General features: G+C 36.3%; 3 protein-coding genes across 3 annotated transcripts in view; 2 read left to right on the top strand and 1 right to left on the bottom strand.

Moving 5' to 3' along the window:
• Positions 1-11,964, bottom strand: part of LOC110451018 (receptor-type tyrosine-protein phosphatase kappa-like) — a 31,755-nt gene extending 19,791 nt beyond the window's left edge. The window contains exons 1-10 of the mRNA XM_021498847.1: positions 11,884-11,964; positions 10,161-10,334; positions 9,659-9,835; positions 6,999-7,107; positions 6,439-6,527; positions 4,774-4,967; positions 3,434-3,521; positions 2,896-2,969; positions 1,984-2,020; positions 1,258-1,355 (exon numbers count right to left, since the gene is read on the bottom strand). Of these exons, the coding sequence (XP_021354522.1) occupies positions 1,258-1,355; positions 1,984-2,020; positions 2,896-2,969; positions 3,434-3,521; positions 4,774-4,967; positions 6,439-6,527; positions 6,999-7,107; positions 9,659-9,835; positions 10,161-10,334; positions 11,884-11,953 (1,110 nt within the window). The 5' untranslated portion in view covers positions 11,954-11,964. The remainder of the gene's footprint in view (positions 1-1,257; positions 1,356-1,983; positions 2,021-2,895; positions 2,970-3,433; positions 3,522-4,773; positions 4,968-6,438; positions 6,528-6,998; positions 7,108-9,658; positions 9,836-10,160; positions 10,335-11,883) is intronic.
• Positions 11,965-34,798: 22,834 nt separating this feature from the next.
• Positions 34,799-59,496, top strand: LOC110451016. Its single transcript, XM_021498845.1, has 16 exons — positions 34,799-34,876; positions 40,060-40,139; positions 40,602-40,713; positions 40,912-41,105; positions 43,176-43,315; positions 43,778-43,949; positions 44,100-44,191; positions 47,358-47,574; positions 48,216-48,352; positions 52,929-53,097; positions 53,383-53,544; positions 54,784-54,924; positions 57,426-57,516; positions 57,960-58,014; positions 58,304-58,332; positions 58,782-59,496. Exons 2-15 carry the CDS (start codon positions 40,079-40,081, stop codon positions 58,325-58,327), a joined length of 1,767 nt encoding a protein of 588 aa, XP_021354520.1. The 5' UTR covers positions 34,799-34,876; positions 40,060-40,078; the 3' UTR covers positions 58,328-58,332; positions 58,782-59,496.
• An 11,077-nt stretch (positions 59,497-70,573) lies between these two features.
• The window catches only part of LOC110451017 (ankyrin repeat domain-containing protein 13C-like), a 20,689-nt gene continuing 19,173 nt past the window's right edge, over positions 70,574-72,089 (top strand). Inside the window, exon 1 of the mRNA XM_021498846.1 lies at positions 70,574-70,685. Within this exon, the coding sequence (XP_021354521.1) occupies positions 70,574-70,685 (112 nt within the window). The remainder of the gene's footprint in view (positions 70,686-72,089) is intronic.

Raw genomic sequence — 72,089 nt, 5'->3', positions numbered from 1 at the left:
ATCATGCTAATCAAGCTACCTCGCCGCCCTCTATCGGTTGTTTATGACATTGTCATGATAATCAAGCTACTTCTCCGCCCTCTATCGGTTGTTTACAAAGTTATCATGCTAACTAAGATTATCATGATCATTTTAATCTAAAAACTCTATTAAAGGGATACTTAACATGCAGCGGTGATATTAACATATCCAAGTATATCTGACTACATTGGTCTAACTAATAGGCTTGATATGTAATCTCACTCACAGCAAAACTTTACATTGAAAGTGATGCTATTATTCATAGTGTCATAATCACTCTGCTAATAAGTATTGATACTGGTGTATATCTATCTTCACAACATCTCTGGTATTCGGCTGGACTGGATGGAATTGATGAGTGTACTATTTTATAACCTGTTCTAACAATTTCATAGTTACATGAATATTCTATAGTGCTTGTTAAATAAATTTTAAGAGAATCAACTCCAATAATATATAATAATGACTACATTTTCCTATATGAATCCATATCATATTCTGAAATTTTACAAAATGTTTATTTCTTGGTTACTTATCCTATATATCCAGTGGGAGGATGGCCAATGTGTTTATACACAGGGTCTTTTGGGCCTGTATCCCTTGGATTTTATGCAGGATGGGTTGTCAATAAATATACATGATATACATTAATTGTTTATATCTAAAATATAAACAGAAAACGATTAAACAAAAGTTGCAAAATGTTCATTTCACAAGCTAAATTGGAGTTATCTTCCCTGCACTGTTTAATTGGATTGTTATGACAGAATATATGTAATGTTTGTAAAACAAGTTTGGAAAGGACTTAAATAGGCCTAGCCTGATGTCCAATCAAATTGACATATATATAGTCAATAAAATCTGATGAAATGAAATGAAAACTAAGCTACGTCTCCGCCCTCTATCGGCTGTGTATGACTTTACCATGCTAACGTACAAGTAGCTATTCTTTCGCCTTCTCTGTTACATGTGATATTGGACTACTTCCTACTTGTCTTCAGTTTTTTGTTTACGTGTGACATTATCATCATGTTATTTCAACCCTCCACTTTAGTTATATTTCCTCTTTCTGTCGTTCGTTTATGTCTTGCGTTATCATCACAAAATTACCAATATATCGATAGTTTATTGTGAAATCAAGGCTATTTTCCCGCCTCTTTTGTTTATTACGCTGAAATCATTTTTGATACGTTACCGGCGTCTATAGGCCGTTTACGTGTATCATTATCATAATACCTTTCCACCCTCTATCAGTTTCGTCAGCATCACAATTTTGGTACTGCCGAGCTGCCATATCATCTCCCAAAAGTCATTAGTTGTAGCTTTATTGGGTCCTAAAATGATAGACAAACAACTTAGAAAGACAAGGTAACATAATAACAGGTAAAGGTAAATACGACATACAGGTAAATACGATATAAAGGTAAATACGACATACAGGTAAATACGACATACAGATAAATACGATATAAAGGTAAATACGACATAAAGTTAAATACGGTATACATGTAAATACTATATAAAGGTTAATACGGCATACAGGTAAATATTGCATACAGGTAAATACGTCATACAGGTAAATAACATAGGTGTTCGTCTAAGGAAACAAAAACATATCACAATACATTAATTGATAAAATCTTGTCAATCAAAAGCATTTAATTATTTGCTAAATACAATAAAACGGGGCATAATAAAGAAAATAGCATAGAATAAAAAGATTAAAAACTCTAAGAAACCACATTAGTCTTTCACGATGTCTTTAAATAGATGTCTACAGTCTTGTATAACAAAAATTAACTTAAAAGGTTTTAATTCTTTTTGATATAATATTTAAATCAATTAATTGTAAGTATTGCTTAGCGCTCATAAAACACACATCCGAGGTTTGAATTTCTATTATACGGATATAACTTCACATGCCAATGATAACAAAGTGATGCAGGGTAACTGTATATCTACCTTGAGCAGCCACATACTGCTTGATTTTCTCGTAACCCTATCAGGGTAGACAGATGAAAAAATAGATTTAATTATCGTTAATATAACTGGTGAAACTAGTCCGAATATCAACCATTATCATAATTATTTGGGATTCTGATGTTGTTTTTTTTTTTGCTACACAAGAATATAAAGTTGCCAGCATCATGACTGCACTTAGAACTATCTTTTTTTCCATGTGCGATACGAAGTTCCATGTTTTTGATAAGCTTATCGGTTAATTGTCACTACCCCTGTAATACTTACAGGACGTGTCATTACTGAGATTGAAGCATTATCTACACTGCGAAGGACACCAACACTTCCGGGACACCTGTGTTTATTCCCCTTATGCTATAACGACTGTACCTATGTAGATGTTTCCTTTATTCATCCTCTACCATTATTTTAACGATTCTGAGTTCAAACTACAGTTTGTTACTCTTTGGTTTTGTTTATTATTCTTATTTTAAAATAATATCTTTACATGTATCACCATGTTCATAGTTCAAAATAATCTGTAGATAGTACTGAATTACAAATTAATATAATCAAATTAAGTAGTTACCTTTAAATTACTGTGTGCAAATATTAAGCAGAAAGAAAACAAAGTTGTACATATAAATCTGAAAATACTTTTATATACATTATTTATAAATCTTCTGCACAAATACCCTTGTATACAGTATGAAAATAGTATACTATAAATATTATCACTGATTCGCAAGTTTGCAGAATATTGTATTATGTATGCAAGTATACAGTACTGTAGAGCAATATGTAACTGCCTAACTTATAATAATCAAACTATTTCATCTTATTGAATATTATTAAGCAAAGATAGGGAATTATTATAATCTAATCAGGTAGTTACTGTTACCGGACATCACTTACATTAATGTAGCTCGCGTTGATATAATCAGAGGTATCACCAGCCTCTCTCTGCAGACAAACACGTGTCTTATCGTCTAAAAATAAAAATAAAAAATAAAACATTCTATATAATATGCTAAATGAAACGAAATACTATGCCAGAAAACAAAACAAACGGAAAGACATGTTGAAAAAGAAGTAATCATCCCATACACCACATCTGGCTACTGTCATGATTGAAAGTCCTTTTTTATTATAAACTCTTTGGAATGAATAACTATAACATATTCAAATAAACGATTGCCAGCTACAGCCTGCATTAAAAACATTAAAGAACCTTTGATTGTGTTGTTTCCAAAGAGTACAGGCACATTTGTCATTTCAGGGAATTGAATCAGTGTCCAATTTAAAACAGGTATATGCAAATAGGTAGTTTCGAAAAAATTGTAATATAGAAAAAAATAATGTATAAGGTTCTTTCGATTTAACCTCATACGCCAATCCAAAAAAACATAATACACTAGAAGGAAGTATATAATTTGCATCTTGCTGTGCTTACACGGAAACACTTGTTTAAATCTGTTTTTAGACTTGTTCTCCGGGAAGTTGGCAACCGTGACTGGTTCCTGTAAACCTTCTTTGAACTTCTGTGGGTAACAACATAGGGAGCATATCAGTATGTACAGTTTGTAAATCAACGTCAACAAAGTCATATAGCAAAGCAGATGTATACTGAACAAAACACATCGTCAACAAAGTCATATAGCAAAGCAGATGTATGCTGAACACATCGTCAACACAGTACCACGGTAATACAGCATTATAGGTGTATTGCCAAAAAACGGTAATCGTCAACAGTGTATGATGTTTACCCAAACAAACAATCACCATTTAAACGTTATATACCAAGGTAGATAAATTACACAATAAATTCTGTTAACAACGTGATATAACTATACAAACGGTTATTGTAACATTGAAGAAATTCAAATAAATATTACGGTTCTATCGCGGTAATCTGTCTTACTTCGTGTGTACTTGTGAAGTAGTAATGAAAACCCTACCAACGTATAATTGTGAAAAGAACAGAAAACCCCCAAACGAAAATAAATAAATAAGAAATAAATACAGAGGGCTGTTGTAGACCACTTCATGCATCAACAAAACACGGTAAACGTACAGATGTAAACATGAGGAAATATTGATGGATTTGTTCATCAATATTATCCTATTATTGCTACATATAAATTATTTTGTTTGCTGCGCTGTCACTATTTAAAGAATTTTGATTAGCACTCAAACAAATACCATTATAAAGGGTTTGTCTACCATCAATCAATACCTTCATAGGATGTATATACCGTATAATTGATATAATGAAGCATTTTCATTACCGACAACAGAACATAGCTTCTTATCCACTAGAAGCACGTGTTTTTCCTGTCTGATTGCGATCCCGATTTAGGAACCCTATCTGTGTTACATGTAAAGATATTGTCTCTTGTTTTACTTTGTAATTTTTTCAAATGAGGTGTTTTTTGAACTAGGATGAATACAGTAGGCAGAAAGAAATAATAAGGTATGTAATTTGCGATTTCAATCAATGCCAAAGTATCTCCATCAACATTACCAGATATATAAATAAAGTGTAGGTTGTTGTTTTCGCGGAAACATTTGTAAAAATAAAATCGCGTAAAAAAGCAGAACCTTTAAAGTATTACGTTTTGACCTCGCTGAAAATGTTAACAATGCTAAGATATATGTATGACTTTTTCAATAACGCCAGTAAATGTTGTTTGAAAAATGGAAACGCTTAAATTTGCAGTAAAAAAATAATTTTCCAAATGATAATGCATGAGGATTAAAACTGACAAAAAAAACTAAAACAAAAGTATTTACGGCGAATGTCGAGGCGACGTAACCTTCAACTCTCAGGTCCTTGTTCAGGAACTCTCCGAGGGCGTCTACAGGTATAGTTCCGTCAGGGGCAATAGACAGGGGACAGAACTCGTAGTAAGTATTTGCCCTAGCCTTGGCCTGCAGGCCGATCTCAATGTCTTCATCGAAACTATCACTGAAGGAATCGTAGTCGTCTGAGAATATAGAAAGCATCCCCTAATAGTATCATGGACGTGACTTAACGTTATACGGGAACATGTTAATATGACATTACATACGACATGCATGTATTTATAATGAAACACATTGGCAATCATATTTATAATCAAACACAATTAGTGTTAGTCAGCTTTCAATAAGAAACAAGTTTGCTTTTCAACAGTAATGCGAAATGCTCTAATTGGGTAAATTATTGATACTATACAACAAAGAATGTTCAGTTCAAAAACATTGACAGGAAGTCTAACACAATATTACAATATCGGGCGGGCGTATGATACCGAAATTGTTATAAAAATCTAGTAAATCTATCCAACTTGAAGCATTACAATTATAAGACGGGAACCAAGAATTGATATTATATATATATAGGAATACTGGTTGTGCTACTCTTAGTGATTAACAGGCATTTGCATCAAAATATCACATTTCAAAAATAGTTTGGTAAGAAATGTTCCTTTCATGTATATTAAACAATTAAGGTATGTTTAAACCATAATTGGAAAATCATATTTTTGTCAAAATATTTTATGTTCAAATTGGACCTAATTATAAAGACCTTCCATGCCCACTTGATACGGACGCTCGATTTCTGCGAACAAATAGCTTGAGATAGCATGGTAGAAGTAAATCAAATATTAACTTGTTCCTACTAAGATAGTATGCCATAAATCTTAACTTGGATTTATCTGATTGATAACCCTTAATGTGTGTGGAAAACTCGTTCGAGATTATGATGACGGTTTCATTTACTGCCCGGCCTTTAGTATGTCTCACACAACTAAATCAGCTAACCAGCAAGTGTTTCATCCCTACCTACTCCGGTTAAATACAGTGCCTCTGTTATGTAAATGTGTAATTGTTGACATATTTTACATTGACTGAAATCTACATATATTTAACTTAAGAAAAATGTATTCTTTTGGTAGGTTTTAATATGTAATGGCGGATTGATATGGGATCAAAAGTCCGGTGGTGTTCCCGTCCCACTTCACCAGTTGTCAAAAGCAGACGCCTGTAGCGCTCTTACATGCCACTAAACTTCAAATATCAAAGTAATTAGCTCAAAAGCTTAGTAATATTGTAAATGATTTAGTTGTGCGAGTCTTTTTAACAAAAGACAACTTCTCTTCAAGACCCTTTGTAAACATGAATATATCTATGCCGGATTCGATTCAGGTTTTATAATATAATTTTCTATATGTGCGGGTGTAGTCGTGACTTTTTGTCGACGGTCTGGACTGGTCAGTCCCAATGTTAACACTGTGGTGGTGACCTGATCATGTGTCACTAGTTGACCAATAGGTGAGGCAATCCTTATTTGTACTATAATTGCGACGCTTGTAAACAGTTTCCCGACAATCCCATTATTTCAGCAATATTTATTTCATTTTTGTGCCGAACAAACCGTATACAGGAATTGAATGTCATATCAACGCATTCTACCTGAAATGTCGGAATGCGTATCAGCGTTGTTCCTCTTATAGGAGGTTTCCATCCCGGTAGGGTAATGCTCTTTTTTCTTCCTCTTCTTCCTGAAATAGTTTGGGAATATGCTTACGTAATCGTGTTAACACATACCTTTTTCTGTTAAATAAACAACTGTTATCACACAATAACATACACAATAATTCGTCAGCGTCAGAAGTTGGAACTAGATGTAGATAAACAAGACAACAACAGGAGTTGGTGATATATACTGTGAACCGTGGAATTTTCGTCCAGTACAACTTTCGCAATTCGCCTGTAAATTCCAACAGTGTTTAAACTACCTTTCACATTACTATGTCTACAATGTTGTTGACTAATGTTCACTAGAATGTTAAATTCAGAGGGCGAAAAAGACGAGAATTGAATGCGTCGAACATTTTACGGTATACTATATATATATATATAAACATTATGGCCGTCCTCACTCCTAAACCTTCCTAACTCGAAAAAAACACCCGTTGCTGAAATTACACCGAAAAGAAATCTCGTCCGAGATTTTTGCATTAGTAAAATACCTTTTGATTGCAATCAGCAGGACGATACAGATTGCGAAGAAAAGTACGATAAAGCCGGAGACGAGACCTGCGACTTGAGTAGAGGGCATCATATCCGCACTCTGTAATTCTATAATGTACAAGTTCAAATTTACTATAAGCATCGAAACTAAGAGTATAAGCGGAAAGAGAATAAAAGGAACACAGACGACATCAAATACAAATATATAAACCCACACAAAAATAGAAATGTGGGATGATTAAACCAATATCGCACAGTGAGCTCCTCTCAATCTCAAAACGACGGAGCCAAAACGGACTCGTTTTGTTCCCTGTCGCTTAGGTAGTGCCGAGTCTCCATCTGAAATAAGTGCAAACAATATGATGGTTACATAGCACGGTTCATTCTTCAATATCTGTCACACAAAGTTCATGCCCTCATGTCGTAGCCAAAACCAGCCCAATAGTTAAGAATATGATTACCAACGTTTCATTATGTCAGCGTGTTTGATTACTGCGCCTGCTGTGACCCCCTAACCTCCTAATTTTCTTTACAGGCAGTCTCTGTCACTCTTTCCCTTCTGTATGTTATTCTCCACCAGACCTGTCGGATCACCTCGCCTTATGTTGTTCCTATGATTTCCCTGTGGTCTATAGATCTTTGCTTTCCACATACCTGAGTGATCAGTTTTATCGATCTGTCCACATACTTGAGTGATCAGTTTTCTTTTTGTCCTTATTCAGCTTCTGAATTACGTAAAATCCTATTCATTTCATATTGTTATCAAAATCGTCATTTTTGCTACATTATGAAGGTTTTCAGGTGTATTTTTTAGTTAAATGTGCTCAATACTACTGTAGATCGAAGTGCTGATTGGAGCTAGGGTGACTCTAGGTTTTCCCGCTTCTCCTGTCGTTCATGGAAAGGATATCGGTGAATCAGATGAAGAAAACAGTATAAAAGTTTCATTTTATTTTATTCGTCTGTTCTTTATTTGTTTATTCCGTATTTCGTATAACATGTAGTTTTATACTTTTTTAGTCTCCACATATCCTACATCAAGCAGTTTCGTGCTATATATATTTCGTATTTCGTATCTTAAGTAGTTTTGTACTTTGTTTACTTTTTTACGTATATCGTGCTATTTTGTCTACTTTCGTGTATTTTTTTGTTATATCATGTGCTGATATACGTTTTACTATTGGGAAATGCTTAAATTTGTATTTCTGGTATTCAACGATCACGGGATACAAGTGGTCTGCCGGTATTGTTCCTACTTCCCTGGTTGAATGTTCCGTCTGTTTGGCATGCGAAAGAGGTGCGTCCAACTATCACGTGACCAGTAAACAAGTGAACTGCACCTTTCTCCCATTCAGATAGGTTACCTCAACTAATGTGTTTTGTATTGTCATTGAATTGGCAGGGAAAAGACAGGCAATTCAAAATAGGTTTTTCCTACTGGTCGGAAACTTCAAAACATTCAGAACTCAAGTTATCTCCCCTACACCACACCAACACGTTTATATTTATGTGTATGTATGTTAAGATAAGGTAATTGTATTTAGTGTTATGTATTCGTTAGAAAATAATATGGTCGTTTATGCCGAATTGGTACAGAAACATAACACCAATAAATCTATACTGCGAAAAAATTGAGTCAGTGATAACTTTTCCGCAGCAATTACTAGAACTGTTACAAGTTGTTTTTCGCCGCTATTGTTAAATAGTTCACCTCCGATAACTGTATAGGACTGCCTGCCGTATCCGTATTTCATCTTACCGACGCTAGACTTTACTTTAAAAGTATGATAAGAAGTCAGGTCAGCTGGTCTCCCCTCCCCTGTTAAACGACATGATGATGTTAGTTACACTGACTGTTCAAATTGGAAACGGCCGTTTTAAGCAGAGACATTAATGTGTGCTTCTTTCAAACTCACATTAGGGACCGACTGACATTGCATCCACTCCTAACCTTAAAAAAGAAATGTATTGTCAGTCAATGTGTACAGATGATGGTGATGATGGGGATGATGATATGAGGATGATGGGGATGATGATATGAGGATGATGATATGAGGATGATGATGATGATGATATGAGGATGATGGGGATGATGATATGAGGATGATGATGATGATGAGGTGATGATGTCAAAGTATGATGATGATGATGATGATGATGATGATGATAATTGGGAGATGTGTGCCTCTGTTTACAGGTGAACGTATGTGTATTGGCTGTTTGATGTAGATCCAACAACAACAACAACAACAACAAAAAATGTTTCTAATTGAAAACAACACGTTTACCATTATGAATGTTTCCAGATTCAATATTCAAACTACAGGCTTAGACTCAACTTTGAAATGACAAATTCAGTGATAGGTTGGTTTGAATCCTGACCAGATTGGTTTAACGTTTTCATATCATCGCATTAGAATTAGTCGCTATTAACCCTTTTACCACTGTAGACCAAAATGGACTCATCCAGCTTAATGCATGGTAGAGTCTCTAAAGTTGCATAAGGGTTGAAAGAGTTAAAGTTATGCGGTTGTATGATGTTTGTTCTATACATTAGCTGTCTAACCTCACGGAAGTTTTCTAACCTGGAGTTAACTTTCAGATACCATGAAGGATGAAGAGATGTCTTATATATAAAATCAAATAATCTTTGACTTACGCCGACAGGTAGGAAGTTCTCCGTTCCAGGTTCCATTGGCTTGACACACCATTGTTGTGTGACCGTCTACCTGGAACCCTAGATCACAGGAAAGGTGGACCTCGTCTGTATACCGGTACTGTCTGACCTCTAGTAACAAGTGTTCCTCCTCCGTTTCTGGGGCGGGGCATGTCACCGCTGGTGGAGAGTAGGGAAGGGTTTGAATTACAATTTAGACCAACCCCAACCCATCCAACTCCCATCACTATGCACACATGCAACGCAACAATGTGAAACAATTGTTCACCGTAGAATAATTATATTATTTTGTATATTTTTGCAGTTCTAGTGTTGGTTTCATTTTCGCAAGGAGACGTGATAAGAGGATTTCATAAAAAAATATGAATATTATTGCAAAGTTGTTGTGCTGACCAATTAAACATGCACAGAGGAATGATGACGTCGGTAACCTTATTTGTTGTCATAAGAATGTGTCATTCAATATAAACATCAAAATACGAACCTTGACAAATAGGTAGGTCGGTATTCCAGAGTCCGTCCACCCCACACCTCAGGGTCGAGGGTCCGTCCAGAGTGTAGCCATATAGACATGTGACTGAGATCACGTCCCCGGGCCCGTAAGGCTTGTCTGCGTATATAAGGTGACTGTTTGTCCCTGGGTAGGGGCATGTGATGGCTGGGAAGTGAAGGAGAGAGATATTACTGCTGTGTTACGATGTTTTATGAAAGCTGGAGATTACATGTTAAGAGAAGGGGCGGGAATAAATTATTACCTTGTGGGTGGATTAGAGTGGGTTACTAAATAAAAGTAACTAAATAATGATAGGTAATGATACAATGTTTACAAAGCTGTTGTGAGAACTATATTTCAGAGGAAGGGGGACAACTCTTGCTTATATTTTGATCAAATGTTTAGCCCATACTAGAACTCCTACAGAATCTGAGCGTTAAGGAGGCTCCACCCTTTTGCAATTAATCAGCAGAATTCGTTGAAACTTTTTCATAATGGCAATGCAACTATGTAGAGACGATTTTATGAAAATTAAAGCTTTCCGATGAATTGGGGAATTTTCGGGCATGCCTTCAGTGTTCTTAACTCCAACTTCCCTGGTATTGTTTCTCCCCAAAGCCGACCCAGTACAATGATCATGTCTGCAGGTCAAGGAAGATAGAAAATCGTTGCCCCTGAATACCAGCAAAAATGACAAACTTAGGTATACTATCAAACAGTGAAGAAGTGGGTCAAATGTCAGAAGTAGAACGAATCAAGACTACTAGAATGCGAAAAATGACACGCAAAGAATTATATTAAAAAATCGTGAAAATAGACCGTCGGTGGGTATTGTAACAGTTTCAAATCTGAAGTGCAAAAAACCCATTCAGACCCAGGATAGGTTCAAAGAACACATAGCCGCTTTAACGGACAGAATAGCCACTTAAGTGAAAGCCGAACCAAAAGAGTTTTACAAGAGGAAAATGAAAAGTCTGTGACAACAAATACAGATAAGGTATCAGTGCTCGACTTGATTAACGAACGGAGAACATTGGAGAACAATGCTGGTGTTTTTATCATGGCGATACATTTGAATCCTATGAAGCCGAGTCACGAAAAAATGGGAGATACGTTGACTGTCTTTGTACTGAAGAGAACACTAGTGGTAAAGAATCACTTATTGGGAAGTTTAATAACCTTTCAGAAAAGGAAGATTTATACGAAAAGAAGTGTACGAAACGATGTAAAGCATAAAGGTTAAATACTCAAACGAAGGTTAGTGAAAGAGGCAGAGGCATAAAATGAAAGAAAGTCTTGATTATTCATAGAATACCGGTTCGTCGTCTGCGGATCACCGTGGAATGCAAAAATAAATATAATCTACTGTTTAAACCTGTTTTTGCTACACTATAGACTAGAAGCAACGCAGAAGAATAGAGGGTAAAAACTATACGCTGTCGCGAAAACATACACGAAAGGTTTTGGCAGGAAAGGAACTTTTAAAGAATACATCAAACGGGTATGACTGTCTGTCATTACGGTGATTGATCTTTTGAACCCTTTAGGCTTGATGACGTCAACATACAATATAGAAACCTGCGATGTCAGTTAATTATAATTTCATAGCGCGACAATTAATAGGTTATATTACACGATGTTACGAAATATGGCGTGAGCATAATAACTTAAATACTGGTAATTATGTGATCATATAAATTATCTGAATACTCACGATTACAACTTGGGAGAGGCATACTCCACGAGCCGTCGGCAGTACAAATAAGTATTCCCTGACCTACCATATCGAAACCCGTCGGACACGAAAAGTGGATCTCGTCTGGGTGTTGATAGGCCTTGTACTCGTACCTTAGCTGTGGGTGTTGACCAGAGATTCCACACTGTACCGCTAAAAAGGAAATCATTACGTCAGTGATAATTGGTGGTTCGAGAGTAAAAGTGTTACATATGTAGCTAAGCAAGTGAGCCAGGACAGTATTCCTATTACATGTACGCCACAAGGTATTCGAATCAGGTGGAGGATTATCAGTTCCCTAAGTTGCCACGTACCTTAGAGCTGATATTATGCTGGTACAGTTTACTCGAAATCAAAATCGAATCATCTGATGCAAACAAAATGAATTTAGTTACAAAATTATTTTAATGCACATTTCTACGAAAGACTATTGAGCTCATTTTCGTAGGAGAAAAAAAGTTTTTTGTTTCGCGTAATAACGCGAAACTAACGCTTAATAACGCGAAACTAACTCGTAATAATGCGAAACTTTTGCGAAATAACGCGAAACAAACATATAATAATGCGAAACAAACACGTTATAACTCGAAACAAACACGAAATAACGCGAAAATAACGCATAATAACGCGTTACAAAAAGCGGTTTTACGTTTGCATAGTATCAGTTGAACCATGGATGAAGAAGATGTTTGGGTATTCCTCGAGGATGTTTCATCCGAAGAAGTCAAGAACCAAATGACGAGCGAGATTTTTACGCAAGGAATTTTAGTTCCCTTTTTGATAAACAAAAGTAACCTCCCGTGATTTAAGTAAAGGTTGAATTAGAATCGGTCCGAAACGAATTTAATTCCATTTCGGCCACCAAGACGCTTGAATTGCAGATTTAGCGATATATTGCATACGGTTAGATATACTGGCATATGTATGTGTGCATAGCTAGGGAAGCAAAGGGGGATAACTCTCATACCTGTACATGTTGGAAATAGGTTACTCCATCCTCTGTTACTGCCACACGTAAGACTTGAACTTCCTGCTAGCGTGAATCCATTTACGCATGACAAAACCAGCGTGTCATTGAAATAATATGTACGGGATTGGTACCGCAGATTCTTGTCAATCTCTGATTCGATAGGACATTCAACAGCTGGAATGAAACAGATCGTATGTTGATATTCCGGTACCGGTAAGCATGCTGAAATACGTTGCGTAAATTATCTGCTGCGTTGAAATTCGTGTATTGACCATAATGCTAAAACACGTATAGTTGTATTAGAAGCATGCCCCTGTCGAAAAACTGTTAACCATTGATTGTAAGATGATACTTTAGTTTAAAGTGGAATATGATGACGTTTTCTGAGTTCCTTGTGGTTTCAATGAAAGAACAAGGTTACAAGTGTATTATTATATATACTGTACAAATGAGTTTGAAAGAACACGGCCTTTGAAACGCTACGCAGGTTGAAAGTAAATGATAATGATATGTTAGTGTTTTTAACAGGCTATTTATGTTAAGGTTTCAATATGACGATGAAGATAATGATAGGCTATGCATTTCGTATGTTAATTAAAAAATGTTGTTCGCTGTACAAATTCTTTGACAAAAAGGCAATTTCAAAGAATACCATACATATGTGCTAAACGATACCGACCTTGACAATAAGGGAAGGTTCCGGACCAGGAACCATCTGCCAGGCACCGAAGACTGGGCAGGCCCTGTAGTTCGTATCCAGTGTCACACGAGAAGAAGGCGTATTCATCGTAGTAGTGATCCTTATTCACCACAGTGAGATGGCTATCGTAACGAGGCGGCAGATCACACACTAAACACAAGTGATAACAAGATCAAATGGATTAGGTAAAGTAACATGCTCAACGTATATGGCAGAAAACAATTACGTCAACCTTAAATTCATTGATATCATTAATACTACCACCACACACCATAATAATGGCTACGCACTATAACACTTACAAGGCCGCCACAATTACAACTACAATGGGACAACACAAACCAACACCTAACACAGTCGTATAAGGTTTCCCTTAATAAGGATTATTAAACAGGGACACTTAAGTTGAGCTGAAATACCGATAAATTGCTCTAATGCAAGGTATGGGGTCACCTCCCCGACCACGTGTTTTTTTCTCCGGGTACTCTGGTTTCCTCCCACATCAAGATCCCCCGCTCGCTAATATCCGGGCCAACAAGAATTATTTATATAAGTTGTAAAACTTTGCTCCATAATTGTTGTAAAATAAATTAGGTTTATATTTACTCTAATGCAACCTAAACATTCAATAACATTACCGAACTTGGGCCTTAAGGTAGAGGACGCACTCTTTGTAGCATGACTATACAAATATTACATTTTGTCCTCGTACTTATAACGAAGCCTTCCATTCTTTATAGAAGCCAAGTCATTCAGATATTACAAGGTGACCATCTTGGTTTTCTAAAGGTGATCATGATGCAGATTCCAAGCCTCTCAGGTTGTTCGTCTTGGTGCCTATCCACATTATTTTTGGTTTGCATATATAACTTTCAGAACATCAAAAGATCGTTATTAGGTAAAGAGCTATTGTAAAATTAGAGCAAAACTGACATGCATGATTTGTCCAGGTAAGCGTATCACGTATGGGGACGTAGTAAGCGTGCACCGCCACAATATCATGATTAGTTTAGTTAACTTTACAGTCACCTTCGTCGTTCAGGCCTACTACATGTAGCTCGTTTTGGTCATGTTATATTTAGTACACCTTTTTATGATTTATGTAAATTATTATTTGAATTTGATATATTCTAGCAAAACCCTGTTTTAGTATGATTAGTTATAATTCTTAAATATATTATACAAACATTGTTTAAACCATTTGTAAAGATGTGTATACCCTAAAACGGCTAACGTCTTCCACAGAAACTTACTGCACCGCACCACGTCACAATGTTCCCACTGTACACTGGGGTCTGTAGTGTAACACCAGGGGCCGCCACTGTTGTAATTTGGGTTGCGACAGTAGTTGGCTTGGTCCCTTAGCTCGTTGAACGCGTGCATGTGTGGTGTCTGGGACGCCCAACTCTGGCACACACGCGCCGATAACGTCACATTTACCCGTCCTCTGTATGTTCTCCCATTCGGCTTTAACTTGCATTCTTTTGCTGAAAGTATCAAATTACTATCTTATTGACTTTGATTTTTGATTTCAAGGATTTGAAATTTCAAAGAGACAATAAACGAACCAAGAAAATCGGGACGACGGCCAGGTATTCAAGAGACGTGAGCAACAGTTATATCGACGATAACAGTCATGTAAACAAGATCAATTCCAAATAATGTCAAGCCGCCTCGAATAAGAGAAACGATGAAGAAAAAAGTACATTAAAAAACAACCTAAAAATCATATTTTTAGTGCAGGTGGAATTATAATTTTTCCAAATGTAATCATAATGGCGACCATACAACTTGTTCACTTTCTTAATTAATCTGCATAACTGGAAACCCTGTGTTATATATTTGTCTGCCAGAAGACAGCAGCCACTAATCATAATATTTTGAGGCATCCCTTGAATATCGAATCAACTGCAATATGCTGAAGAGAGACGGATAACAAGTTAATCTGAAAACCAAACATGTCCTAATCATCGTACATCGTACATATCAGTATCATTGTACATATCAGTATCATCGTACATATCAGTGTACATATCAGTATCATCGTACATATCAGTATCATCGTACATATCAGCATCATCGTACATATCAGTATCAGTGTACATATCAGTATCACTGTACATATCAGTATCACTGTACATATCAGTATCATCGTACATATCAGTAGTAGTCAGTCCCTGTCTTAGGTCATGTTACAGGTAAAGGTCCAGGCAGGCGCCAGATGTAGAGGCTTCTTCGGTGTCTTTGATTTCCGATTCACGAGGGTGAATCCGATCGATGTGGTCTATTAATTTTGAAAATATTGCAACATTTTCTTTTCAATAACATGAAAGAAATAGTATTGGACGAACGACTGAAGGAACAATGTAAGAGGAGTACGCTCATGTCTTAGTGTTCGTCAATACAGCATTTTCTGTGAGAAGCATGCAACGTCACCCTGGATACTAATGTTTACTGTGAGAAGCATGCAACGTCACCCTGGATACTAATGTTTACTGTGAGAAGCATTCAACGTCACCCTGGATACTAATGACTTAGATAGTATGCGCCATTCTATATCAAGTTGTAAGGAACAGCCATTTACGGTTTATATTTTTAATTGTTGTTATTGCTTATAACTTTATAACTTTATTGACTCATTCATTTTGTTATCAATTCTCTTATTGACATAAGAGTCTATTGAATTGAAATAAATACATATGTGAGGAATAGAAAGTGTAGTTTCTAAATTGCAACAGATACTTGTTATTGACAGCTCTTTAAATGATTATCATAACGCTGGGCCGCCAATACTAAACTTACACGCACATTATTGCTGAACCGTACCTATACATTCCGGTAACTCCTTGTCCCACAACGAGTCGGCTCCGCACTTAAAGATCGACGCCCCCTTTATGTCATATCCCATGGGACAGGAGAATGACGTCGTGTCCCCGTAGTAGAATGTCGTATCCGGCGGGTATAGTAGTAGCTCCCTATATACCGGGCACTCTACCGCTACAAAGAAGATATTACGCATTATTCGTCTATTTCAAGGGGACAAAAATCAATAAAAAAAGAACGGCGTGGTTTTACTGTGACAGTGTGAAATTGTGGTTCTTATCTTTATAAAAGGACGGCGTGGTTTTACAGTTACAGAGTGACATTTTGGTGATTATCTTTACATGGTGACAATGTGGTTCTTATCTTACAGACGGTGACAGTATGATTCTGATCCTCTCAATTGACGGTGTCATTCCTACCTATAAGAGTACTTTCACATGTCGGAGTATCTTTATCCCACACACCGTTCCTACAGCTTGCGAAGTAATACGTGGACGACAATCTGTAGCCTGCGTCACACGTAAATACCACGATATTGTGATATGTTCGGGTATCCAGCATAAGGTGTGGGTCAGAAGACACGGGGTCCGCACATTCTGTAAATACACCAAAGAGAAAAAAAGAAATTAGACGTCAACATTTAATAATGCTGAATATGATTTGCTATTAGTAATAATTCACTAAGAATTGCATTGATATGATAATATTGAATGGCAGACCATAATATTTACACGAAAGTTTTTTTTTAATTGCAGAAAATGATACTATATTGTTGCATAAACAATAAGTTTTCAAAAACTCAATGTCGTTCTGGGTCAATCAAATGTGTCCTCATATCATATGAAAATACTGCATGATGACCAGCCACTGAAATTGTCAACCGAACTGTAACGATGGATACCAGAATGTAGACATTTGAATTGAGATTGTCACTTAAAAAAACCATGGTATAGATGTCTAAATTCTACACTTCGACGTAAACCGTATTGGAACGATGAGTTACAGAATCTAGTACACAAGCGTAATGAGAGTGAAAGTATATAACGGTCATGTAAGTTTAAAGCGAACACTAAGGAATCAAAACATAAACAACCGTAAACTGTTTAACAAAATACTCAGACGTGATAAACGACGACATCAAAAAACAAACAAGACGAACTGCTTGCCATGTGTAATAATTCCCCTAACGATTTCAGGAATAAGATAGGCCAGCTAGGTATGCAAAAAGACCGACTGAATACCATACCAAATACAATGAGAGATGCAAATGATAATATTACGAAAAACTCTAGTGAATCTCTAAAGGTATGGTACGACTAGTACTCCTTCCAGAACTTTCAGCGCTCTGACATGACAGACGTTACTGATGGAAAATAAAAGACATTGATACGTTGTTTGGACCCAAACTTGATATTAATAGCAGTCTATTAAATTGACCGATATCACGTCAAGATGTTGAAGATTCAGTTTATCGTGCCAAGTTAAACAAAGCGGCTGGTATTGACAATATACAGAGCAATGTTCTCAGAAACCCAGTTTGTATTGACCTCTTACATACTATTATTGTTAATTGTTTTGATAATGGTAAAGTTCCGTATAATCATATTCCTAAAAGCAGGGAAGGATCCACTGAATCCAATTAGTTATAGAGGAATTGCACTTATATCAATCCCATGTAAAATGTATGCCGACGTTTTAAATCATCGGTTATCAAAATGGTTAGAAACAAATAAATTACTTATAGATTAACAAAACGGTTTTAGAAATAGACCACCAGTATAAATTGTACTCTGTTTTGAATAACAGAAAAATCGAGAAAATATCCACTATTGTATGTTTTGTTGACATGAAGAAAGCGTTTGAATGTGTGAGCAGAGATCTTTTATGGGCTACGCTAGAACATTTTGGTATAAATGGATGTTTTTTCAATGCTATCAAATCATTATATTTTAACTATGAATGTAGAATTAGGGTAAATCGTGTTTTAACGCCACGCATGGAAATGAAGCAAGGTATAAAACAACAACAATTTGTTCTATGTAAATAAATGATTAAGCAAAAGATAGTAATGATTTGAACTGTGGCATAGGTATAGAATCGTGAATTATCTCCGTACTTCTGTATACTTATGACATTGCGACCATTGCCCCTGATGACAACTCTATGCAACGGATGCTTGATGTTTTAAATAAATTGTGTAAAAAGTGGAAGATCGAAGTTAATCAAGATAAAACTAACATAGTTCATTTTAGAAATAATTCCACCCTTATAACTGATTATGATTTTTCATGTGGTGACATAACTGTCGCCTTATGTAGCAAATATATGTACTAATACTGTGCATGGTTTGAGGAACATGATTTGCATTTTGATGTCAGAGAACTCTGTAAATCTGCTAGTAGAGCACTTACAACGTTGTATGTACAATATTCACATGCCGGTGAAACGTCATATGAAGTTTTTAACAAGTTATATAAAACTTTAATTGAGCCGGTACTTTTTATGGATGTGGATTATGGGGGTATAAATAAATACAGAGAGGTTTCTGTCATACTATATAAGACAAGTAGATATTTTCTAGGAGCCTCCCGTCGAGCATGGGATGACACTCTTGCAATGTAAGTCAAGTTTTAGAAACGATACGGTTATTTTTGAGAATTGAGTTATGTGTTGATAACAGACTCATGGAGAAAGTGCATCTATGGTCCTTAAGTTTGAAAAAATCTCGGGATTCTAGAATTTTGAATATGATTGATGACAAAAATTTGAATGAAATTGTAAACTTAACGTTTTCTATTATACACAAGATTAGACCAGTGAAAGAAAACCTAATTATTTCATATGCTGATGAATGGTACGAGTTTATAATCTTTATATGATAAAAACAAACCAAATCAAGCATGTGCTTCCGGCTGTTGCAAAGACGTTAAACCCGAAATGAACAAAATAATTGATCAGACATTTCAAACAATGGTTGTTTTGTCTAGTTTACAACAGTTAAGGATGAAACCTTTGCATCAAAACCATTAAGGGTGTCTCCCTGGTCTTTTCCTTTGCAGTCAGCTTGAGGTTATCTTTGTTTTGGGCAGCAAAATAGTAATAGATCATATTTGTTCTAACGCTTACTTTTATCAAGTTATTATGTTAATGTATTAAATTCCTGACACTAAAAAGCATATATTTAGACCCAAAAATCATACAAAACGGACATTTAGAAGCAAATATATGCATTTTTTATATCTACCCGACGCCGGGTGGCGGCCATTTTGAATTGTCGCGTCTGACCGAGTCAGCCCACATTTGCACGAGGTTCACCCCAGGTCATTTTAATCAGCACCCTCAATTTGACTTAAATCAGTTTTCAAACCTTGGTCCGGGAACAATGGTCACGTGACCCCATTGTGGGAACTCTACACTAAAATTATGTCATCATGCATGTATACCTTTTTTGTTATCATTAAGGTATTACAAATATGATTTTATCATAAAAAATCTATTTTTTTATTACGTACACTTGTAATCCTTTGCTAAATGTATCATTATTAACACATATTAATGATACACAAAATACATGGTTGTCTTATTCTACTACAACTATTACAATACTTATGTCAAAAGGATGAAATCAATGGCTGAAGCGTTTCGAGACACTAATAATTCTGGAGCAGATAGCGCCTAAGAACCGGTCACTGAAGTAATTTTGGAGAAAAAGGTCAATTTTCAGAACAGGTCACTGTGACACAGAAATCTTTCCGCAGAAGCTAAATACTTCAGAAAAGGTCACTATGAAATGATGACATTATTTATCAGACGAAATATCAAAATAAATAGAAAGGAAAAGATCAAGGTAAAAACTCACCTTTTTGAGCTCTCCCGGAAATACAGTAAGTGGTTAAAATGAAGAGTATCAGGAGCCGATTCATCATAACGGAGATAGCTTGTTTAAGTCCAGACAAAACCGTGACTAGCTATATAGACTAGTGTTATACACATATACCGGAAGTACAGTTCGTCAGCATGTACTTCCGGTTTCAGAGTAATATCAATACGCCGTAGTTGTGTTTACCTATATATAGTCACCAATCGGAAATCGGTCTGCGCTGCCACTGTATGTATCTACCACAATAAGCTGTGGGTTACATGTAGGAGATAATTACTCATGTATAAGTGTCTCGACATTTACAGCTATTATCCTTGTTGTTGGATAACGTGTACATCTCTACTGTTAATTGTAATGTATTCGAGCATGTGGACTCCTTCATAAAATCCAGCGGAAGATTTTGAACATACACTATATGTATAGATTTATTACAATTTTCATGTAATTGACTTCTTTCAATTGTTGAATTTAAAATTAATTGTCTATATCATCACTTGTTTATATATGAAATATTTTCTTGATAGCAGATGGCTTCATAAGTTGCTATAACTTGTGCCAAAATCTTTGTACCTATTTTGTACAATAAAACATGGTTAAAGTAAAAAGAAAGCTGTAGTACATTGTACATATAAGAAAATGAATCGATTAAAAGAGGGTTTTCGAACGACAATCTCGAAATTTGGAGATAGTTGAAATTTAGAGATGAGTAGAAATGCCATGAATATCATCACGTTGAGCTGGTATTTATTGGCAATATAGACAAACGTGTTAGTATCTCAACGTTTCAAGTTCGTAAGTCGAAAGTTCGAATTTTACTCGGCCTTGTTGGTCTTAAAGCTCAAAATTAATAATAAAACACAATACATAAAAAAAGTTATTTAAAACATTTTATCGTATTGTTTCATATTTGTATTCTTATGTCTGTATGTAAATAAAAACATACTTAGAGCCTTGTTATCATTTAGGAGAAATGAATATTTCCTTACAATAAAGATCATGATAAACTGGTCACTGAGGTGTTGAGTGGTCAGTGAGGTGTTGAGTGGAAGTGTAAGGTATTGAATTGGTCAGAGAGGTGGTGAGTGGAAGAGGAAGGTATTGAATTGGTCAGTGAGGTGCTGCGTGGAAGAGTAAGGTATTTAATTGGTCAGTGAGGTGTGGAGTGGAAGAGTAAGGTTTTGAATTGGTCAGTGAGGCGTTGAGTGGAAGAGTAAGGTTTTGAATTGGTCAGTGAGGCGTTGAGTGGAAGAGTAAAGTATTGAATTGGTCAGTGAGGCGTTGAGTGGAAGAGTAAGGGATTGGATTGGTCAGTAAGGTGTTGAGGGGAAGAGTAAGGGATTGAATTGGTCAGTGAGGTGTTGAGTGGAAGAGTAAGGTATTGATATGGTCAGTGAGGTGTTGAGTGGAAGAGTAAGGTATTGAATTGGTCAGTAAGGTGTTGAGTGGAAGAGTAAGGTATTGGATTGGTCAGTAAGGTGTTGAGTGGTCAGTAAGGTGTTGAGTGGTCAGTGAGGTGTTGGAGTGGTAGGTATATTGACGGATTGGTCAGAAAGACTGTTGTCTAGTCAGTAAGAGGACGGATTGGTCAATAAGTTGTTGAGATGGTCAGTATATTGACGGATTTGTCAGAAAGGCTGTTGTCTAGTCAGTAAGAGGACGGATTGGTCAATAAGTTGTTGGGGTGGTCAGTATAATGACGGATTGATCAGATGGGCTGTTGTCTAGTCAGTAAGGGGACGGATTGGCCAATATATCCAATCAGAGTGGTAAACGCATCAAGAGCACTCGTGAGAAATGTGCGCGTTCAATCCTTCCACTGTGACTACCGAGAACAAACAGAGAAACGCCAGACAACCCAGCAACGGGTATACTCAATCATTTAGATTCCCTGGCTGTCTGTAAGTCATTATCAATGACAAAATATTGATTTTATGTTGTTTTTTAAGACATTGTTTTCATTTACCCGGTTGAGAAATCGTGCTAAAACTGCTGCGTTCGCAACACGATTTCTCACCCCTGCACAATTTCTCAATCGAGAGAAATCATGTTAGGAGTAAGCATTTTAATGCTGCCCTTTTTTCTGATTGGACTAGATGGCTGCTATAGGCTGGCTTCTAGTCGACATTAGCTCATTCACCCCTGAAGACACATTTGAACTCCTTCAATTCAAAGGTTGGAATAGTTCATCATGAAATTTCAGGGGTGAATGAGTTAAGATATTGACCGATTTTGTTCAGATTTGGTATGCAAATATATATCATGGCATTGCGATCATTTTCTGATGCATCATTTGCGACTACATGGTTTGTTTTTGTGCCTATATAACTATCCCTATTGCAGCTAGATATTGTTATACTATAAAATAAAAAATAAAATGTATGTACCATTCCAGAGCAATGATTTCACATCTGTTTAAGTAATTTCAGGTTGCGTAAAACGTTCGTGTCCTTTGTTCCTGAAGTTACCTTCGCTATTGGAATGTAGTAACTATTGTTGACTGTGTCTTGTGTTAGATATGACTTACATATCATTTTTCATATACGGTATATCTCGCGAAATTGTGGTTTGAAAACGTCTGTATGTTTCGGGTATGTATATTAAGTGGGATTCAAACAAAATCAATTCTTTTGATTCGAAAATAAATAAATGATACAAATAGATACACACAGGTACTGGCATTAAAAGTGAAAGCGAATATCTTAGTTCTCTCAGTTAAGTTAAAACGGATTGCGTATGAATGTGTTTAATAAAGTGCGTGCGTGTTTTTTACACGCGTATGCGTTCTGGAGGTGTAGGAGAGAACAAGTGGGACGGACGTGTTATTTATGCAGAAATACCACGTAATCGGGCAAACATTATATTTTTCTTCATCCTCTAAAATATGTGAAGATTTTTTAAGAATTCTGCTGCGTTTTTCAGAGGGAAATGAATCAGATTGATAGACAAATCAATCAATAGATATAAGGCATGTTGTACATCGAACACCTCGTCATTTGATATCATGTTAACTCATCTATTACATGTACACTCTGGCAAGTTTTAAGTAGCTCGCTCTATTCCTAGAGTGAGAGATGTCGTCAGAAAAACGACGGTTAAATGAACAAAAACGAAAGTCTTGTTTTTGTGGATAAGTTGTTTTCTAACAGTACCGTAATGTAAAAGGTGACATCATTTAAATTCGGTTTGTCCGCTAAATTATAACTTATATTCCCCAATCCACGTAGATGAGTAGATTTCCCTGCCTTATTCGGAATGCGTAGTAATCTACATTGTACATACAGGACATTCTCGGAGATTAGCTTTTATCCGTTGTTGGGTTACACATGTATTGATGGAAACACATTTGATTATATTTCAATGAAGTAAATCGGCTGTTGGTTCTGAGGACAATTATTTTGCGCATGTGCCATAACAAATCACTCTTCATTCTTAACCTTTTTGATTTGATTAATTTCATTTCTCTGGCAAATTGAAAATATGCCTATTTCGGTGAAAAAGGGAACTAAAGATTCTTAATAGAAAACATGAAAGTGTCTCCTACAGTGTAACTATAAGACTCCGCTTTGGCGAAATACTGTGTGTAACAGTTCTGCATTGATTTGAAGTTTACCCGGATACCTCGTGTGACGTTAATTATATACGTACAAGATACAAGATACAAGAAACTTTATCTAAAGTCGCATACAAGTAAACAAGGAACATTAGCTCTTGTTATTATTGCGACAAACATATGTAAAATAACAATAACATATTATATTACAAGTAAAGGGAGATAATCACATATATTAATAAAACGCAGTATTAATTATCACAGAAAAAGAAAGTATACATATCCCAGGTTTCTAAGTGATTGGGAGTCCCCTACCTACAAAGGCCCCCGGAATATGATACTTTTGATACAATAAATATATAAAAATAGTGTTGATAGGAAAAGCATTAACTGTTTCACAGATAAGTAGTATTCAGGATAAGTTAATAAAAGACATAGTAAATAGTGAATGAATACTTGTATATCACACAATAGTTACACAGGGCTTAGGATTAAACACTATGAAGTGGAATAGAATAAAAATTCACAGAATATACACTAATTAAGTGTTAAGACTAAAGGATAATAGTTAACATTACATTTGAAACAATAAAAGAATTACAAATTAAAAGTCTGCATTGTTTGGTTAAAAAAAGCCTCCCAATTCGTTTTAAAATGGACAATGCGTTGAGCCTTCAGAGATATGAGCTTCTAAGTTTAAAAATGAGTCAAAGTTTACACCTAAAAGTTTGACAACACTGTCAGGAACAATACCTGTTTCGCCAACACTAAAAGACTGTATAGCATCTACCGAATGCTTACCTATACAAATGGCCTGGACTTTATCATGGTTTGCTTTCATCCAGTCTATTAAATTGTGACAGTCATGTCCAATACTTTGTTTTAAAACATCCGGGTCTTTATTTGAGTCACTGACAGTGTTGTCGTCTGCATACTTATATACTTTACAGGATGTCACATATAAAAACATGTCATTTACAAATACATTAAAAAGCAAGGGTCCTAAAATAGAACCCTGGGGTACCCCCTTCAGCACTTCCAGCTAGTCACTGCATTTGGAGTCTAGTCTCACCTGCTGTTTCCTGCTGCTCAGGTAGCTGGACAACAGGTTAACTGAGACTTTGCTCAGGCCAAAGGCCTCCAGCTTCCTGACCAATAAGTAATGAGGAAGACAGTCAAAAGCCTTAAAGAGAGGTCCATCAGTAATGGCTCCGACATACTCATGGTTGTCTAGGGCTCTGCGCCAATTCTCAACAAGTCGCAACAGGGTGGATTGACACCCAAATCCGGGTCGGAAGGCTGCAAGGAAAGGATGAAAACATTAGTGAAAAGGCAGTCAGTTTCATCACACATGGTTCTTTCAAAAACAATTTTCGATATACAAGCTAAATGCTGACTGGCCGATAGTTTTGTTTATCTTAAATATATTTTTTCTTAAAAACAAGAACTATTTGTGCCTCCTTCAGTCTTCAATGGAACTCTGATTTATCAAAACATTGGTTAATCATATCGCTCAGAGGCACACTGGTATGATATGCCATCGATACCGGTGGCCTACTTCGCCTTCTCCTTAGAGATATCCTTTTCAACCACAAACGGAGAAACATGATTAAACCAAAATTTGACTCATCATTATTTTGTGCCCTAATCTCTCTTAAAATAGTTTCATCAGAAGAACCTTCTGTGCCCATATCAGAACAAATATTTACATAAAAACTATAAAAAAACATTTATGACTTCTGTTTGATCACTGATAATTGACTCGCCTTTCTTTAAATATAATATGGCATTGTGCAGAGCCCTTATTTGATAAAACAAAGGTTTAATGGTGGGCCAGAAATCTTTTGATTTGGGACCAACTGCACAGCGTTCGAAAAAATAGTTGCGCATAGATTGTTTACGTAATTTAGTGACACAATTTATATGGTTACGCTATACTTCCCAATTAGAGACTGATTTGCAACCAATATATTTGTTAAAAAGCATACGTTTCTTATACACAGCTTTACGCAAGTTCGAATTAATAAAGGGACACTTTTTCTGTGTTACAACTTTTTCTATTATAGGAGCATGTTCATAAATAATGTCAGTGATAAGTTTTTCAGGGGCCCAATAAATATCATCAACATCATCAAAAGCATAAGTTGCATGGAAAGGGATTTTACTTATATCATCACTGAAAGATTTTTCATCAAAATTTTCAAAACACCTAAATTTCCCCCTTTTCTTTTACAACTGGTTTACATTTCCCTTTAAAAATGTGCAACAGGAGTTCAACAAAACGAGGAACAGTGGAAATTTATCACGCTTTTTTTGTCCCTCACTGAATGTGTGTGTAATCAGTTTTGTATTTTAAAAGTGTCTAATAAACAAATACATGTACGAAGTGAATTCACGCATGCTCTTCTGCTTAAAAAACCGACTACCAAACGCTCGCACGCTTTGTTTTCTCTTTAATTGTATATTTCTTATTCATTTAAGAATGAAACCATCAATAAACAGAACAAAGAGGAATACGCAGTCAATATCGTGTTATGTCCCACTCGGTAACCAAGCTTCGAGAAGCTCCTGTTATGTCCCACTCGGTAAACAAGCTTCGAGAAGCTCCTGTTATGAGGTTGCAAACTAAATGACTCAAAGTGTTACAATATTTTTGTTCAAGTTTGTAGCATTTTTTTAATTTTCTTGGATATGTAAAAAACAATTCTTCCGACAGATTGCGAACCGGTGACTTTACGCTGCCCATAAACAAACTTAACATCTGGAAAAAAAACGGGCATACAAATATGACTGACAAAACTTTGTTCTTTATATAATCATTATTACAATTAATAACAAATATATACGTTCTATTAAAACTTTCAAAACAAGTTCATTGACAAATGACATAACACGATAAGTAGACTATATTGTAATCATTTTGTGAAAAATTAGCTGCATGATATTTAGATGATTAAAAATTGAAAGGTAGCTGATAGGGGAGGAGGGAGGGATCAATTTAAGTTTTCACATTTTTTTCTCAAACCAATATGGCGTCTTGATACAGCAGCGAGAGTGAGGGGTTTATCAGCTTCCACCCCACGGGGCTCTCGTTGCTACCTCTAACCAATGGGCATTAACCTTGACCCATTTTAACCAATGGCAGCTGGCATTGACATATCTTTAACTTACATAAATATTGAGAACTGATGTCACAAAATACGGAATCAAAATCTATAAAAAATCATACGGAATAATTTCATCAACCAAAAAATTGTATATGTAAATATATACTTTAATTTTTGTACCTCCGAAATCCTTCCAAGAACTCAATGCAGCATCAGCTACCTAGCACCATGCTAGCCTTAATTCATAACATGCAATGAAGCTCTGTTCACTTAAAAAATAGATAACACACAGACAACGGTATTGGCGTAATTGGCTAACCTTTATCAGGATGCCGGAATTTAATTTTTTATCTTTGATCAAAATTTCAATTCATTTATTGTTTCATAAAATATTATTTTAGTGAAGGTGCGGCAAAAGATACCGCCATAAGACATCACCGATGACGCCGCCACCCAAACTGCATGTTATCTCATAGTAATAACGAACAACAAGATATATATACGAATAAGTCAACTCAACAAAATTGTTGAAGTTAATCTGTACGTACTACAATCTCACATTTAATTAAATGGCAAAAGTGTAATTATGTTATTTAACAGACATTCGACTCATACATAAAACTTTACCAAAACCAATACAGACGAGCGTCCCGCTACTGTGTGTTATTGGTATTTGGTTTACATATCGGAACTACCCGTTGCAACCTTATTAACTAATCAGATGATTATATGCTACAAAACATGGATATACAAGATAATCGGAAAATAACAAACACTTTGAGCTGATAATAATCTGTTCCTACCAAAATGCCTTACAATAGGCTTTGTTTTACACAAGTTAGTGTCTGCAATAGCTACAGAAGTTATAAACCTGTCATTAAGTGACGACTGGTGTAAATGGTAAGTACAAAACTTTGAACTTTATAAAACAGTTATACAACCAGAGTGTAACAAAACCAACAAAGACGAGCGTCCCGCTACAATGTCTTATTGGCGTTGTTTTGTCATCAATATCAAATTGCAGTTGTTCTTATAAATCTCTTGAAGGCGTCCGTCTTCCAACGACCTAGTTGTCGAATTTGCGCGTCAGATAAGCCTTTGTCTGCAGCGCACGAAGCCCCATCTATTCGGAAACTATAACCTTTGTAGCGAGATGTATCAAGATCACAAAACCGAAGACATCTACTCGTGATGGCATCGAAACGCTTTCGTGGGAAGGGTATAAAACCGTGTGGCAGAACAAAGAGTGGGCCGGACCCTGAACCACGTATTTGAACAAACTTGATTACCGACTGAACCGGGCAGAATAATGATTCCGAAATAGCCACCACTGGAATAACATGAGGTTTGCAAGCAATATTGTGTTTAAATTCTCTGAAAGTGAGATGCATCATGACAGCAATCTGATCATTGTGCTCAAACGCTACATCTGAAAGCTGGAGGAGATGGTTAACGTGAGCATTGTTAGATAGTAATTCCCCTATCCGTGCTAAGCTGTAAAAGGCCACAGTAAAAACCGCCTGTACCAAGACTTGTACATCTGGATCTGACACAATAGAAGGAAGTGCTTTACATAGTCTTATCAAGATGTGTTCGGTTATAGGTAAACGTGTGTCATATGAAGGAGGGTTTGAAAAACAGTTCCTGGGCAATCTGGCATGGCACTCGAGTGGGATGGCATAGGGCAGATGGCAGCAGCATTTTGAACAGCTGTACCTGCGAACGAGACAGGGCATCAGCTAAGTTATTTGTCACCCCTGCTATATGAGATGCTCGGAACAAGATATTGTGTTTCAAACAGAACAGTACCATAACCCGAACCATACTCATAATGACTGGATCTTTCGAAGATTGTTTATTGATGATGTACACCAATACTAAATTGTCGGTAAACATGCAGACAGCCCTATTAGCAAAGGTTTCTCCCCATGTATAGATAGCAGCTACAATTGGATATAGCTCTAGTGCTGTGATGTGGTATTCAAATGCAGCTTGACACCATGTTCCATAAAACCACTCATTTCCTAATACTGCCCCGAACCCAATAGTTGACGAGGAATCTGTATATAAGTGTAATGTGTGGGAAGTCAACCATCTATCTTCTAAGAACGAGTTTTTTCCATTAAATTGGGCTAAAAAGGTTTCCCATGTGGTCAGATCCGCCCGGCTTGCTGCCGAAAGACGAATTTTGTGACTGGGCTTTTTAACACCAATCGTCAGGTCAATGAGTCTTCGCAGGAATGCTTTACCTGCTAAGATGACCGATGTAGCAAATTGCAAAGTACCAATGAGAGACTGAATTTATAGAGTTTATCCAGTGGGAGGCGAGCCTCCATTAAAATAGCATCCAGAGTGATACCAAGGAATGGCATGACTTGGTCAGGGCCAAATGTTTTTTCCACCGACAAAGGTACCCCTAAGTGCCGACATAACGCCTGAAAACCTGACAAGACTCTACGGCACTGCTCTGGTGTATTTTCTATGAAGAGAAAATCCTCCAGTACATGAATGATAGCGCTAGCACCCAACTGTTGGTATGCAATCCACTCGAGTGCTGTGCTGAACTCTTCAAAGATCCTGCAACTTTCTGCTAAGCCCATCGGTAAACATTTATCAAAGTAAAATTTGTTATTCCATCTGAAGCCTAAAAGATGATGGTTTGATGGATGAATGGGAATGATTCTAAAAGCAGATTCAATGTCGGTCTTGGCCATATAAGCATTACTGGTTCCTTTAATGAACAAAATGGAGTCATTTATAGTAGCATAATGCACAGAGGAATATTCCTCTGGAATACCATCATTAATAGAGTCCCCACGAGGATAGCTCAAATGATGGATTNCGAAAATCATCCAGTACATGAATGATAGCGCTAGTGCCCAACTGTTGGTATGCAATACACTCGAGTGCTGTGCTGAACTCTTCAAAGATCCTGCAACTTTCTGGTAAGCCCATCGGTAAACATTTATCAAAGTAAAATTTGTTATTCCATCTGAAGCCTAAAAGATGATGGTTTAATGGATGAATGGGAATGATTCTAAAAGCAGATTCAATGTCGGTCTTGGCCATATAAGCATTACTGGTTCCTTTAATGAACAAAATGGCGTCATTTATAGTAGCATAATGCACGGAGGAATATTCCTCTGGAATACCATCATTAATAGAGTCCCCATGAGGATAGCTCAAATGATGGATTAATCGATACTTTCCCTTTTCTTTCTTTGGTACGACACCTAATGGACTTAAATGCATATTGGGAAAGGGAGATGTTTCAAAAGGACTAGCAATGCGATTAGCCTGAAGTTCAGTTGTTAACTTTTGGTCTATTATATAGGGCATCTCATATGCAGACTTCAGATTGTCAGATCTTCCAAACGAGTCAGAAAGTGATTCTTAAACCAGATGTAAAACCGTCACCCAAATAGGCAGCCCTCTCCGCGTCATAACCCTGGAGCAGACTGGCCAAATTAGAAGACTTAACGGGGGAAACGGGTAGAGCTATAGGGACCTCTGTTTTGGCCCCGAAACCAACGCGACCCATTGTTGTGGTATCGACCTCCCCTATGTTGACCCGAAAAGAATTGTTAGAATGAGGTGGTCCAGAATTGTCGGACTGTTCAAATACAGAGTTCAGGAAATGAAAATCTTTCGCAGAATGTTTTGCACCACATGTTCCACATTTGTGAGCAAACTTACAACCCCCACAGTACAAACCCCTTAATAATTTGAAACACAATCCCCGATGAGCAGTTGGTTTTTGTGGTGAGGGTGTGGTATGAGACTTTCGAGTCACTGCCTCATGCCATAACTCCATTTGCATGGTGTCCCAAGACAAAGAGGAGTTATGTACTCGGAGTTCCCGGAAGCGCTTATCATACCACTCCCAGTCTGCTTGTTTCAGGGCCAAATTACGAATGAGAGCAGAATATTTTAACAACTCTGTAAATGCAGTTGGATATTTCTCTGCATACAACACCATGAAAACAGTGAAATTTGTAGTCCATTCGTCAATGGTCATAGACTTTTTAGTAGTAGTGTTTTGTTTCTGTACCCAACGCAGTGCTGGAGCATCCCCCTCTTCCAGTTGTACCACTATTTCAAAAGCAGGAGGTATCTTATCAGTTAATGTGTTCATATCGACAAAATTGTTTGCCCATATTTTTTCTTTTGTTTTTTCAGACACCATTTGATTAAGAGGTATGGTGCTGGAATGAAATGGCTCATTGGATGAGGGGGATGCTCCTGCAAATTGTAAAGCAATGGACGCTGCAGACTGTGTATGGCACCCACCAATGGCAGAGGTCAGTGTGGGCCCCAGGTCATGTGTCTGTGAAGGCTCTTGACTGAGCATGGTGGTCTGCTCCATGGTCACTGATGATGATACTGGTGTAGCCATTGGGTTCGTCACCTGCGACGTATTTGGTACCACATATGGTGGTAAGGGAGCTTGTGGTTCCTGCATCTGTGAAGATGTTGAAGGGCCTGGTGTAGAAATGTTGTGTTGTTGACCTTGAAGGGACTGGGTTTCCCGATGAAATTGAAGACGAGCTTCTTCAATACCTGCATTGAAAGCCTCTCTAATCATGCCTTGCAACTGAGCGGAATATTGATTAAAATATGCCGGATCTTCAACCCGTGATGGTGCATCTGTGGTAGTGGGGGTGGCCGGTAAAATCCGAGTTGGTGGAGCATAAGGGTTTGCCACAGCTGCCCGTCGCCTTGGAGTGACCTCCTTTGAGCTCCTCTTTTTTGGAGCCATAACCTACAATCAAAAACAATACAGAGCGCAGAAAACGCTAACAGCAACACTTAGAATAAAAAGTGTGTCAAATATGCAAGTGTAAAATAAATATGCCCTTTGAAATGGTAATTAAATTCATACAGAAACCACCTGTAATGATATATCTGCCTTTAATATGAACTGGTAAACAGCCATAAATACATGAACACCAAGGGGTAAACTGCATTTATGTATATTCAGTTAACCCCATGGGAGTCGCCCAAAGGAGTGCCCAGACAAGGGTCACACCGGTATTTTTTTATCACTAGTGTACGGCCGATTTTACACCTTCATATCAAAATGAAGTATGGCGTATATGTAAACTGCAAGCAGTAAACATGATCAACCGACACCTGGGACCCAATACTAAGTCAAACATTATTATGACAATGTATTAAATTTAAATGAACACAAAAGGAAAGCGGCAATGATTTATTAAAATAACATCACTACAGTCATGCATGGGTGGGCCGCTTGGTTGGATATATAAGGGAAGTAACTCGTCCATATCTCCAAAGTAAAAATGTAAACAATTGGACAATCGCACCAGAGAGTGGTATCGAAAGTATCTTTTAAGTGTATGAATAACACAACCTCTCATTGAGTGATAGTAAGGTTTTATGTTGTCAAAATGGACCCCATCATTACCGTAAACGGCCGTTGGATCCCACAGATCCCGATAATGAGACCAAAAAGTCACCTCCGCCATGTTTACATCTCAGCTAACATCTCGTTTGCCCTCAACACACGGCTATTGTAAATGTCGATAGTGACGTCGCCCTTATGTTTCCTAGTTTTCCCGCGGGTAAGGAGATGATAAACGCTGACATGTTGGATTTGTGATTTTAACAACAACTCGACCAAACCAACGATATTGGAAACCACAGTCGAAACTCTCGCGGAAGGATGACTGATGTCATTGCCCCCTATCTGTAAGATACATCTCTGTAGACATAAGTGCCGAAAACGGTCAACAGACGTCAAAAATGAAGCTCGAAAGGAGGATACAGATGCCCCAGGTACCCCTAGAAAATAAACTGCATCCGTCGACAGGCCCACATTGTGTCGCGAGGGGGAAGTGTTTACAAATGTCTCTAGACGAGCGATTAAACTATGTCCGGCTATGAGCACCCGATATTCCGTTGAACCATGATGATCCATCCTGCCTTTAGCACTATTGCAGTACCCACAAAAACTAGATATAGATTCTCGCTTTAAAGCGGTTAACCTTTTAGGCCTAAATGCAGGAGGGATGGGATGGGACAGTGAAAAAATAAAAATAAATGTCTCAATTCTTGTGTCAATTCTACATGTAATGTGACGTTGTCGAATGTTGCCTAAATTCATAAAGAATCCCTCATAAGTTCAAAGAAACAAACTTACCGTTCATAGAACGGGGCCTTTTTCGACACTAACGCAGTGTTGTGGTCGATCAAATAACGTTTCGTGAACTGGAACGTGCAGAATAATCAATTTAAGTTTTCACAATTTTTTCTCAAACCAATATGGCGTCTTGATACAGCAGCGAGAGTGAGGGGTTTATCAGCTTCCACCCCACGGGGCTTTCGTTGCTACCTCTGACCAATGGGCATTAACCTTGACCCATTTTAACCAATGGCAGCTGGCATTGACATATCTTTAACTTACATATATAAATATATACTTTAATATATTATCACAGAATGAGATCTTATTGATAAGTTATTTATGCCATAAAACTAGTAATCAGTCAGGTGTTAAAACTGGATTGGATTAGACTAATTTAGGCCTTTACCTGGGATGACCCATAAAGCCACATTGTGGCTTAATTCCAATGGGGTCCCTTAGATCTAAATAAATCAATTCAATTCATAAAATAGTTACATAATTATATATTATATATTGATAATTTGATAAGACTCTAAAACACTTCTTTTATAAAAAAAAAAACACCACCCAGATATAAAATGTTACATGTGCCATCGGCTATAATCAATAAAATAATGCTGGTAATTGAATGATATAAAATATGAAGAGATTAACAATATATTGGAATTTTAACAACCAAAGATATATAGTACTGTATTAACTTAAAATGTTACCTGCCAAAGGGCTGGTGGTTGGGCCAATCCCTACCGACCAAACTCTCAGACATTAACGTACAGTAATATAATTGTACTGGTATAGAACTTATACTATGTAATACAAATCTGACACAACATAAAAAATGGAATGTAAGTAGGATTTAATTCAATGATTTTGAATAATTCAATTGACAAATTTTAACAAGTTTTATTTAAACTAATTGCTACTTGCAGAAGAGTATACTTTAATAACAGTGTTTATGATTATATTTGAAATAAGAAGTAATAGAGTATATGACAGAAGTCTGACTATTACCCTTTCACAAAATCACATTTTTGTTCCGGTCTAAAATTTGATGTCAAATGTTGTGTGACCAGAAATTTGAATCTGTGTAAGTTCTTGGTTGCCTTAATATTATCTGGTAATGCATTCCAGTCCTTTATTGCGTTGTAAGAGAAAGATGTCGACTCTACCCACTTATAATTCCCTATGCAGTTCTATCCGAGTCAACAAGAGTGATTTTAAAAAGTGTTTCATTGTTGAAAATACATTTTATTATGTTTATTGAAAAGTTATAAAACACCGAGGATGAAATACATCAGACAATACCCCGATGAAGATAGAGAGCTTGGGTGAGAAATCGTGCCATAACAACAATCAAATATAGATAGGAGCAGAAAGTGATCAATTGATTTATTGTGTGTCGCTTAATTATTCAAATATTTATAAACCGTTATTTTGAAACAACGGCTCAAAAACATTAATCTCATGTAAACACTTATTTTCAGATTTCGACATTTCTTTTTATTTGAAAATTTCCAATTGCACTAGTACTATTACCGCTTTATTGGTGGACCTTTTGTGTACAATTTTCCGCATGACAACCCGTATATGACAACCACTACACACATGCCAGTAAGGACAGGGTAAGAAAGGACTTTCAATAGGTATAGAACCATTCCAAGGCGGTTTTTTAATTCAGCGTTTAAGTCACTCACACTAAGGTGGCAGCTTCGAGGTGACGCAGGGACTACAGGTAAGATTTTTAACAAACTGTCGTTATCATAAACAAGATGTGAGGCGATTCGTGCACCACAGGTAGGGACAAACGACTTTCATTTAATATAAAGTATACTTTATTAGAAATGTTATATCAATTATCAGTGTTGATAATGTGATGACTGTACTAACACATGTGGTAGTGTGTGTCCTTCACGTACAACCGTTTTATTTGTAGTATAACTAATAGTTTTAGGCTTACGGGAGGAAAATATACCAGAACCTTTTATATAATTACAACAATATGGTCACGGTCACATCGTCTACACATAAGTCCTGCTCACATTGTCCCTATGTATAGTCCCGTTCACATTGTCCCTATGTATAGTCCCGGTCACATTGTCCCTATGTATTGACCCGGTCACATTGTACCTATGTATAGTCATGGTCACATTGTCCATAGTCCCGGTCACATTGTCCCTATGTATTGACCCGGTCACATTGTACCTATGTATAGTCCCGATCACATTGTCCCTATGTATAGTCACGGTCAAATTGTCCCTATGTATAGGCCCGGTCACATTGTCCCTATGTAGAGCCCCGGTCACATTGTCCCTATGTATATCCACTGTCACATTGTCCCTATGTATACTCCCGGTCACATTGTCCCTATGTATTGTACCGGTCACATTGTCCCTATGTATTGTACCGGTCACATTGTCCCTATGTATGGTCCCGGTCACATTGTCCATATGTATAGTCCCGGTCACATTGGCCCTATGTATTGTCCCGGTCACATTGTCCTTATGGATAGTCCCGGTCACATTGTCCCTATTTATAGTCCCGGTCCCATTGTCCCTATGTATAGTCCCGTTCAAATTGTCCCTATGTATATTCCCGGTCACATTGTCCCTATGTATCGTCCCGGTCACATTGTCCCTATGAATAGTCCCGGGCACATTGTCCCTATGTATTGTCCCGATCACATTGTCCCTATGTATAGTCGCGGTCACATTGTCCCTATGTATAGCCCATGTCATATTGTCCCTATGTAAAGTCCCGGTCACATTGTCCCTCTGTATAGTCCCGGTCACATTGTTCTTATGCATAGTCCCGGTCACATTGTCCCTCTGTATAGTCCCGGTCACATTGTTCTTATGCATAGTCCCGGTCACATTGTCCCTTTGTATAGTCCCGGTCACATTGTCCCTATATAGTCCCGGTCAAATTGTCCCTATGTATAGGCCCGGTCACATTGTCCCTATGTATTGTCACGGTCACATTGTACCTATGCATAGTCCCTGTCACATGGTCCCTATGTATACTCCCGGTCACATTGTCCCTATGTAGAGCCCCGGTCACATTGTCCCTATGTATCGTCCCGGTCACATTGTCCCTATGTAGAGCCCCGGTCACATTGTCCCTATGTATCGTCCCGGTCACATTGTCCCTATGAATAGTCATGGTCACATTGTCCCTATGTAATGTCCCGATCACATTGTCCCTATGTATAGTCCCGATCACATTGTCCCTATGTATAGTCGCGGTCACATTGTCCCTATGTATATCCACTGTCACATTGTCCCTATGTATACTCCCGGTCACATTGTCCCTATGTATCGTCCCGGTCACATTGTCCCTATGCAGAGCCCCGGTCACATTGTCCCTATGTATCGTCCCGGTCACATTGTCCCTATGCATTGTCCCGATCACATTGTCCCTATGTATAGTCATGGTCAGATTGTCCCTATGTATAGTCCCGGCCACATTGTCCATATGTATAGTCATGGTCACATTGTCCCTATGAATAGTCCCGGTCACATTGTCCCTCTGTATAGTCCCGGTCACATTGTTCCTATGTATAGTCCCGGTCAAATTGTCCCTACGTATAGTCCCGGTCACATTGTCCCTATGTATAGTCCCGGTCACATTGTCCCTATGTATATCCCCTGTCACATTGTCCCTATGTATAGTCCATGTCATATTGTCCCTATGTAAAGTCCCGGTCACATTGTCCCTATGTATAGTCCCGGTCACATTGTCCATATGTATAGTCATGGTCACATTGTCCCTATGTATAGTCATGGTCACATTGTCCCTATGTATTGTCCCGATCACATTGTCCCTATGTATAGTCCCGGTCACATTGTCCCTATGTATAGTCCCGGTCACATTGTCCCTATGTATAGTCCCGGTCACATTGTCCCTATGTATAGTCCCGGTCACATTGTCCTTATGTATAATCCCGGTCACATTGTCCCTAAGTTTAGTCCCGGTCACATTGTCCTTATGTATAGTCCCGGTCACATTCTCCATATATAGTCCCGGTCACACTGTCCTTATGTATAGTCCCGGTCAAATTGTCCCTATGTATAGTCCCGGTCACATTGTCCTTATGTATTGTCCCGGTCACATTGTCCTTATGTATAGTGGACAATAAAAGACAGATTGTTGGTTACATCCACGAAATGTAACCACATTCTTGAAATTCCTTTACAATGAAAAAAATCATTGTTGGTATTTTTAACTTAGCAATTACTCTCGCTCGTAGCCTGTTGTTGCCCAGATTTTACATTACCGTGTTTAAGTTGGAAATCAATTCTGCAGTAAACAAATTTGGTCAAGCATCACTTATTCTTCATTGATATATGCCATATTAATCCCGATACATTTTATTGTTTAAATCATATATTTTTTCAGTGAAAAGTAAAGTGAATATAGAAATACATTAATATTTTGTGTTTACTACACTGATAACATAATGATAAGGGTGTTTTAAACATTCCGGACATTTTGTTTTGCGTTACCGCAATATATCCTGTGTTGACTGACATTGGTAACGATATAATGAGACTAACAATTACGTCATTAGCATACACATTTTCAACTTAGGATTGCCATAAAGAATTATGAAAAAATAGCATCTAGCTATGTATAATTAAATTTACTATTTAACAGTTTGTCGTTGGGTATTCCATTATTCTTCGCGTATGTATAATGATGTTTTGGTCAAATGAGTCCAATAACTGACCAAATGTGTCATAAAAGAATTTATTAAGTGTCATGACTAATATTAAGTATGTAGTTTAACAATAACAATGTCCTTGCTCCCCTGCATGATTAGCCTTTCTTCCGCTTTTCCATTGTCGTAGTTGTCAAGCGTAATAATTTTGCAATTATATGCAGGGTCTACTAAAACTTTGGCCGACAAAGTAAAATTATGTTTTCAAATTCTTAAAACGCATTAGACATGTATTAGATTGACAGGACGCCAATTCGTCGTTAAAGGGAAGAAGCGTCAAATTGGTTTCAATAAGAAATGAATATGTTCCTCGTGAGATTTGTTTTCAGGGTGGTAGGATAATGTATCCTAGCGTGTTAAATTAGCCTTAAGTTACTACTTTATAAGAAACGTTTAAAAGATGTATTTCCTATACGTGCATTGTACTAAACGCCGCCTCTTGTATAGGAGACCAACTAACAGCATGTACATGTATGTATAATTAAATGTAACGGGGCGTCTTATTCCTCCCTCCTTACACTCTCTAACCTGGGTTTATAACCATACACACGTAGTACTAGAAGATAAGGCAGTGCCAGGAACTAGTACTGATTGTCTCTGCACTATATAGACGTAAAATGTAAAAGAATATCTCCAAAATTATGTTACATTTGTATATGAAGATTTCTGCAGATTTGTATGTAAATATAGACAATGATCCAGCACAGGCGGCCTGATTCTCTGATCTATCTGGATTTGTAACCTTTGAGAAAAGATCGATATCTGAGATATACATCAAGGAAAATTGTCAATACTATATACTATGGTGTTTTCAAGAAAACAAATACAATATTTACCCCTGATATCATTTTAAAACACTCAAGTGACAAATAGTTCATCACATAAACACTTATATAAAACTTGTAAAGATGATGGATAATGGAAACATTTTCCTTTATATTAATATTCTCTATTATATCAAAATTAAGGCTGATCGTAAATCGATATTAAAAATGCAGGAGTCGTACACAGAAGCTTACACGAGTCAAATCCAACAACCAATGGGATGTAAACCTATATCATCCTCTATATAACCGGGAAATACTCCAAGTTAAAACACAAACTTCATCCTCTATATAACCGGAAAATACTCCAAGTTTAAACACACACTTCATCCTCTATATAACCGGAAAATACTCCAAGTTAAAACACAAACTTCATCCTCTATATAGCAGGGGAATGATTCAAGTTAAAACACAAACTTCATTCTATATATAGCAGGGGAAGGATTCAAGTTAAAACACAAACTTCATTCTATATATAGCAGGGGAAGGATTCAAGTTAAAACACAAACTTCATCCTATATATAGCAGGGGAAGGATTCAAGTTAAAACACAAACTTCATTCTATATATAGCAGGGGAAGGATTCAAGTTAAAACACAAACTTCATCCTCTATATAGCAGGGGAAGGATTCAAGTTAAAACACAAACTTCATTCTATATATAGCAGGGGAAGGATTCAAGTTAAAACACAAACTTCATCCTCTATATAGCAGGGGAAGGATTCAAGTTAAAACACAAACTTCATCCTCTATATAGCAGGGGAAGGATTCAGGTTAAAACACAAACTTCATTCTATATATAGCAGGGGAATGATTCAAGTTAAAGCACAAACTTCATCGCGGTTCTACAATTGCAAAGACAGCCTGTACCTCAAGCTTGTTAATGCCCCCTGGTTTGGAGAATCCGATGTTTCTGTTATTGTCTATGAGTCCTCTGTTCTATTGTCTTTCCACCATTGCATTACTCGGTACCTGGTTTTATGTTGACTTTGAGACCTGATGTTGGCCCAGCTTACTCGGTACCTGGTTTTATGTTGACTTTGAGACCTGATGTTGACTTTGAGACCTGATGTTGACTTTGAGACCTGATGTTGACTTTGAGACCTGATGTTGACTTTGAGACCTGATGTTGACTTTGAGACCTGATGTTGACTTTGAGACCTGATGTTGACTTTGAGACCTGATGTTGACTTTGAGACCTGATGTTGACTTTGAGACCTGATGTTGACTTTGAGACCTGATGTTGACTTTGAGACCTGATGTTGACTTTGAGACCTGATGTTGACTTTGAGACCTGATGTTGACTTTGAGACCTGATGTTGACTTTGAGACCTGATGTTGACTTTGAGACCTGATGTTGACTTTGAGACCTGATGTTGACTTTGAGACCTGATGTTGGCCCAGCGTGTTAACAATAAGGTATACTTCTTTCTTTCAGAGTAAGCATCTGCAAAAAGATGATGCTGGACACTATTTCCTTCGTTATATTTTTAACTGCATGCTACCTTTCTTATGCAGGTAAGTGAAACTGTTCCTGACTGTAACAATTCTACTTTATAGTGCACAATTATTACAGAATATTAGTGTACCGTAGAGTAAAGGAGCCATGGCAGAACCATATATAGTCGTATGAAATATAAAATAATATCGTCCTCTGTTTATGCATACTTAAAGTTTTCATGTAAAATAACATACCCTATCTATGCTATCACGGATCAACACATAATGTTATGTTGACATGTTTCAACACAACGTGTGCTGTCTATGATATCACTGATCTATATGGTAGGTACATTAAGTGCGCGATTGGTTGCAGTCGGATTTGATAGCAAACAAACATTACTCAGCAATGTTTTATTTACTGAAACACTTGGAAATAATTAGTGTATATAATTCAGTTATTTGTGTTTCCATACCAACAGCCAATTCTCAAAATTCCATGTTCCGTTTGATGATTTTGATGTTTCGTTGTTTTTTCAGAGCAGGTCTTTAGAAACTTTTCGTGTGTCACAAACAACTGGAACATCAATTTAACTTGCGATTGGACGGAACCTACGGGCTATGGCAGTGGTCTTACAACGTCTATCACCTGGTAAGTCAATGGTCAGGAAGCGCCTTCATGGAGGTTGTCTCAATGTCACCGGATAAGTAGTAAGATATTGACTCTGAAATAAGCCTACTTTGAAATACGTACATGTATCCCTATATAATGTCCCTACAATGACATGTGTGTACAGATGCTAAAAAAAATATCGCTAAAACCATGAATGATTCATTTCCCGTTCTACAGGACATTTGGAAACCAAAAACCATCAAATTGTCCAAGCAGCACCAGATCATCATGTACTTGGGGTTTGGGCGGAAACGGTCAGAGCTATGACATTGATCCGGACAGACACATTTCAATATGCCTTCAGCTTATAACTCACAACGGTGTTAACGTGTCGAGAGAGGAGTGTCATGGTATTGATATTGCTAATGAAGGTATCTATCACATATATATATATATATAAAAATGTGTATTTCTGTTACAATATGCATAAATAGATACATTTCTTTTTCATACTCTCTCATTTCATCATCATCATCATCATCATCATCATCATCATCATCATCATCATCATAATCATCCCACTGATATATCCATCATGACACAAAATCATCATCCAATTGACATAAACTTTTTCATTATTATTATTATCATCATCACGACTAAAATCATCCTCATTCTCACAATGATATCGATCGTTATAACACTTGTCATCATCATAAAACTACTATCATCATCATGACTGAAATCTGAATCGTTCTCACAATAATATCATCATCATCACACTGTTGTCGTCATCATCTGGTATCATTATCATCATCATATGACATTTAAATAATCCTCATCATTACCCAGACATTTTCATCAACAAGACACTAAAATTATCATCATCATCATCATCGTCATAATCACACTGATTTCATCATTATCACACTCATGCCATCATCAACCTCTAACTGATATTATCTTTATTGTATAATAATAAAATCATCATAACTAACACACTGATATGTTCATCATGATACAAAGTAGTTATTATATTGATGTCATCATCATCATCATTAAATACCAAATTTATTCACATTTGAGTGTTAATTTGCTAAAGCATATCATATCATCTCTCTTACACCTTTCATACTTTCTTTTGAAATACATTCTTAAAAATTTAAATGTATTCTGATGTTCAGATGTATTATAGAAAGAAGAGGGAAAGGTAAAGAAAGGTAACTTTGATACAGTCAATTACAGAAATATCCTCAGCTCAGAGAGATTGGTTACAGAAGAACAGTTTATCACATTAACCTGTCGATCGTAGAGTAACAGTTTTATTATATCAGCTCAATATACTTAGAGTATTCCTATCTGTTAATGTTGCCCCTTAATTGGTTTTCTACATATAAATCATGAAATTGAGGGTTTTATGGGATATTAAGAAGGTTATATCATTTGTTTCAATAAAAAATGTCACTGAAGGCATGTATTTATAGATAATCACACTGTATTTTCAGGGTTTGTCGTGAGTTTTGTAAAATATGGTGTTTATTCAAAGAATAAATTATTTTCTCATCGTTCGCACATAGATAAAATCTCGAGTCCACATGCGGTGGCCTCTCGATTGTATCCACGTGCTCGCGATGAGAAAATAATTCGAACGACAAACTCTAAAAATACTGTATGATAAACTGTTTATCATCTATATACTACTACCTGATATATTTCCCAATTTAAAAAAACTCAACTAAACACCATATTTTACAAAAGATTTCTAAGCTAAATGGCCAACGATCGCCTGTGACAAACGTAAACAAATAGAAGTTTTTCGCGGAGGAATACAATGAACCTTTAAACCACGTAGAATTTTGTTTAAACAATTCTATCGTCATTGGCATTTCCATTTGCACATTTACACCTGAAATAGTGTTGTTATTCTAACAATATTTTTCCGTAACTTTATATTGATATGTTTATGACGGACTATTTTCTTACGCGGATCCCTTTTGTGTGGACACTATTTCCGGTTACGGACGTCATCTGGCGCGAGCAGACGTTCTTTTTTGAGAAAATACGTTCCCAAGTGCTGGGGAATGGGAAGTTCTTCTAATGAATTTATCATGCTACCGGTAGGTGGTATAAAGTAATATATAAATAACATAAAATATATTCTCTGATATTTAAAGAATGCTACTGCATTCTTTCAATGATTCAGAATTAGCTATAGGCCATTAGGTCAATGTTTATTAGCCCGACAAAAAAAGGAGCTAGCATATGCTTTCCTTTCCAATTTTATCAGCCAGTTCCCTCCATCGTTAATTACAAAAGGACCAACAACGACGGCTTACTATGGATTAATAATAAGCTTGACGATATTCGCGAGGATTTCGATTTCCGATCGCTCTTTTTCCCTTTATCAATAGTTACCTGCAGTTTTAAGTTGCTCTAGTTTTATCGATTTTGAGCTAAATAACGCTTTCGTTCACATGTCAGTGTTATCTTTATTATGATAGTAAAGCCAGCTGCAGTGAGCTCCATAAAAGCCGTCTCAACGTCACCTTTATGTCTGGATATTACCTGGGCTCACGAAAACACCCTTGATGAGAAAACATTCACCCTACAGTTATCATCGGACCGAAACAATGTCACCTACGTACGTTACGTTTTGTTCTGTTTTGACTCCCTAAAGTTGTTTAAGGAAAATCTATAACAAGCCTAATAAGTGAAAACAGTTCGATGCCTGTATGTATAATTAGAACTTTTAATCCCGTTGTGTGAGTTACCTTACTATAAGTGGGTTTTTAAGTCTTGTTTTAGCGTCCCTTAATCACAGCGGGGATCCTAATCACAGCGCGGATGTTCGATACACATTATAGTTTGTATCTATAATAGAAAAATAATGAATATAAATCATGTGACCAATCATTTTGAGTCATTGAATGTCTTTTTCCGTGCTTGGTATTTCAATGGCAGAGTAATGAACGGTGTCTTTCACAAATCAAAGGAAAATAGGAAACGGATCTACACGTTTTGATATATAGACACTTGTTTTACAACTTTCTCATTTTATATCAATATTTTGAATCAGCTAATCGAGTACTTGTGACTTTCACAGGAAATCAATTCAACGGAAGATCCATCATCTGGTTATTACTACCACGTTTGTAATTTGACATATAATACCAACTACACCATATCTGTGAAGACGAGACCTCTTAACTATGACGGACTCCCTACAGGCTATTGGAGCATACTGAGCACCACCCACAAAGTAACGCCTAAGAGTGGTAATGTATCTACTTATTAAACTTAATAATAGCGCTCAATGGTGTATATCCGATAGCGATGGGTTCCGATTTTCTTGATTCAAATTTTGAATTGCTTGCCCACCTTATCATGCATATTTCTATTCATAGTTATAATTGTTGGCATTTCAGTTCCATCGAGACCACCTGAACTTTTACCCGGTGCATATACATTTGGTCCGGTTAATATTAGAGGGTATAGGACAACCACCGTCTACTGGTCGGTAAGTTAGAACAATCGCCGTCTACTGGTCGGAAGGTTAGGACAATCACCGTCTACTGGTCGGTTAGTTAGGACAATCGCCGTCTACTGGTCGGTAGGTTAGGACAATCACCGTCTACTGGTCGGTTAGTTAGGACAATCGCCGTCTACTGGTCGGTAGGTTAGGACAATCACCGTCTACTGGTCGGTTAGTTAGGACAATCGCCGTCTACTGGTCGGTAACTTAGGACAATCACCGTCTACAGGTCGGTAAGTTAGGACAATCGCCGCCTACTGGTCGGTAAGTTAGGACAATCATCGTCTACTGGTAAGTTGGGACAATCTACTGGTCGGTAAGTTAGGACAATCGCCGTCTACTGGTCGGTAACTTAGGACAATCACCGTCTACAGGTCGGTTAGTAAGGACAATCGCCGTCTACTGGTCGGTAAGTTAGGAAGTTCATCGTCAACTGGTCGGTAAGTTAGGACAATCGCCGTCTACTGGTCGGTAAGTTAGGACAATCATCGTCTACTGGTAAGTTGGGACAATCTACTGGTCGGTAAGTTAGGACAATCACCGTCAACTGGTCGGTAAGTTAGGACACTCATCGTCTACTGGTAAGTTGGGGCAATCTACTGGTCGGTAAGTTAGGAAGTTCATCGTCAACTGGTCGGTAAGTTAGGACAATAACCGTCAACTGGTCGGTAAGTTAGGACACTCATCGTCTACTGGTAAGTTGGGACACTCTACTGGTCGGTAAGTTAGGACAATCCCCGTCAACTGGTCCGTAAGTTAGGACAACCACCGTCTACTTGTCGGTAAGTTAGGACAATCGCCGTCTACTGGTCAGTAAGTTAGGACAATCACCGTCTACTGGTCGGTAAGTTAGGACAATCGCCGTCTACTGGTCAGTAACTTAGGACAATCACCGTCTACTGGTCGGTAAGTAAGGACAATCACCGTCTACTGGTCGGTAAGTTAGGACAATCACCGTCTATTGGTCGGTAAGTTAGGACAATCACCGTCAACTGGTCGGCAAATTAGGACAATCACCGTCTACTGGTCGGTAAGTTAGGACAATCTAGTGGTCGGTAAGTTAGGACAATCACCGTCTACTGGTCGGTAAGTTAGGACAATCACCGTCTACTGGTCGGTAAGTTAGGACAATCACCGTCTACTGGTCGGTAAGTTAGGACAATCACCGTCTACTGGTCGGTAAGTTAGGACAATCACCGTCTACTGGTCGGTAAGTTAGGACAATCACCGTCTACTGGTCGGTAAGTTAGGACAATCACCGTCTACTGGTCGGTAAGTTAGGACAACCACCGTCTACTGATCGGTAAGTTAGGACAATAATCGTCTACTGGTCGGTAAGTTAAGACAATCATCGTCTACTGGTCGGTAAGTTAGGACAATCATCGTCTACTGGTCGGTAAGTTAGGGCAATCACCGTCTACTGGTCAGTAAGTTAAGCCATTGAAGATTCCTTTCAATATTAACAGACATAGGTCTGTCCAATTTTTCCGTTTACCGACGAAAGATAATTTTTGATAAAAAAACTAACCATGGTTTTAAATATAAACTCATTGTGTTCAATATCTACTTGTGGTGTTAGATATCTACTCATGGTGTTATTTATCTACTCATGGTGTTAGATATCTCTTCGTGGTGTTATTTATCTACTCATGGTGTTAGATATCTACTCACTGTTCTTAATATCTACTCACTGTGTTTAATATCTACTCATGGTGTTATAACCTACTCGTGGTGTTAGATATCTACTCATGGTGTTATATATCTACTCATGGTGTTATAACCTACTCGTGGTGTTAGATATCTACTCATGGTGTTATAACCTACTCGTGGTGTTAGATATCTACTCATGGTGTTATATATCTACTCATGGTGTTATATATCTACTGGTGGTGTTAGATATATACTCGTGGTGTTAGATATTTACTATTGGTGTTAGATATCTACTCATGGTGTTATATATCTACTCGTGGTGTAAGATATCTACTCATGGTGTTAGATATCTACTCGTGGTGTTATATATCTACTCATGGTGTTAGATATCTACTCATGGTGTTATTTATCTACTCATGGTGTTAGATTTCTACTCATGGTGTTATTTATCTACTCACTGTGTTATTTATCTACTCATTGTGTTATTTATCTCCTCGTGGTGTAAGATATATCCTCGTGGTGTTAGATATCTACTTGTGGTGTTATATATCTTCTCATGTTGTTATATATCTACTCATGGTGTTTTTTATCTACTCGTGGTGTTATATATCTACTCATGGAGTTATATATCTACTCATGGTGTTATATATCTACTCATGGTGTTAGATATCTACTCACTGTGTTTGATATCTACTCACTGTGTTTAATATCTACTCATGGTGTTATTTATTTACTCACTGTAATATTTATCTACTCATGGTGTTATTTATCTACTCACTGTGTTATTTATCTACTCATGGTGTTATTTATCTCCTCGTGGTGTAAGATATATACTCGTGGTGTTAGATATCTACTCATGGTGTTAGTCATCTACTCGTCGTGTTAAATATCTACTCATTGTGTTAAATATCTACTCATTGTGTTTAATTTATACTCATTGTGTTAAATAATTATTCATTGTATTAAATATCTACTCGTGGTGTTAAATATCTAGTCATTGTGTTAAATATAAACTAATAGTATTAAATATCTAATCATATTATCTGCAATATATCTTCCGAACATTTTAGACAATAAATGTTTAAAAGGGAAGCAATTCGTCCTTTTTGGCAATGTATCTGATATATAAGCTTACTGGCCGGTTGCAAAACGATCTCGGCTGTGAAGTGCTTCCACAAAACAGAATACTGCTTAAACAGAGCTACTCATCAATTGTAATGGTTCGTCGTGTTCATTATGCTAACCCTTTTATAATGAATAGGATAAATTATTAAGATAGTTATACGTATATCATTTATCAATTTATGTTGTATATTCAGTAAGTGATATTTGCAAAACCTTCTTCTTAAACAACTTTTAATGTATATTTAAAGACACCAAATGACATTGTTAAATTAAAATAAATGATTGTCTTTGAATAGAAAAGAAACAAGTATGTTTTTTTCAGATCATGTCGTTTTATATTAGGACAGTGTTCGATTTGCTTTATGTATTCATACAGGCTCTTCCTCGGTATTCCTGGAATGGTGAGAATTCTTCCTATGTCATAAGAGTGAGTCCCATGAAGCCTTGTAGACAACAAACATTGCATTTACAACAAGTGGAGGCTTTTTGCAAATTCAAAATCCTCTCCAATTGTTCCTATCACATATTTGTATGGTCAAAAAATGAAATCGGCCGGTCTGGTGAATCAAGCAAGATGCATATAGAGGATAAAGGCAAGTAAACGATCTGAACACATTTTGTTTCTAGGTTTTTATTATGAAATAATGGATTATGGAATGATTAAAACATAAAAAAAACCTTCTATAATGACATAAATACTAGCTAACAGACTGCGGTAAAACAATATGAGTATTAAACACAATATCACAGAAAAGACCTTAAACCCATGCAAATTGCTTTACATTATTTTCAAAAACAAAAACAGATTATCAATATAAAATTTGGAAGCGTATTTCTTCACGGCCACAAATCATGTAACACAGTTAAATGATAGATCAGGAGGAATTGTTTGTTTGAAAAACAAAAAGATTCCACGACTGACTAATAACGTTTAGATATCGTATTCATCGCAGTCTTTTAAGGTCTAAAAAATACAAACAAAAAAAAAATCAAAAAAATCAGCGCGTGTACATGTCTGACCGCAGTGTTAGCACAACAGTACATCGAACTCAAAACCGATGAAACTCGTGCAAAATATGGACAAAGGAACGACCACTATGGGGAATTTTGAAAAACCCCAGTTGGGTGCTTGACATGATATAACTTACAGGTTATAACAAATACACATCTGACAGGTGTACTTATTGTGTTAATGTAGAATATAGTCAAATGATTTTTTCCTTTTCTTTTGCAGGATTAAATCTGCCTCAAGACATTTTCATAAACGCGAAAATATATTCCGAGGAAGTTGAAATATCATGGAAACCACATGCTATGGCGAATTTGATGACAGTTTATTGGTGCGAAGTGAATCCAGCACGGTCGTGTAGTGTATGTATTGTATAGATGTAAATTAATCCAGCACGGTCGTGTAGTGTATGTATTGTACAGATGTTAATTAATCCAGCACGGTCGTGTAGTGTATGTATTGTACAGATGTTAATTAATCCAGCACGGTCGTGTAGTGTATGTATTGTACAGATGTTAATTAATCCAGCACGGTCGTGTAGTGTATGTATTGTACAGATGTTAATTAATCCAGCACGGTCGTGTAGTGTATGTATTGTACAGATGTTAATTAATCCAGCACGGTCGTGTAGTGTATGTATTGTACAGATGTTAATTAATCCAGCACGGTCGTGTAGTGTATGTATTGTACAGATGTTAATTAATCCAGCACGGTCGTGTAGTGTATGTATTGTACAGATGTTAATTAATCCAGCACGGTCGTGTAGTGTATGTATTGTACAGATGTTAATTAATCCAGCACGGTCGTGTAGTGTATGTATTGTACAGATGTTAATTAATCCAGCACGGTCGTGTAGTGTATGTATTGTACAGATGTTAATTAATCCAGCACGGTCGTGTAGTGTATGTATTGTACAGATGTTAATTAATCCAGCACGGTCGTGTAGTGTATGTATTGTACAGATGTTAATTAATCCAGCACGGTCGTGTAGTGTATGTATTGTACAGATGTTAATTAATCCAGCACGGTCGTGTAGTGTATGTATTGTACAGATGTTAATTAATCCAGCACGGTCGTGTAGTGTATGTATTGTACAGATGTTAATTAATCCAGCACGGTCGTGTAGTGTATGTATTGTACAGATGTTAATTAATCCAGCACGGTCGTGTAGTGTATGTATTGTACAGATGTTAATTAATCCAGCACGGTCGTGTAGTGTATGTATTGTACAGATGTTAATTAATCCAGCACGGTCGTGTAGTGTATGTATTGTACAGATGTTAATTAATCCAGCACGGTCGTGTAGTGTATGTATTGTACAGATGTTAATTAATCCAGCACGGTCGTGTAGTGTATGTATTGTACAGATGTTAATTAATCCAGCACGGTCGTGTAGTGTATGTATTGTACAGATGTTAATTAATCCAGCACGGTCGTGTAGTGTATGTATTGTACAGATGTTAATTAATCCAGCACGGTCGTGTAGTGTATGTATTGTACAGATGTTAATTAATCCAGCACGGTCGTGTAGTGTATGTATTGTACAGATGTTAATTAATCCAGCACGGTCGTGTAGTGTATGTATTGTACAGATGTTAATTAATCCAGCACGGTCGTGTAGTGTATGTATTGTACAGATGTTAATTAATCCAGCACGGTCGTGTAGTGTATGTATTGTACAGATGTTAATTAATCCAGCACGGTCGTGTAGTGTATGTATTGTACAGATGTTAATTAATCCAGCACGGTCGTGTAGTGTATGTATTGTACAGATGTTAATTAATCCAGCACGGTCGTGTAGTGTATGTATTGTACAGATGTTAATTAATCCAGCACGGTCGTGTAGTGTATGTATTGTACAGATGTTAATTAATCCAGCACGGTCGTGTAGTGTATGTATTGTACAGATGTTAATTAATCCAGCACGGTCGTGTAGTGTATGTATTGTACAGATGTTAATTAATCCAGCACGGTCGTGTAGTGTATGTATTGTACAGATGTTAATTAATCCAGCACGGTCGTGTAGTGTATGTATTGTACAGATGTTAATTAATCCAGCACGGTCGTGTAGTGTATGTATTGTACAGATGTTAATTAATCCAGCACGGTCGTGTAGTGTATGTATTGTACAGATGTTAATTAATCCAGCACGGTCGTGTAGTGTATGTATTGTACAGATGTTAATTAATCCAGCACGGTCGTGTAGTGTATGTATTGTACAGATGTTAATTAATCCAGCACGGTCGTGTAGTGTATGTATTGTACAGATGTTAATTAATCCAGCACGGTCGTGTAGTGTATGTATTGTACAGATGTTAATTAATCCAGCACGGTCGTGTAGTGTATGTATTGTACAGATGTTAATTAATCCAGCACGGTCGTGTAGTGTATGTATTGTACAGATGTTAATTAATCCAGCACGGTCGTGTAGTGTATGTATTGTACAGATGTTAATTAATCCAGCACGGTCGTGTAGTGTATGTATTGTACAGATGTTAATTAATCCAGCACGGTCGTGTAGTGTATGTATTGTACAGATGTTAATTAATCCAGCACGGTCGTGTAGTGTATGTATTGTACAGATGTTAATTAATCCAGCACGGTCGTGTAGTGTATGTATTGTACAGATGTTAATTAATCCAGCACGGTCGTGTAGTGTATGTATTGTACAGATGTTAATTAATCCAGCACGGTCGTGTAGTGTATGTATTGTACAGATGTTAATTAATCCAGCACGGTCGTGTAGTGTATGTATTGTACAGATGTTAATTAATCCAGCACGGTCGTGTAGTGTATGTATTGTACAGATGTTAATTAATCCAGCACGGTCGTGTAGTGTATGTATTGTACAGATGTTAATTAATCCAGCACGGTCGTGTAGTGTATGTATTGTACAGATGTTAATTAATCCAGCACGGTCGTGTAGTGTATGTATTGTACAGATGTTAATTAATCCAGCACGGTCGTGTAGTGTATGTATTGTACAGATGTTAATTAATCCAGCACGGTCGTGTAGTGTATGTATTGTACAGATGTTAATTAATCCAGCACGGTCGTGTAGTGTATGTATTGTACAGATGTTAATTAATCCAGCACGGTCGTGTAGTGTATGTATTGTACAGATGTTAATTAATCCAGCACGGTCGTGTAGTGTATGTATTGTACAGATGTTAATTAATCCAGCACGGTCGTGTAGTGTATGTATTGTACAGATGTTAATTAATCCAGCACGGTCGTGTAGTGTATGTATTGTACAGATGTTAATTAATCCAGCACGGTCGTGTAGTGTATGTATTGTACAGATGTTAATTAATCCAGCACGGTCGTGTAGTGTATGTATTGTACAGATGTTAATTAATCCAGCACGGTCGTGTAGTGTATGTATTGTACAGATGTTAATTAATCCAGCACGGTCGTGTAGTGTATGTATTGTACAGATGTTAATTAATCCAGCACGGTCGTGTAGTGTATGTATTGTACAGATGTTAATTAATCCAGCACGGTCGTGTAGTGTATGTATTGTACAGATGTTAATTAATCCAGCACGGTCGTGTAGTGTATGTATTGTACAGATGTTAATTAATCCAGCACGGTCGTGTAGTGTATGTATTGTACAGATGTTAATTAATCCAGCACGGTCGTGTAGTGTATGTATTGTACAGATGTTAATTAATCCAGCACGGTCGTGTAGTGTATGTATTGTACAGATGTTAATTAATCCAGCACGGTCGTGTAGTGTATGTATTGTACAGATGTTAATTAATCCAGCACGGTCGTGTAGTGTATGTATTGTACAGATGTTAATTAATCCAGCACGGTCGTGTAGTGTATGTATTGTACAGATGTTAATTAATCCAGCACGGTCGTGTAGTGTATGTATTGTACAGATGTTAATTAATCCAGCACGGTCGTGTAGTGTATGTATTGTACAGATGTTAATTAATCCAGCACGGTCGTGTAGTGTATGTATTGTACAGATGTTAATTAATCCAGCACGGTCGTGTAGTGTATGTATTGTACAGATGTTAATTAATCCAGCACGGTCGTGTAGTGTATGTATTGTACAGATGTTAATTAATCCAGCACGGTCGTGTAGTGTATGTATTGTACAGATGTTAATTAATCCAGCACGGTCGTGTAGTGTATGTATTGTACAGATGTTAATTAATCCAGCACGGTCGTGTAGTGTATGTATTGTACAGATGTTAATTAATCCAGCACGGTCGTGTAGTGTATGTATTGTACAGATGTTAATTAATCCAGCACGGTCGTGTAGTGTATGTATTGTACAGATGTTAATTAATCCAGCACGGTCGTGTAGTGTATGTAATGTACAGATGTTAATTAATCCAGAACGGTCGTGTAGTGTATGTATTGTACAGATGTTAAACAAATTATATGTCTCTGTGCCTCACCTCATTTGCCATCACTTCCCTTTCGGCGGTGTGTCTTCAGGCACCGTCTTCATATGACCTCGCTTTTTTAAAGTCATTGAACCACACACACAAAAACTTACATGGTATCAAATCAGTTCAGCAGTGTCATTCTGAGTAAGTATGAATCTATGGTTGCAAGAGTCATAGCTAAAAAGATATTCTTTTAATTATTCGTTTCCTTATAAAATGGTACTGTATAACCATGAACTATGAACTATGAACTTCGGTCTGCTAAGAAGCCACAAGGCCATAATAGCGGAGGTTACAATTGTTTACATGTATGGCTCAATGTGGTCATTTTCATTTATGCTGGTGATAAAGTGTAAGTTTCGCCTATAGCTTTCGCTTGTATTTTGTTTTCATCTAAAGGAAAACATGCCCAACTTAATTAATTGTAATCATAAGAAAATTCCATACTGTTCCTCCTAGATTTTTTCTGTTTTCCCCCAATTTAAGTTCCTTCTCACTGAATTCCGATAAAGCTATACAATGTTTTTTGTAGAGTGGGTTTTATCACAAAACTGTAAGCAGCAGGCACAACAGCACGTCTGTCTATCTGAAAGGATTTTCCGAGGAAGCATACATTTTTGGAGTGTCCGCAGAAAGTAAACAACATGGGAAGATCGTCAGCAGCGGATTCCAGTGGACGGACTGTTCAACGATTCTCCCTCGTATGCACGTCCGATTTTTGTAGATAGATTCTTCGTGCAATTCAATGTATATTATAAAAACATTCATTCTTTTTTAAAGATTATTAATTAATTTTCAAAAGTCATTTCTATATTGTCTTTTGATAGTAATTAAACATTATTTCATGTTTAACAAATTATTAATATTTCTACGTAATTTTGTTTAAGTATTCGAGTAGTGTGGCGTTAAGATCAACATATATAAAATAGCACTATGCGTTAAATATGTTATGGAATACATTATGTATAATATTGATTACGTTGTAGGTGTCTTCCGATCACCAAGAATACACTTTCGCGGTTTCCCGAAGGAGGAAATGGTGGCAGTTTCATGGGCCTATTCCTACTGCAATAATTTGATTTTAAAGGAACTTCGTCACAGGACAAATTACCAAGTCAAAATCAGCACATCTACCCAACGTTATAACCGTAAGCATTCGTATTGTAATCTGTTTTTGCTCATTGGAATTTCAGGTTTTTTTTAATTCAGATTTTAAATGTTACATTCAGTTTACATACATTGCAAACATGCATTAGATATGTAATGGGGCAAAACAAAAAGTTACTTGTGTTCATGTTTGGAAAACTTCTTTGAAAATTAACAAAAACGCTTTAGGTTGCTTTAATTAGGATAGGATGGTGACCTGGAAACACTAAATGTGTTTTCATGGCAATTAGGCACGGAAATAACAACGGATGCAATTGTATAGCCAATAGTAAGCAAAGTAAAAGGTCTCCGATTTTAAATGTATAATTCAGATTTACCTTTTTTAAGGATACATGTAATCCTACCCTGTCCTTATGTCAAAGATACCATTACCATACGCTTGATTCAGTGAATTCATTAATAATATATTTATATCGACCAAAATAATTCTACATTGAATCCGTCAATTCCAGTAGATTCGTTGTTGTAAATATGTTTTAGAAATTTAAGATATTTTTGATAATTGATTCTTCCTTCTATTTTATTGGCTTGTTCAGGGGTAAGTTAATTAATTAATGGATTTTCTTCATCAAAAGCATTTCATGTGTCCCACTTTCATTTGCATATGTACTACATTATTAAAAATATGTTAATCCCTTAAAATGTCTTGTATGTCAGTTATTACTACTGTTTTACCTCAAAAGGTCATTGACTGTTAATACAGTTACGTGTGAGGTTGATTGACATCCTTTTTCTCTTTGTGGGATTATAATAATGTGCTAAAAATGATACCTGGCATATGAAAAGACGAACTGTTAAATATTTATTGGCATTTTTTCAACATATAAATTGTATATGCAATTTCTCATTAGGAGGGGAATAAGTTACACTGAACTACATCGATAACCTATAAATCGTATACTGACAGCACCCGAATCGGGATTTTTGTTTATATCAAACCGCTGTATTTTATCACAAAGTTGTAATAAAGTCATGATTGTCAAATGATGATACTTTGATTGTTGTTTAACATTTGATTTTAACCATTAATGTTTTGCCTGATTTTGTTGAAGTGCCAGTTTGACGTAATTTTATCAATAATTCGTCTCCATGCACAATGTCTTAAAGATAACAGAGTAACAATCATGTTTCTGAAAAATGTTAAAAACTTTTAATATATAACTTCAATAGAACATTGTATAAATATATGACATGTATGTTTTATACTGTAACACAAACAGAATTACTCAAGGGAAATGCCAGCTTCGTCAATCTCTACAACATCCCTTCCGGTGTAGAGGTCTGTGTTTCCATTACAGCAAGACTCAACCATTCATCCCAACTGGCTAGTCCATTTACGTGCTACACACAAGGACAGGACGGTAAAGGACAATAGGACAGAATAAATAAGACTACAAACCAATTGGGAAAATGTTTTATAATTGGTTCCCAAGAGGTTGAAATGAGATTAAGCGTTTCCAATGTATGTAGTTGAAAAATATGTTATACAATGTATATGACTCATGAATAATTAAAGAAAAACAATGAAAATATACATAAAGACTTGAATAATTTACATCTATGTGGAATCGCGTGTTTCGTAAACAATATCGTCTTTTATCAGATTTAAACATTTCTTTTCATAATTACAGAGTCCAGTTTGGTTAAGTCATTTGTAATATATTTTTATTTATTTACTTCAGAGGTTCATTTTTTTATTTTATTTTCACTTTACAAGTTATATTTTAAATTACAGTGTATCAATTTCTGTGTGTTGACACTAGTATACATTTTGTTTTTATAATTTAGAGGCCCATTTTGGTGAATTGACACTTTTGTATATATTTATTGTTTTTGTTTTACTTGAAAGTTCAAGTTTGGTCAGTTGGAACTGTGGTATTTAAGTCCATTTTGGTTAATTGACATTGACAGTGGTATACAGAATGTATATGCATTTCATATACTTCAGAGGTCCATTTCGGTGAGCTGAAAAGGCACTTTTTGGTCCATTTGGTAAATTGAGCTGATATCACATGTGGTTAACCTGTTACGGATGCTAATGTGGTGACGGGAGACATAGTTAAGGGTGACACATGAGGTAAAGGGTCACATTATGTCGGGACACACATATGGTTAACCTGTTTAGGTTTTAAAGTGGTGACCTGAGAATTAGTTAATGGTGACGCATGAGGTGAAGGGACACATTATGTCGGGCATCACATGTGGTTAATCTGTAAATGGTGCTAATGTGGTGACGGGAGACCTAGTTAAGGGTGACACATGAGTTGAAGGGACACATTATGTCGGGCATCACATGTGGTTAATCTGTTAATGGTGCTAATGTGGTGACGAGAGACATAGTTAAGGGTTGCACACGAGGTTAAGGTCCACATTATGTCGGGGATCACATGTGGGTAATCTGTAAATGGTGCTAATGTGGGGACGGGAGACATAGTTAGGGGTGACACATGAGGTGAAGGGACACATTATGTCGGGCATCACATGTGGTTAATCTGTTACGGATGCTAATGTGGGGACGGGAGACATAGTTAAGGGTGACACATGAGGTGAAGGGACACATTATGTCGGGTATCACATGTGGTTAATCTGTAAATGGTGCTAATGTGGTGACGGGAGACATAGTTAAGGGTTGCACATGAGGTTAAGGGACACATTATGTCGGGTATCACATGTGGTTAATCTGTAACGGGTGCTAATGTTGTGACGGAAGACAAAGTTAAGGGTGACACATGAGGTGAAGGGACACATTATGTCGGGTATCACATGTGGTTAATCTGTAAATGGTGCTAATGTGGTGACGGGAGACATAGTTAAGGGTGACACATGAGATGAAGGGACACATTATGTCGGGTGTCACATGTGGTTAACCTGTTACGGAAGCTAATGTGGCGACGGGAGACATAGTTAAGGGTGACACATGAGGTGAAGGGACATATTATATCGGGTATCACATGTGGTTAACCTGTTACGGGTGCTAATGTTGTGACGGAAGACAAAGTTAAGGGTGACAAATGAGGTGAAGGGACACATTATGTCGGGTATCACATGTGGTTAATCTGTAAATGGTACTAATGTGGTGATGGGAGATATAGTTATTGATGCCACATGAGGTGAAGGGACACTTTATGACTGTTGTCACATGTGGTTAACTTGTACTGGGTGCTCATATGGTGACGAGAGACAAAGCCAAGATTGACACATGTGGTGAAGGGACACATGATGTCGAGTGTCACGTGTGGTTCAGGGACACATTATGACGGGCATTACATGTGGTTCAGGAAACGCTTAACGGTTCATACTGTCTTGTTTTAGTGCATTGACAGTGTTGTTTTATATTCCAACAATTATATTTTACCTACTTACCTTTCAGCCGGTTTAATTGTTTTACAATGTGTTTACACAAATACATCTTTGATTCAGTTAGTCATGTTATAAAACGTTGCAAACCTAGTAATATTAACTCAGTTATCAGTAGAAAGCCGAACTAATCAATCAACTCTGTCATATATGTTTTTGCAATTAGACTTGTATTCCTTTCTTATACAGCCGGGTACGTTGTGTTGAACAGTTCTTGCCAGGAGAGCATGTTTTGATTTGAATAACGAGGCCGTGTTCTTTTTGAATGTCTGATATCGCAGTCAGGTTAATATAGTCGAAGTAGTAATAATTTGGTGTTTGGTGACATGTTCCTCATGGAAGACTTAAATATACAATAGCTTTGATGTATAGGTAACGTAATCAGTGTCATATTATGAAATTAATCAATCATATTATTTACTACTAGAATTCATCTTATTGTTTCAAATCTGTCAATCGTTTGAGACATTTTTTCTTCATTCATTTAATGTTTTGACTTTCTCAGGAGGATCCAAATTCCCAGTAAATACTATTGCTCTTGTGTTGTGCAGCATCATAGGACTGTTTGCCGTCATGCTGTTAGCTTGTATAACTAGGTACGTTGTTTGGTAGTTTGATGTTGACTCTTTATTGATATGCAGCTAGGATTTGTCAGTGCTCATAATAAAATATTGTATAATGCTAGATACAATTCAGATGCTAGTGACGAGAAATATTGGACAAGATAAAGTGTTTGCCTGCATCTCAAAACCAATTGGTTTCAGACAAAAGGTTCCGCTGCATCAGAAAGGCAACATAGTAATAGTTTATAGTAATGGTAATAATGTTCTCTATAATATATGGACCGTCATGTCTCAACATGTTCACAAGAGTATATTTCTACTATAACAAATGGATCATATTCTATGTCATTTTAATCACACGAATATATTTTTGCCAGGGAAATTAATGCATTTATTATAGAACATTCGTTTTAATTATCGTATTTTGTATATTTTCTATCTTGCCAATACCTGTTTTCTATTTTTAACTTTTAAAGGAAAATCTGCATATGGTGGAGACGAAAAATCCCAATCTATTTACCAAATATAACAGTACGAACATTTCATCATACTCTTTTGATTTTGTAATATTTATTTACTCTTAACACATTTAATATTGTGCTTATCAGAATGTTAATCTCAAATAGGTTTTCAAGTACCAGTTTGGATTGTCTATCATGGCTAAAATGAATGGTAGAGCAGATTCTAACATGTATGACTCATAATGCTGCCATTTCTTATAATGACGATAGAGATAAGCCATTTTAATTAATTGATTAATTGTTATTTTAATTTAATTGCCAAAAGAGCATGGTTATAAATCGTTTTTTTATGTTCACAGGGAGCATCAGAAACGTTTATTTAATTAATGTAAGTACACTATTTCATTACTTGGAATGTAATTAGCTATATGTAAGGAATCTCCGCTAATTAGACAATATTGAATACCAAGGTATATCTTAAATGGTAGTAAACAGCGAATTCAATTGAAGAGAATCGCGAATGTGTACAGTAAATACATAACATTTACTTATAAAAGTAATTTTAGAGTATTTTGTTAAAGGCTACTTTGTGTTAAACATCGCATTTTCAACTTGTTTCATAATTGTTGTAAAATAAATAAAGTTTATTAAACATCGCATGCACACCCATCCATTCAGTTAGAACCTCTGTAAGCTCTATGGTTGTGTAATTGGTTTACAAATCCTCGTCACCATTAGCAAAGTAACTGTTTCACTACGGTCCTCGTGGTCGTCAGTCGTTTAACTCATGTTTAGTTTCTGGTCCCATTACAGTAACGTGTTATGTTTTTATCGCAGGGCGAGTAGTCCTCGTCAGCTACTGAATGGGGAAGGTCAGCATATGAGGCAGCTAAACATCCAGGCGTGTGACACACTCGGCAAATGTCAACGAATTCAAGTTGATCAACAACGATACATATAAATGCTGAAAGGGGGGCTCAACGGCAACAAAAGACGTGCCCTTGTCCAATTGAATGCCATACTTTGCAGAAATAGATACGTTACAGCACGGCTTCAGCATACATGCACACACTGTAGAAGCGGTGCTCATGTCTTGGGTACAGACACTTACGTTCTACACACTCTGGTCAAATATTCCTTGAATATATATAACATCAATACAGATGTTGTTTCGATAGATTTTTCGTAGCCGGAAGGTTGTAGATCCCCTCTCCTTTGATATTAGTGTTTATGACATATTAATTCAATGTTGTTTTGTTCCAAACGTATTTAGTATCTATCGTTTTAAATGTATAAACGTTTATTATTTATTTATATTTGAAGTTCCTGCATTATATTTTAGATTGTTTTTTTAACAATGCTCAAATTGATCAACGCGAACGTTTATAGTAATTATTAAGATATTGCCGTATACAATGTAAAAAGTTAAATATTTTAAATAAACATGTCTTGTTTTTTAAAGATATGATATTTCATAACAGTAATTTTTGTTTGGTTCCGTAAAGAGTATGAACGTAAATAAATCATTTTATAAAAAGGAAACATATCTTGTTTTATAAACAGTAAGATCTTGTTTTCTTAACAATAAGATCTTGTTTTATAAACAGTTAGATCTTGTTTTATAAACAGTAAGATCTTGTTTTCTAAACAGTAATATCTTGATTACTAAGATCTTTTTTCTTGTTTTATAAACAGTAAAATCTTGTTTAATCAACATTAATAGCTATTTTTTCTAAATCGATCTACAAATAGAAAGGTTTCGTTTGACGGACGGTAACATCATTGTATGAGTATATTAAGTTCTTGGCATTATTTAAATCCAGTACCTGATAAATACTGTATCATTCATCCAAACTCGTGTTTCATTAATCTTTTTTGATATTTTCAAACTTACACGATTCAATTGTATATTTATTAAGTAGATGTGTACATTTTCGTATTTATTCACTGTTACATCAGATATGTTTTTAACATCTCATTTTTCAATTTTAAAATAAAACATAAACTTCGGCATATTTGTCAGTTTATTCTCCGATTACACTTTACTTGTTCAAACATTACCTTATGATGCATTGACCATGAAGAGATATGTTCGATTTGTGAGTATGTTGGGTTTTGTACATTGGTACATTTTTTCAGGTCCTGAATTTGTGTAAAATATTTAATAAAAGATGTAGAGGTTTTATCACCCGATTGCATTATATAGCGGATTGTCTTGTCACAGCAAAAGTAGTGCGGAGATACACCGTTTTTGAGAAATAGATGACAAATGTGAAAATAACACTGAATGGTGATTAAAAATGCTATGATATGTGAAAACATTGTGATGTCACGAGTATCGATATTATTTACATATAAATCAAATCTGTCTCTGAACCATGTTTATCTTTATATAGCCCTTTATTGTATTTAAAGGAATACATATTTTCATTATTCATAAGTCCACCAATCACAACTGTTATGCATTTAAGGTCACCTGAGCTAAGGGCTCAAGTTACTTATTCAAATCTCCTTTCGTCGTGCGTCGTGCGTCGTTCGTCGTCTCTAAACTTTTTTACATTTTTGACTTCTTCTGAAGAACAATTAGATGGTTTTTTTCAAACTTGGTCAAAATAATCGTTGGTGAAAGAGGGTAACAAATTGTAAATATTGGATTCTTGCCACAACCCAAGGGGCGAGGGAGGGGCCCAAAAAGGAACATTAACCATTATTTCAAAATCTTCTTCTCCAGACTCAGAGGCCCTACACCAAATTTCGCTGCATGGATGTAATGATCATCAGCGGCTTTATTCGAAATTGCAAATTTCCTTACCCCGGGCTATCCGTTCTGTCTTCGGGAAGGGGTAAGATTTACTATTGTTGTTTTAGGAAAATAACAATTTTTGGTATATTGTGTCCATTTGCAGCAGGACATTGATTTAACTTGGTGAGAATGATCTTTGGTGGAAGAGGGTATCCAAGTGTAAATTTGGATTCTTTCCCCAACCGCAGGGACCAGAGCGGGGCTCCAAAGGAACAATTAACCAATATTTCAAAAAATATTCTTCTCCAGACTCAGAGTACTACAATAATTTTCTCCGCATGGATGGAAAGATCATCAAGGGCCTCATCTAACGTGTAAGTTTCTATACCCCGGGCCATCCATTCTCCCTTGGGCAGGGGGTAAAGTTTACTTAAGTTTGTATAGGGGAATAACACTTTTGGGTATATGTTGTCTGTTCTCATAAAGAAATTATTAAAACTTGGGTGCAATAATTATAAGGAGATAGCAATTAAATGGAATGAGAAAATAATATTCTGCCTCGCCCCAGGAGCTGGAGGTGTGGTGCCCAAATAGGTGATATTGCTAAAGTTTCAAAAATCTTCTTCCTCAGACTGATTTGTACAAGAATAAGTTCTCTTCATGGATGGACAGGTCCTTGGGTGCATTACCTAAATGGTAAATTTCATTACATCTAGGTCTTCTGCTCTCCTTTGGGGAGAGGGTAAAGTTTACTCTAGTTTACACAGGCATACTTTTGGATGTTTTTTGTCTATTCTCCTAAAGAAATGATTCAAACTAGGTTGGAATAGTTATGATGAAATTGAAATCAAGTTGTATCAGAAATGAAGGTCCTGACCTACTCTAGGGGTTGGCAAAAGAGGGGAAATGGCTAAAGGACAATGTATATCTTATTTCTCAATAACAAAATCATTTTTTGAATAGCCTTTTAAGTTTCTTTTCTTTTGGTGACCCGACAAGTGCATGTATTGAGATGCCGAACACAACATTCATTTGTCTGATGAAGGCTAGAAAATAATTGTCGAACCAAAAATCAAACACAAACATAAATACTAACCTCTACACAAAGTAAATTCAGGACACGCAAAAGATATGACTGAGTGAAATTGATTATATCTGTTTTCGTTGTGTACAGAAACATTACGTCCATGACCTACGGTGAATACCTGTGTACCTGTATCATGTACAAATATTGGTAAATGTATCCTGTATGCTTGCACCATTTATGTATACGTATACAAAAATGTTTAACATGTATGATACAGTAATGAACTCCTTAAACGTATTTTCTGAAATTACATCACCAGCACACAGGCAGGTATACATTTTACACACATAGGGAGATATTAGCAAGGTGGCATAGGATTAGTAGTTAGTGCTTGATAAGGCAGCTCCTTTGAATTCCTCGAAATTGTATTGATTAATGTATATGCTAATTTATTAATTGTATACCTAAGTACTGTAAAGCGCTTTAGAGTGGCGTATGTTAGCTAGACAGGGCGCTATATCAAATGTTGTATGTTATATTAAAAAATAAGTATGTTGAATGCGTTGGATAATCAGAATCCTTATGTAAAATATTTTTGTAAGAATTTTAACCCATCCGATTATTTTGATCAGGTGGAAATTAAAAGTATCATATGACCATATTACCGGTTTTGTCTGTTTTATTTATTCGTTTTATTGAATGTAAATTGTATTTATACACATGCAAGTTAATCTTGATTGAAAACTCTCCGTTGATGTGTTTAATGTGATGATGGTAGCACAGCTAATACCAATACACATATTAGTGTCAACCAGGGCCTGTATGACATCAAAATGATTACCCATGGGGGTTCACAGTATCTTTGAAAAAGTCGTTTATAGAATCTGCATTCGTCTAACATAATCTAAAGCAATCAGCACATCGAATTTAAAGATAATTGTCGTGATATGTGTATGTAAATAAATAACACTAAATCGAAGTCTTCCTTGTCTCGCTGACCCGTGCAGGATCGAGAAAGGAATGTATCGAAAGAGGCGACTAATGTTTGGAAACCTTTGCTGAAGTGAGGTTTTGCTTTTATGGCCTCTACTTGGGGACACAAAAGCGACCAAAATAAGTCTGCTGCACCCACTGCAATATTTGGAATCTTTATATATCTCTACTTTTTACTATCTTTTATTTCCTAGCGCCTTGCTAGAAAATATCTCTCTTTTGGCTGTAATAGTTAATGTTCGCCCAAGTGAGGAAGGCAATGGTATCTGTCCCCAGGTCGGGACATACCAAAGTCCTTAAAAGTGGCAGTTGTTATCCCCTACATAACGTTCAGCATTAAGGGGAATGACAACAACTGGTTTAACCGTTGTCACTATAATGTGACCGGGCGAAATGCTGTGCTTGGTGCTTCGGCTTGGTATTTCAATGAGAAAGCACAATAAAGTTGGCATCAGATCTGCGCTATCACAAGGGGACAAATACACCAACATACCCTGTCTCCAACACATACACAGCACACATAGATGCACGTCCTAAAATTAGCTTAGCTATTGATAAGACGTTAAACCATGTACAGCCAACAATACAACCTTGTCTCTGTTGTCTTCAAGCAATGTCAATGGTGCTTTTATGTATGTGATACTTGTGATAATGAAAATAAAATGGAAGACATATCATTGTAATGGCCAATTATCAAATTCATAAAAATAAAACGCCGCATCTACTTCAATGCTGTTTTTTATCATGTTGACCGTATTAATGCATGCTGTGCATGTTTAACTTAACAAAATAAGATATAAAAGTTGTGTATTTATTTTGTCTGAAAATGCTGTTTTTGTATCGTAATAAATGTTGAAATCGACGAACTATTTCTTATTTTGTAACACAAAGGGAGAAACGAGCCATCTAGTTGTGGCGGGAACTATCCTTAAGGTGCAGGCTTTTCCAAAATATGTACCTTCCCGAACAATTAAACAATGGACCAATTGTGTAGCTACCGGAACAATAAACCATGGCCCAGTGTACCCACCCGAACAGCCAAACAATGGACCGATTTTATTTAAAGTCGGTCAGCACTGCAGATAGAGATCGGAACATTTTACTGAATGGATCAATAGGAATAGTAAACATAAGAATAACTTTCTATTTTGCCAGGTTATGAGGTGAAAACTCCAGTTGAGCCCAACTAGGGTTAAATATTTCATTCGTCTATAAATAAATAGATTGACATCAATTACGACTATTAAATCTATTTCTTAAAATGTATGCTGAGGATACAGTTTTATTTTCAGAAGATATTAACGATCTTCAAAATACGTTCGATTGTTTGCAAGCTTACATAATGTATGATGAAAAATTGAGCTTAACGGTTAACACAGAAAAAACACAAAATGGTAATTTTTAGAAAAAGCAAACGGATATTACCTAATGATAATTAACGAAAGGACTATAGAGGTCGTACATTGTAGATCAGTTTTGTTATTTAGGATTATACTTTAATCATAACGAAAGGTTTACGGTGGCTCAGCATACTTTGGCACCTAAAGGAAGGAAAGCTTAATATCTTTTGAAGAATAGAATAAAGGATTATATACTTAATACTGAAACTAAGATATCACTTTTTGACACTTGTGTAACATGTATACTTAATTATTTTTGTAAGGTGTGGGGTCATTATCCAGCACAAAAAAAACAATTGAAAATGTACACCTTTTTATCTGAAAGAAGTATTGAAAATGAAGAAAACCGTTATTAGTTTGAAACGGGCTGATATTCATTACAGGTACAGCGTAAAATAACTATTATGAAATATTGATTAAAATTGGTACAAACAAACAATTGTGTTTTTACATCATGTTATGATGCTTTATTTGAGTTAAATATCAGAAAGCAAAATTGTAAATTAAATTGGATTTATTAAGTTAAAATGATTTATGTAGAACTCGTTTTAACCATATTTGGATCGCTCAAAATGTACAAAATGAAAGGCAGTTTTTGGAATTGTATTCTCAACGCATGCATGATATATTCATTCAAGAATTACGTAGTGCATTTGATAAATCTTTGAAACGTGACTTTTATAAACATCTTGTTGATAGCTTTCAAATTCAATTTTACTTAACAAAGCCCTTAACTTCTAGTATCAAACAATCATTGAGTAAATATCGCATGCAAGCACACTGTCCTAATATTGAGTCAGGACGTTGCAGTGCCGTCCCAAGAGGCCAAAGAATATGTACTGTCTGTACCAAAAAATGATGTAGAAGATGATATGCATTTTATAATACTTTGTCCAGCTTATTCTGAGTTAAGAAATACATATTTAAAACAATATTATTATCAACAATTAAGTGTTAAAAAGCTGATTGAATTATTTTCATGTAAAAATGTCAAAACTTTAAGTAAACTTTGTAAATATTTATTGCATGCAACTGCCAAAAGAAAAGCCCTTGTGGGTCAGTAAAAATGTTTATGTTAAATGTGAACCATGAATTATCCTCCGCCATCTTGTATGTTGTACTTTATTATGGGATGTAACTGATTAAATCTTCAAACAAATGTTCTCCCCAACCCCATTATTAATGCTAATAGTCGATCAGGTATAACGAAAAGCAAAGCATACTTTCAGCACTATAATGTTTATATTGGGGCGAAAACCATGAAGTTACATGAGGTTACAAAAAAAGATTGAGTACAAATAACCAGTCCTAATTGGTGAAAACCCGTCAAATTGTTACCAACATTTTCTAGTTGATATTTCCGTATTATGCTTCACTCTCAGGTCCGCTTGGCAAGTTGAAATCACGCGCGATGTTGCATGGTGACACCGCTTCAATATAAAGGAAGTACCGTCATCTCTACCCCGCCCCACTCCTCAGAGGCCCCAGGGACTAACAGACATGCGTAGTACACACAGACAGCATTAAACTGTCTTCTTTTGAAAGTTATTGTCCCATAATTCTCACAGGATTGTAGACAAATTGAATATCATGCGTTAGCGCGTTATGATCAATTTCCGTTTTGATTTTTTTTTCTTCTTATATTTCCAACCTGTTATCGCATTTCAAAGTCAAATTTCGCGCTGTCTGTCAATGGGACCTGTTCTTGTGACGTCACGAGTACACTTGACCGTTCCCGGCAAAAAAAATATAGTTCGTGGAAATAAACACAAAATCATCAATCTAATTTAAACAATTTAATCAATATATTCCACCGTGAGGATATTCACCTTTTATACAACATATTACTACATAAATTGTTGAGAGTTACATTGATCCATTGGGTTTTTTAATCCGGTAGCACGAATGGGTTACCACGAGGAATGCGTATTGTTATTTTTTCGTGACGTCAATAATAAGAGCGTACCCTAACCTTAATCCTTAAACCTAACCCTTAATGGTAACACATGCGTGCGTAAACAGAGTTGCTTCCCCTTTCTACACTTTGCCTTTATGATGTTTTATTGTTATTCCTCGATTAGCCGACTTTAAAAAAAAGTGTATTTTATCTCATTTTAAAAGCAGTATATCTAATTCTGAAAGCTACGCTCTTTTTAGGCGTTGCCTTTTCATATTACACTAAATATAGTGACGTTACGCGCGATGTTGGTGACACCTTGTGTAACGTAAAATGACGTCGTTTTTATCATATATGACGTCGCTTTTTAGACGTTTTATCATATTTTGCATTATTTTGTGTGACTCCCTTGTACGTTACGGTCGGAAAAAAGAAGAATAATCAACATGAGCTCATTAACTTTTTTTCATAATTGTTGTGAAATAAATAAAGTTTATAAGATGGCCGGGATTAAAAGGAGAAGCTAGATGTGAGGTTGTGGACTGGCTTATATTCTCAAAATCGTTTCCATCGGTTCAGAACGAGTCGGTTGCCCCATTTTTAGACTTGTGCTGTTCATACATTGTACCTCAACATGCTGTTTTGACTATACTTCTACAATTCTATTTAGTGATATTGACTTTAGTGTTTCCGATAATTATAATGATGAATGAAAGTTTACTCGAAATAATAAAATGACCTAACGATTTCTACTGATGTTTTACGGAAAATGATAAGCGTATAGTGCGATTTTTTCGTTATTGATCCCATAACAACAGTGAACAGTGTTTCATTCTATTCAGTCAAGACACATTCTAATTCGGTCAGAATCATTTTATTTTTTGTTCCGCTATTTACTATTATGCGTCATCAAAGTTTATTTTTTTGCAAAATGTACGTCAAAAACAACTACTGGACAAAGAGCTATGGCGGGTTTCTATGCCTATTTCCCCAAAGCTATGATCCGCTATAGCGCGCGCTTCCAACCGTGCACTGTTATGACGCATCCTCAGGTATTTCTATTCAGGTGGCTCTATCGGAATCCCGTGTCGAAGAATAGATTATTGTAAACAGACGAATTCAAGGCCATGGCTACTAATACATGCGTTTCACGATAAAGACTCAATAAAATGCGTATTTCGCGTTATGCTGTATAAAACACAAGATCGTACAATCATTACCAACAAGTTTGAAAGGATTTTGTTTTCATTACTACTGCCTACGTCATGCCGTTACTTGTTTTCTTAAAAACACACATCTTGATTTTGTTCTTCCTTTCCCTTGGAATGATAAAATTGCATATAGTTTTGGAATAGCATGTCTTGCACGTGTATTGCGCTCATAACTTTGTGCTGCAGTCTTTTTGCATTTAAAACAAATGAGACTGTCCTTGACGATGAATTTTCCCGCATGTTCGGTAATATCTTTGTGATAATAACACTTCATTTTTTTGCTTTGCCTTGTTTTTATTCTGACGCAACAATCCCATATATTTTGTATTTCGGCATCGTTTGTTTGCTTTAAGTTAATGAATAAAAATACTAGTGTCAATTGGAGGGTAAAACAATTCATAAATATTTAAAATGATGCCTCAACTACAAAGTGTAGCTGTACTGTACACGCATACAGGGATTTGTTGACATGATTCCAAAGAAGATAATTCAATAGGTATGTTATTAAAATATCAATAAAATGTTCTATTGATTTGAAAAATATTTATCACTTAATTAAAGAAAATGATCACATGCCTAAATATTAAAAAAAAAAAATGATAAAAAAAGGTGTATGTGTATGCGGATTCGAACCTACACTGTTCACATTTTCTGGTCACAAGCTAACTGCATTACACATTAGGCTACGTCATACATAGACAAAAATTGGAAATACAAACTGCTTTAACCCAAGAAACATCTGTCCCGGTTTAAAAACTTGATCAACCCAGTTTTTCATTATTATGAGCACTTTCCCAAAGGAGGACCACTTTTCCGTTACGCGATTTGTTTTTGCATTTTACATCACGGAATCAAAAAGTTTATTCAAAAGTTGGTCCTCGGATGGGAAAGTATTTAAAGTATTTTGTTAAGTCTGGGAAACCTCGTCTCTTTCATAGATATAGTGAATATGGCTATATTTGCAGTATTATATTAACAATACCGAATATCTCAACAGTTCAAAGATTCATATTCAATTGGTTTTATATCTATTCCATGCATTTTTGCTACTAAAGATTATTAACTCATCAATATTTGTTTCCGTTTTCAAAAATGCCGACTTAGGGAAATACGGGTAGTTTTCCGCCATAGCTCTTTCGGATTTTTTTGATTTTTTCCTGTTTTACAAGAAAACGTTACTTTAGATTAATAATATTCATTGTTTGATAATTTCGACAAAGACACATTACAAATACAACTTTTTATATCTCAAATATCTGACAATATCCTCCTGTCAACACAATATAGATTCATACCAAGCATCCTGCTGGGTAATTAAGCGTTGCATTCTGTTCATATGCCAATCACTAATCCCAATGAAACTGTTGACGTCATTTGTGACGTCATTTCTGCTTCCGTAAATCTTTGTTTTTAAATCACTGCAAACTTTACGCGCGAATTTATAGAATTTCTTTGAAACCTCTTACCCTGCAGATGTTACGCGTTACATGAGTTTGTGTGACGTTTTCGAGGATGTTTAGGTGAAAAATGTGTTTTAATGTTGTGTTATACTATCCATAAATACCATAATATGAATGAACTTGAAGAAACGTTTTCTGTGATATATATGCAAGACCACACACTTGTGTTTTTCTAACGAATCAGAAAGCACTCATTTATTGCGCGGACGAATATATTCACGAGTGTCACCAACATCGCGCGTAACGTCAGTGACTTCAGTAAAAACGACGTCATTTAGTCACGACGTCACGAACATGTTCTTCATATCACTACACCAATGGGAATGCTGTGAGAATTATGATCTGGTATCTTTCTATTTTGTTTGGTAAGGTTATATAGTGGCAATGCAAAGCAAATGGAAATACACGCATTGCGCCCACTAAAAGTATCGCTGTATTACATGTATTTGTTTTAAGAACTTGGTGTCATATTAACATCATAGAAACTGTTTTTTCATATGCATTCATTTTCTGCTAAATTTGAATATTATATAACACAACACGAAGAATTCTATTTCGAAATAGTCAACGAAAACGTCACAATAACTTGTGTAACGCGTAACGTGTAAGGGATAAGACGTTTCACAGAAATTCCATTAATTCCCGCCAAAAGTATGCAGAAATTTAAGAACAGGATTTACGGAACCAGAAATGAATGTAACGAGTACCCAGCAAGAAGCTGAGTACGAATCTATCGTGATGACAGGGGGATATTGTCAGATATTTGAGATACATAAAGGTACATTTGTAATATGTCTTTGTCGAAATTATCATTTAAAGAAAGCAGGGAAAATTAAAAATTCTGAAATTTGTGAAGTAATTGATTTTGACGTACATTTTGCATAAATTGAAACTTTAATTGGTTACGTTTAATGGTAAATTACTAAACATGAAATAAAATAATTTTGTCCTCATATATATGTGTCTTTACTGAATAGAATGAAACACTTTTCATCTTTGTTATGGGATCAATAATGAAAAAACCGCACCACGTACACTTTTCAGTTTCCGTAAAATGTCCCACTTAGGCGACGTGACGGAAGCAATTAACGTTGTATAGCAGTTAGGGTGTCGAATAGCAGTAGAAATCGTGAGGCCATTTTATTATTTTGATATCTCTCGTTGACTCACTTTATGTGATAGTGCATCTTGCGCAAGAATAGGTCCTCTACGTCAGCGGTCCTTGTCCGCGATGCTCTCAGCTTAATTGCTGCCTTCGGCTGTCTTTAGCCGAGCGGGCTATTGGTTTTTACATAATAGCTATATTTTCAATTATAGTATATCAGTTATATCTTCTTGTAATATGATGTATATGTACATGTAACTGTTCTGTTTTACTGTGTCTTGAAAAAGGAGCGGGTCGCTCCGAAAATTTGACAACCTAAACTTGTCCACACTGTTGGAATTACTTCTTTGCCCCATAAATGTATTTATATTACATTAATATACGTCTCTGTTTCAAGTTAAATTTAATGCATCAGTATTTTTTTTAAACACTACGTGGATAAAGTCAATGTACTTAGGCCCACACACAACATGTATATCTGGCGTTGATACTTTATCATTAACACGCGTACGGGAGGTAGGGTTAGGGTATAACTCTATATTGTCATACGCGTGCATGTATGTATACGTCTCTGTTACAAGGGGGTTACACACAATAATGCAAAATATATTAAAACATCTAAAAAGCGACGTCATATATATGACAAAAACGACGTCATTTTGGTAATGTGAAAATTGAAAATTAATGAGTTTTAATTTATTGTTGGGATTCTTTCATTATATGAGAACAATGATTTCTCCCTTTGCAAGTGATTACAGAATAAATGAGTGCTCCCCAAAGCTTATAAATCAACATGGCGGCCGACTGGGAAGGCTACCCACTACACAAATGCGTATTTAATGACGATAAATGCCGTTTGTCTCAGTTGATTCGTGTACATGATGTCGCACAAAAGGATATACATGGTAGGGCTTTATGTGTCCTGTCATTAAGCCAGAGGCATCGTACGTTCCGCCCTATAACTGAACTCGGTGGAGTCACTTCCCAATGTTTTGACGTTTGTCATTTTATGAATGAATCATACGTATGTAGGGTACGAGTGTATTTGATGACGCAACCATGATCGTTGTACTTATACAGTCGTAACACAACACGTACATTCAAATATTCTGTATATAAACCATCTGTCCTATATAATGTGGACATCAGTAATTTACTAATTATTATTCATCTTGGCAGTTCGCCTAAAGTTTGACATGTCAGCGCTATGCAGTCAGCTGTCTGGTCTGTCTGACTGTTATCGTACTTAAAATTATACAAAATAGCAAAATAAAAGTCACAGTGTGGTGATTTTGGGACATTTACGTCTACTTTTACTTGTTTCTTTTCATTTCATGTCTGTTGCCACCACTAGTAACTATATATATATATAGCTACTACTATACTAGCATATATATATGGTACCAGGTTGTTTCGCCCCAAATCCCGTTCGCCCTAAGGGTTGTTTCGTCCCAAAACCTGTTCGCCCCAGGTTGTTTCGCCCTAAAAAATATTTTTTTCTTTAAGTCATAAATATAATGTTAAAAGTTAAAAAATACTTATCTTTCTCTTGAATCAAGATATAATATACGTATAATTAGGTGCTGGAAGAACTGAAGCCGACAACGGACATACTAATATCCGGAATATACTGCACTTTACAACCAGTAATGTTGTTCTTTATAAAATGCACCTGTACAGGTTTTAACGTTATGGATATATAACGAAACTAAATTAATTTCTCTAAGTACATAGATACGTATAATATATAGATAAGATAAGGACATATAAAGAAACTAAATTAATTAATAAGCATATTAATTTTTATTGGTCGGTACTATCAAAACTTCGCAAAATGATCTCAAATTAGCAAAAAACAACACGGCCGTGCGCCGAAATCAAGTAAAGAAAACATCGTCACACGGCGACAATTATGTGTACACTAGTAGACTAAATGTGTTAACACAGGAAAATAACATTTTTGTATACCCCATTTTTGTTTCATTTCACTATTCTTATTTATCTCTAAAATTAAATTCAATATATGTTATAATGCGTGTCGGCGTGAAGAAAATAATGTAATCCGTTTTTTGCTTTACAATGTACTTAAAAACAACACAAACACATATTTTTTTTAATAAAACTGATTGTAATGATATGAAAGATTAAGAAGACTTGATCTGTGACTTAAAACAAATAAAAATGAAAAGAAAATACCAAACAATGTTTCGCCCTAAAAAAATTGTTTTAGGGCGAAACAACCTAGGGCGAACGGGATTTGGGGCGAAACAACCCGGAACCTATATATATAGTACTACTGTTTCTGTTTC

This window comes from Mizuhopecten yessoensis, unplaced genomic scaffold, assembly GCF_002113885.1.
Source record: "Mizuhopecten yessoensis strain PY_sf001 unplaced genomic scaffold, ASM211388v2 scaffold5729, whole genome shotgun sequence".
Lineage (NCBI taxonomy): Eukaryota > Metazoa > Mollusca > Bivalvia > Pectinida > Pectinidae > Mizuhopecten > Mizuhopecten yessoensis.
This window is presented reverse-complemented; position numbering and strand designations above follow the sequence as displayed.

What these genes read in the sequence shown, in the direction of transcription:
- LOC110451016 (XM_021498845.1), top strand. Translation starts at nt 40,079, where the DNA reads ATGATGCTGGACACTATTTCCTTCGTTATATTTTTAACTGCATGCTAC. An exon ending in TATTGATATTGCTAATGAAG is followed by an intron (nt 41,106 to 43,175) that starts GTATCTATCACA and finishes TTATTATGATAG; the next exon opens with TAAAGCCAGCTGCAGTGAGC. An exon ending in CTGTTAGCTTGTATAACTAG is followed by an intron (nt 57,517 to 57,959) that starts GTACGTTGTTTG and finishes TAACTTTTAAAG; the next exon opens with GAAAATCTGCATATGGTGGA.